This window comes from Falco cherrug, chromosome 3 (assembly GCF_023634085.1).
Source record: "Falco cherrug isolate bFalChe1 chromosome 3, bFalChe1.pri, whole genome shotgun sequence".
Lineage (NCBI taxonomy): Eukaryota > Metazoa > Chordata > Aves > Falconiformes > Falconidae > Falco > Falco cherrug.
In genome coordinates, this window is record NC_073699.1 from 93,331,677 (window position 1) to 93,403,765 (window position 72,089).

The 72,089-nt window shown below is 44.2% G+C and overlaps 1 protein-coding gene across 2 annotated transcripts; it reads right to left on the minus strand.

Moving 5' to 3' along the window:
• Positions 1-507: 507 nt before the first annotated feature.
• On the minus strand, positions 508-32,878 carry PXDC1 (PX domain containing 1). Of its 2 annotated transcripts, none has more exons than XM_027799252.2 (5): positions 32,689-32,878; positions 16,046-16,137; positions 15,643-15,760; positions 11,524-11,635; positions 508-4,556 (listed from the first exon to the last, which is right to left on the minus strand). In XM_027799252.2, the coding sequence occupies exons 1-5, from the start codon at positions 32,861-32,863 to the stop codon at positions 4,439-4,441; spliced, it is 615 nt and encodes a 204-aa protein (XP_027655053.1). In that variant the 5' UTR covers positions 32,864-32,878; the 3' UTR covers positions 508-4,438. The 2 variants fall into 2 exon arrangements, with proteins under 2 accessions (XP_027655053.1, XP_055561628.1); XM_055705653.1 differs by lacking the exon at positions 32,689-32,878 and adding an exon at positions 30,111-30,526.
• Positions 32,879-72,089: the final 39,211 nt, after the last annotated feature.

The following is a 72,089-nucleotide window of genomic DNA, read 5'->3' on the forward strand; positions in this document are numbered from 1 at the left end:
TTTTGCCCTCGGTACATCAAGAGGATTGCCTACATACAACCACGTGAATGGGCAGAGCATCCCCATACAGGCAGACATGCATTAACTGCCCACATCCATGGCTACAAGCCCTGCATGAACCCACCCTCTTACTCCTTTTCAGCAGGACCAGCAGATGGAAATGGCCACTTCCCCACCAGCTACCATGACACAAAGGAGGGCAGAGCCTGCCTGTGCTCCACAACCCCTGGCCCCTGCCTGGGCATCAGTCTGTGCCCATCTCCCCAGCCGAGGATCTCTGTAGACACATGCTCTTTCCAACACACAGGATCCACAAGGGCGTGCCAGCAGCCAGCGACAACCGACCACGGACAAAAATTCAGGCAAATCCCCAAAACAGAGAGATTTCAGGACAAATCCCTGTTTTCCAGACCTTTGTTTTAATCCTCTCAACAGAGAAGCAGCAAGCAAGAAGATAGGCATGGTTTTTTCCACTCAGCAAGGTGAGAGACAAGGAGGTAGCTAAGATTCGTTTTTAGGTACTGGCTTATTTATTGATAAATAAACTTTCTTCTGTGAGAGGCTCTGGTGTGACACAAATCCTCTGGTTTAAAAATTCCCCCAAAGGGCTCAGTGGAAAGAAAAAATGCATCCAGCCGTCCCACTCCCCAACAGACATCTGCACGACTGTTTTGGAAGATGGTCACTCCAAGAGAAGGAACACATTTGACCCACAGACTGAGCACCTGTGGTTCCACTTTGCCATCCTTTATTTGCTTCTGACCACCTGATGCTTCAGCTGACACAAATACTCCTTTCATTCCTGTGTGATGCTGAGGACATTACCAGGAAGCCAAAAAGAGTGGCTCAAGCCCCACGTGAAGGGCTGGCGAGACACAGCAGAAAGCACACTCTGCTTGCACGGGTCTTGTGCCCTCTGGCATTGTGGGTGGACTGTGTGCCAGGCCAGCCCCACAGAGTAATTATAAAGTGTGAGCTGGAGAACCACTGGCCCAGAATAGGAGAGAGATGACACCAGGGCATGGCAAGAGTCAACACTTCAGCTGGAGACTTCCTTTTCTCAGCAGAGTGAGAACTGCTCATACAGGCTCTCTGCATCCCAACAAATTCTCTGGGAGGACCAGGTCCACTTTCTCATCACTAACACGTAAACTTAGGGCTATTTTATCTTTAATGAGTAATAGGGTTACATCTTAGTACACTATTCACAACTCACATGCATTTGTAGTTGTGCATACATTTTTACCTCCTACCTATTAGCCCTTTATCACATTATATTGCTTGAGGAGCACTGGCTTAACCAACCACATTTTGAACCATAAGCTTTACACCAAGGCCTTAGTCTGCCTTGACAGCAAAACATTCTCTTCTGACTGCAGATTTTTCGTGACTACCTATGTTTAAACTGCTACACTGCAGGCCTAGACTCTGGATCCAACATCCCTTCTGCACTCAAAGTGTTCAGAATTACTACACTAACCCATGTGCTATTGTAAGCGATGCTCTCTTTATGATAGTGCCATGACATGCCACCAAACAGAACGGAAACTGAAGCACAGTTGGAGAAGTTGAGCATTATGCTACATCACAAAACAAAACTTAATGGAATGATATCTGGCAATGAGTTTAGACTACCTTCTTGCAGGATGTTACTAGTCTATAATTAGAGCTGGTTGAAAAGAAAAAAAAAAAAGAAAATTCTCTGTGTTCCTTTCTCAATTGTGTGCAAAGATATATTTTTTTTTGGTCAACAGTAAGGTACATTTGAATCAACCATATGCAGAATTCATACTCTAAACCTCTCTCAGTTGTAGAGACCTGATCCACATGCGAAAGTTGCAGCAATTTAACCAAAGGGTTTTTTAATTGATTCTGTGGACAAAGTAATACACATGGCCATTTGCATTCCTTTGATTTATCAAATAAAAATATTTCACCTAAGAGAAAAAAAAAATCACATGACATCATGTCTGGAAAATACTTGATCAAAATGGCTTTTGAAAAATCCAAGTGAAATGGGTACAAATTCTGTTTGTAGATTAGTTCCTTTGCATTAGACTCCCTGATGACTTTACTGTGTGTGCAGCTTAGTTGGTTTTCATATGAGGAATGTGGTTGTACATTTAAAATATTAGCAATACTTCTCTATTTTTTAATCCATATATTTTAAAATGCTTTAAAAAAGATAAGTAGTTATCATGTGGTTAAAAATTCATAGGAAAATTCAAAGGAATCGGGGACAGTATTGCATCAAAAGCCAATGACACTTGGTGGTTTTCAAACTATTACTCAGGGAAAACTCAGGGATAGGGAGATGAAGCAGAATTACCCAAAGCAACATGGTAGGCTGACAGCAAGGCCAGGAATTGAAATCAAATATACCAATTCCCAGTCCAATGCACATGTTTCCTAGATGTTATTTCTACCCCATAATGGTTAACTTTGAAAGCAAAGAGTTAAAACTAATGAGAGTAAAACAACCAACCAACCAACCTTCCCAATTCTAATTCAAGAGGCTGCTCAGAAACCTTTGCATGAGTGAAAATACCCCTTTCTACTCCAGAAATTTAACATACGAGAACCTGGTTTGTCTTAAAAAAAAACAACAAACCTGACACATTTGATTTCACTCATGGTCTTGAAAATGCAGAATTCCTCCACTAATCTTAGTGGCATTAAACCACATACAGCTAGACACAAGATCAACAGTTAGGCAGAAGTTTCACATATCTGCAGTATGGGCAACACATGGAGCACAGAAAGAACTGCCAAAACCCAGCGCATTTCCAAAATTACTAGAGAAAGAGGATTTGGCGTACCTGCAAAAGCATCCTCAAACAAAAAAAATAAAACAAAAAGAAAGAAAAAAAAGAAAAAGAAAAAAAAAGGAAGCCATTGTTTTAAGCTGCAGAAGTGTACTGAAGGTGAGTTATATTTTATTTCATTAAAATATATTTTAAAAACATACTGTGTAAAAGAATTAGGATTCTCAATAATTTATTATTTACATTAGCAAATTCTATTTGAATGTTATTCTATAGAGAGAAATGAAAAGTCTGCAGAAGTGAGTTGTATCAACTTTTTGGGGACCAAGTAAGCCCCTTTACCAAGAAACAAGTCCAAAATGCATTTCTTCCCATTTCGATCTGTTCAAATTCATGTTTGCAAACAGATTGAAAAAAGCTCAATGAAAGGTCAGGTTGGCAAGTGTTAAGCACTCACAGTGAGAGCTGAGATTTCAGAGTGCTCTGCAAAACACAGACCCCGAGGAGATTTTAACACTGTACTACTCAGTAGTCAAGAGGTTGCAGGGTCCAATCTCACTCTTGCTCCTACTGTCCTACTGCCACTGAAATCCATGACATTACACGACAATGAGGCCTGCACCTGGCCCTGCAGGCAGATATTGGAAAGCTAGACAGACTCCTTGAGCCAGGCCGGCAGCGGACAGAGCGTTTTTCCTGCCACTGTAGACACTGTAGCTTATCATTCTTTTTCAGTCCAAATACAACATAAATCTCATTGTCTTCCTTCCCATCCTCCAGGGAGAAATATGCATAGGGAATTATCTCTCTGATGTAAACAACTGTAAGCACCATTCACATTCGCTGGTCCACATGAAAAAAAAATCATATCCAAGTTCCTGCCATAGCCTTGACCCTTCTTAGCAGGGCAGCTCAGCCTTCCCATCAGCTTTCCAGATCTCTGAAATCACATGGGTACCCAAACATCATGCACAGTCCATTGCAATGCCAGCTGCTGTCTGCTTTACTATTCCAGGAAAGAGTAGTCACCTCTTCAGTGATTATATAAAACCCCATGATTAAAAGAAGTGGTCAGCTCATGTGTTCTGTTTCCTGGAGGCACTCAATGGTATTTCTGACATCTCGTGTAAGGCACCAGTCACCCGGTAGCTGAGCAAAAAGTGACCCACAAGACCTCCATTAAGCAACCACACAGGGAACTGACAAAATTCAGCTGGTTTGCTCGCCTTCTTGCTTACATAGCATAAAAAGTGTGGTCACGCCATCTGGGGAAGTTTCTGGTGGTATCCTAAAAAAGGAAGCCCCAACTTGCACTGCAAGCCAAGCAGCATGGGTGACAGCATACTACAGCACAAGTTTCTGATGGCTGTGTCTGACCGACAATTCTCACATAGTAGAGATTTCCTTGAGCCCCAAGAGGCCTCTGCTAGCTTGCTTTCACAGAAAACGAGTTTGTTGTCAGCAGCGAAGCAGTTACCTCCTTACAAGATGTCTCCATAACACACAGTGGAGGGCCAGACTACAAAACCAGCTTTGTGGCGTACTTGCTGCAACTCCTCTGGCTTTTGGTCCTGCCCACGCAGCCTTATTCACAGAGATGCAATGCTGGAGATAGCAGAGCCTATGGATGAAGAGGTCGGCTGGATGCTGGCTGACTGCATCACTGAGCAGCCTCAGTCCAGAATATCAGTCTCAAATGGGACCAAGTGGTAGTATGTCAAATTGGTGACATAAGCTGTTGGATCATCACTGTCTTCTAGCTCTGAGGTAAAGTCACTAACACTTTCGAACCTAAGGAGAAATAAATAGAAAAACCACCAAAAGGCATTAAGTCATTAATGTTCGTTCAGAAAATCAAAGTCAAAGAAATTGGAAGGAAAGCACTGAGGGAGAAGGCTAGGGTATCTGAAGACTGACACCTGGAAATTTTGAGAGAAGACATTTGTGAGGGGACTACTTGGAAAAAGGGCTGCAGGCAGGAATGTTTCTGCTGGCACTGCAAGTTAAAAGTTCTGAGTGAATGTAATATGTGGGCTTGCTTCACACCACAGCAGTGTTGTAGTAGAAGTAATTCTAATGCTGGTTTGCAGCTTCAGCTTTATGAAGCTCAGTTTGCAATACAAAGATTTAGAGACCCAACTCTTTTTCGAAAGCTTCAATATCTCACTCCCTCTTTTGGCAGCGTGAAATTTGAATTCATACTAGAAGTTATCAAGGAAGGTCCAAGCAGATCAACTACACATCGTGAAGCTATAGTTTCTCTGACATCAGCCTACGTATCATTATGCTAGGATAACGTACTGGAGACATCAGCAATGGCATCCACTGCCACTTTCATAAACCAAGATTTAATACTTCCTAGAGAGAGTTGAGAAGTAAATGGAAACCATTACTCTCCATGTCCTTAAAGAAACAGAAAGCCTGTTTCTTTATAACCTATGGAAATGAATGGGCTGATGATTTTGCTTTCAGTAAAACAGGATGGCTATTCCCTTTTAAAACTATTCTAAAACACAGCTGCACAGCATAACAGGAAAGCAAGTTCTCTTCTCTTTGGATATCTGTCTTCAGTAAAAGGGACTTCTATGACTCCTCTCTAGTGTGACACTGACCCTTCACAGCACTTGTCATTGTAACAACTGAACTTCATATCTCACGACACTTGGTTACCACATTGCATTTAACATGAGCCAGACCAAAAGCATTATTAGTTTGTTTTCAGGCCCCAGGACTCCCCTCCTACTAACGAATGAATGATTTCCTGGGACATAGCCTTTCCTGTCAGGCAATTTTGGATACCTCTACAATGAGATTTTTCTAAGTCTAGAAGAGCTTTCACTATGGTACAGGAAAATCTTCACAGAAAATACTCAGAGCTAGTCCCATCCACACCTCCTCCTGCCCACACCCACGTGTATGTGAATAAATCATAGGCCAGTGAGAACCATGGCACATGCAAGCAAATCACCTTGTTACCCCTGACTTTCAAAGCTAATCATGAGGAAGGAATGAAGCAGTAAGTGAGCTCTCGAAGAGTGAATCATGCAGCTGAGGTCCACATCCTTACACTTTGTTCTCACAGCATGTGGCAGCAACACAAAGTGCCTCAGTTCCCCCCAAAAGGCGGAAGGGAAACTGCCTTTATTTCCCATCTGAACTTGGACTCTCACTCTTTCACTTCCCAGGTACCTTCTCTGGGTTTGGCTTTTGTATGAGGCCAAATGTCTAACACAAATAGGAAATAACGACTATAATGTCCTTCCTCCAGAGCCACACTGTCCTCCCCATGGCACAAGATTTGGGTTTTGAGAAACAGAATATCAAAATACAAAGAGATTCCCAAGTTTAGTTTCACTTGCTTCAGTACTTTCCTTCCCACTTCCTAAACTCTCCATTGTAACCTGAACTTTTGCAAGGATTACCCAGCGTCTCATGCCTATGCTCAACCAGAAGGCATCAATGTGTTAAAACCCACACTTTCAGTTATACACGTTCCTGTTCCTAGGAGACTTGAATTTCTGCAGTAAGAAAACATTTTAGTTCTTCCCAGACAGCCTAGCAGTTAAAGACAGTCACTGCAGGTCAAGGATTAAATCTCATCTCAATTCAAGCAAAGGACCTGAAGAACTGTCAAGTTTCTTTTTGTCACTCTCTTTTTAATATTTTGAAAGAACTTGCATTCATTCTGATAGAGTGAGAAAAAAAATGAAATAGAAACTGAAAAATTGCACAGGATGGAAAAAGAAATCCTAACCTAGCTCTGACAACAGGATGTGTCTCTATTACCTTTCCAGGCTGGCATCCTTCAGCTCTCTGCATAGCAGATAAACGAATGATGCTTTAAAATAATTTGGTTTGAAACTACATCTCACCTACACATGAACTAGTTAAGACTCCTTTAGTTAAGTGAGGCAATAGCAGACACTCCTCTAACCTCACTCTAGAGAGCCCTAAGAGCCAGGTATTTCAGAGGACCTGAAGAAGAGTGGGAGGATAAACAAACATGTATCTCCCACTCCCATCTTTCCCCAAAACCTGCTTTAGAAGCATCACAGGTTATCGGATAGCATGGTGTATGCACTCTGCAATGTACGGATACAGCTCTGTCATTTCCATACTACTTATTACCTTGTCCTTCTCATCTCTTTTTTAACTATGAGGACCAGAACATTTTTTGAGTAGAAACTCATGGATTTTCCCCTGCAATGCTGTTGCTATGCTCTTTACTTACAAAACAGAAACGAGACTGAACTTTGAATGATTATTACCCTCATTCCTCTACTGCCTCCAGGCTGTTTGCTTGCCTGCATGTGTGGGAACATGTGCAGAAGGGAGCTGACTTTGAATCTTGCAAACATTTCACAGACCACATTGTGCTGTCTTATGGACTGCTAGTGATCTAGAAACAACTATGAAATATCAGTAGGGCTGACAGAATGAAGAAAGCAGAAGAGGAGTCAAGAAAAGTATTCTGCTCTTCTTCTATTGTCAATTGTATAAAACTAGATTATTACAACTGGAACGCCCAATAGATTTTGCGGTTCTTCAGCCTCACTGACAGGGTACTACAAGCAGCGTGTACCTCGGGTACAAAGCAGCGGCATTCACATGCTGTGGTTATGCAGAAAACTTTCCTTGATGCCAAAAAGGAAGCACAGACACAGTCTGCAAAGCATTGCCCTAGAGAGCTCGTACCAAACCAAACCTAATAAACGAGGACTGTTTACTGCAGCTAGCAGCTGTAGGGGACACCCAACGGTCCAAATGCTTTTGTGTTCTTACCAACAGGTCTTCTTCCCAAAATAATCTCTGTAAACTACTATGGACATGCAGATTCCTAAATGCCCAAACTGCTGCTCTTGCTATTTTGTCCTCAAAGTACCTTGACAGACACTCCGTCCTTCACAAGGGCCTACTTCTTGTGCTGCAAGACAACCTCCTTCACCATTTTAACCTCTGTTAATACATTAGAGTTGCTGCTCACATTTGCTAGGCAGAAGAGGGAAACAAGGTACACAGAAGCTAACAGCCTGGCCAGCGTACTCTTTGCTAGGCAAAAAACTGTCTGGATGGCTGGGCCCAAAGAGCTGTGGTGAACAGAGTTACCTCCAGCTGGCAGCCGGTCACAGGTGGTGTTCCCAGGGCTCAGTGCCAGGGCCAGCTCTGTTTAATATCTTTATTGACAGTCTGGTCCAGGGGATCAAGTGCACCCGCAGTCAGTTTGCAGATGACACCAAGCTGGGGGGGAGTGCTGATCTGCTGGAGGGCAGGAGGCTCTGCAGAGGGATCTGGGCAGGCTGGACCGATGGGCCGAGGCCAGTGGTGTGAGGTTCAACCAGGCTCAGTGCTGGGTCCTGCACGTGGGTCACACCAGCCCCACGCAGCGCTGCGGGCTGGGGGCAGAGTGGCTGAAAGCCGCCTGGTGGGAAAGGGCCTGGGGGTGCTGGCTGACAGGCGGCTGGGCATGAGCCGGAGTGTGCCCAGGTGGCCAAGGAGGCCAGCAGCATCCTGGCTTGTATCCAAACGGTGTGGCCAGCAGGACTAGGGCAGTGATTGTCCCCTGTGCTGGGCCCTGGTGAGGCTGCTTCTTGAACACTGTGTTCAGATTTGGGCCCCTCAGTGCAACAAAGACACTGAGGTGCTGGAGCGTGTCCAGAGACGGGCAACGGAGCTGGGGAAGGGTCTGGAGCACAAGTCCTGTGAGGGGAAGCTGAGGGAACTGGGGGTGTTTAGTCTGGAGAAAAGGAGGCTGAGGGTAGACTTTATTCTCTCTACAGCTGCCTGAAAGGAGGCTGTAGGCATGGGGGTGTCAGTCTCTTTTTGCAGGTAACAAGCGACAAGTCAAGAGGAAATGGCCTCAACTTGTGCCACGGGAGGTTTAGATTGGAAATGACAGAAAATTTCTTCACCAAAAGGGTTGTCAAGCACTCGAACAGGCTGTCCAGGGAGGTGGTGGAGTCACCATCCCTGGAGGTTATTTAAAAGACGTGTAGATTTGGCGCTTAAGGACATAGTTCAGTGGTGGACTTGGCAGTGTTAGGTTTACTCGACGTTAGGTTGAACTCGATGATCTTAAGGATCTTTTCCAACCTAAATGATTCTGTGATTCTATGACACTTCTCGGTAACTCACACGAGTAACACCAGTGTAAACATGGTGTGAGACAACAGCCCAGCTCCTCTCATCACCCTGTGTACACGCAGTACCTGAAAAGATCTCCCATTTAAGACATAAAAGCACAGGGGAAGCATTTTCTTTTCCTGTCAAGAGTAGGATTTCTTTTTTCCTGGAAAAATTCTGTATCTGGTTTTACCATCTCTGTGCTGCTTTTGCATTCCCACCCATGAAAGTCTCTCCCATGGACAGCAACATGCTTGTGGCAATGGTAGCACCGTCCTGAAAATGCACATCTACTACTGGAGTGAATTTGCTAGAAAGGCAGCATGTCCAATGCCACAGCCTCTCCTGCTGGCCTAAAAGACAGAAGCGCAAACAGTCCTGGCAGGGCAAAGCACCTCTGTAGCAAACCCAAAGCAGTAAGTTCAAATGTATTTATTTACCACCCATCCCTTCAAAAGAACTGCAGAGTACTCTGAGAACCATGCATAAAAGGACTATTTATGCCACATGGATACTGAGCACATGGGGTTCACCACATTTTGCAACAGTACTGTGCACTGCCAAATAAAATTAGAAAGAAAATTAAGGAAGCAGAAAGCATCTACTTCAAACCACAGAGTAAGCGATTCCAACTTGCAAAAATGCTATTGTTTCTTTTGCAACAAATATGAGACTTTTCAGCTAATGGATCACTGGGTAGGTAACGCTGCAGGCTGCAAAAGCTAACCACTGCAGCAGGACCTCAGGGAATGAATGCTACTTGCTGAAGCTTCAAGTGCTTCTCTCCAAAAAATACAGGTTTGCTTTTCAAAATGTCTGACTCATGTGCTGAAAGGAAAAAGTTCCCATCTGAGGATATGCAAGTCCACAGGGAATTAACTCTGATTTCAGAATGAAAGACACCAATCCTATATATCCAGTTTTACAGAGACCAAAAAGGAACTGCATAGGATTTTGAAAGATTTTAAAGCTTCCTTTCTGGGCGACTAACGTACATTTAAAGCAACATTATAGAAAACTTCTGCCTTTAAAAAAAGTTCCATTTTTAAAAAAACATCTGTGCTACACAAGTGCCGTTATCTCCTAGCTATTACCTCTCGGCTATAAAATACAGCTACAGGACGGGCAAATTTAGGGCACCATGTAGAACAGACATTTTGAATTTATTAACTTCTTGACTCTTGATTTAACTTCCTTCAGGGAAGATAAAATACAAATGCACAAAGCCAAGATGTTATCCTAGATTTATTTATTTCACCACAGTTTCTGGGAAACCATGCCTACCATATAGTTTTTATCATATTAGTATTTTCTGGCCTTAATTCCAGACTTAATTCTGACTTCAATGGGATGACAGTTAGATGATGGCAGTTTCTGATCCCAGACCAGTAAGTTTTGCTTGGGCCACAGAATATTTTTAAATTTAAAACTAGATTTTTTAAAAAAATAATTTTTTTTAAAATAATCAAAATAAGGCAGTAAAACGTTTTATTTGGTCATTTTCTCCTATTGTTTGTCACTCTCAGTATTGAAGAGTGACCCGCTATGAACTACGACAGCTTTAATTTCCAGACATTGGCCTTACAGAATTACCTCCAGTGTGTCGCTTCAGCCTCATTAATATAAGCTTATAAGCTTAAATGTTGTTAGCAAGGTCAAGGTTCAAAGCACAAAGTGATAAGTTAATAGAAAGACTCTGAGAAATTACACTGCAGCCACTGACACACTCCAGACCCTGACAAAATCTTGTCAAGCTCTAAGCCTTTCCACATGGGCAATGACCACATTCCAAATGTGGCAAGACAGAGTGCTGCATTCAAAGATAAAGCCTCCATAAGGCTTTTAGTATTCTGTTTCCATCATTTTGACTGCCCTAATGAAAAAGTAGGTCAATGTTTCTCTGACAAATTTTTAAATGCTTCACTACCTGAAGCCCATTGAAATATCAATCACTTGCTATGGCAGGGGCAGATTTCCATCAATACCCATCTGTCAATACAGTCACTGACTTAAGACCTACATGAAAGCCCTCCTGGTTGGTTACAGGTCTCTGACCCCAGAATACCTACATATATTAGGAGGCAGAATTTACAGGTAAGACTAGCCTAACTTCCCTCTCCTCTAAAGCAATACACATTTCACCCAGCCCCAGCATCCCGCAGCACCTGGGCAGCTGCTGAGCTCCCTTCCATTACATTCAGGGGTGTGTTCTCCTCCTCCAAGGATGATGTTTTGCTCCCCAAAGCAAGCACATCCTTTGTAGTAGGATATTCTATTTGTAAGGATGTTTGAGTTTCCAAATTTGGATTTAAGCCAGCTCTCATCACAGTCATGAGAGAAAGAAAAAAAAAACTCTTCTACTCTCACCTGGCAGGACCCCTATGACAGCCACAGCTTCTTTTCATACACAGAGGACTGAGCTCCCTGGGGTCAATGATTCTCACTGACAGCCACTTGATCCATTTTAATAGAAAGAGCTTTGAAGCGTTAGCAATCAGGCCCAGTAACCTTCACCCATTCAGAAGGACAGCTGTACCAGTTTTGCTCCTAGACAGAGGACAACATTTTGCTACAGGAGGTGGGAAAGCTGCGGTTTATCCAAAGCTGACAGCATTACTCATGCACAAACCCCACTTACAAGTGTTCTGCTGAATCTACGTCCAGGTGCTTCTCTTTTCCATTGGGTATACTGTGGTCAATGACTATTGTTTCAGTATTGGCTAAACAAAATCCATTTGATCGCATGATTTCTGTCAGGAAAGAAAGAAAACAAGATTAAAAACCCCAAGAAAGCTGGAAAACAACCGCATATCATCTGCAATTGACATGGTTATGAACCGAGATGCGTGTGTGACGCTGAGAATGTCTACATGAAAGCAGGAATGAAGAGTTGGTTTCCTAGCTTCTTACATCTGCAAACTGCCAGTGCTTAAGCAGTTTTATTCACATAATCAATTCATGACACAGAGTACTTCAAGCAAGGCCCAGTTTCAGTCCTGTTGTTGCCAATGGCAAAACTCCCGTCACCCTTAGCAGGACGGCAGCCAATCCATATATTGCAACCTACCACTACCAAACCATAACTGTATTTTTCCTAGACAGTCCAAGGCTTAAGCCAGTTAAAGAAAAAACAAAAAGCCAGGAAAAAGGAAACAAAAAGTGACCTTCCAAGTTAATTCAATCACTAGCTTTAAGTCTAGTTGAAGCACTACCATCTTCTACGCTGCCTTCAACTCTGCTTCATTGTTTTTCACTGAGGAAGAAGCCTCCAATCCAAAATAGCTAAAATTTACACCTAATTCCACTGACTTACTGCCATGGGGAGAGCTTATAATTAAAGAACATTATTTGATGTGAATGAGAAGTTAATCCACATCTGTGCTACCTGGAAAGGCAAACTAGGCAAGCCGCAAGGATTCCTTTTGGTCACACAATCTCAGATGAAGCTAGGGCCACCACCAAGTGAGCACACATCTCTGTATAAATCATCACTGACTTAAGTGGGATGACTCATGATCTGCCTCAGGGCACGAGAACCCTGTGTTGCAGCCTGGCATTATCAGTACAAACAAAAGGAAATTAGTCTGTGACAGAAAATACGGCAGGTACAAAACATACCTAGAGTGAACCCTCAAACAAACACTTTCCAGCTACACATACAGTTCAAGTAATGAGCAGGAAATGAGACAGGACAAAGAATGGAGGTAATTTTTTAAAGTGTACCTTTACATGTTCCTACAGTAAGGTAAACGCCAGAACTCACCTCCATATTTTTCTTAAGTCATCTTTGACTTTCAGTCTGTATTTTACTGCAGCTAACTTTAGCAGAATACGTTTGGGGGTGGTAAAAACACTGAATCCCAGCAGAATCACACTTCACTTATGATTCATCTTGAACCAGCATCGTGTTGCAGAATAAGATTTATTACACCATAAATTAATATTCAACTTTCATCTAAGAGGGCAGCCCTTTCTCTCTTCCCCATCACCCACCACTCTGAAAGGACCACGTGGGGGACAGTTTGTTTTTCCAGAGAACAGAAAACATTTTTGCCAGTTTTTCTAAGTCTGCAAGCCACGTAGAAAGCTGCACTATCACTAACAGGAATGCCGCTGTTTTCCTAGTGTCCTTGACATGACCTAAGAGTTACACCATTTCATTGCTGTGCGAACGGATTTAGACGTTAACATTTACTGCCATCTACTGACAACGCTGCCCGGCACTGGAAACATTTCCAGTATGCAACATTCAAACCAGGCAAATACCAATTATCATCAAATTTCCACCTATGTTCTCCAAATCTTTGCAACAATCGCTTCAATGATAAAACTAATTACCATAAGATGCTTTTGGATAGCTGCACAGGTAGTAAAATCTTCCTCAATTAATTAGGTCTGACTCATCTTTACCATAATTAATTTAGAATTAAACCGAAAGATGACATTATTCAGCTAACATGGTTTCCACAGCTCCTCTACATACAGGCTGGCTAGCTGCTAGCCTCTGTCCATCAGCCAGGCACTCTCCCTCTGAATTTAGGTTCGTCTTGACCATCTTCTCTCTGTTGTATCCACCATGTGACATACTCAGTCATGCACACACACAGTACATGTGCCCTAAGGGAGTCCAGACCCTCACAAAAATCATCCAAAACCCTTCCAAACAGCAGAAAGCCCCAAGTCAGAGCAATGCTGCGGTTTCTAATCAATGCAATTCCAAATACATTTATTATTGATATTTGCCTGTTTGCAAAAAGAATGAGGTATCGCTGGCAGCAGCCACCCTCTGAAACATTTTTACAGCACATATTTTGGGGATCCTTCATTTCGTAAGGGGCAGGTGCTAGGACTCACTTTGCAGCTCTGATCTCACAGAGCAGCAATATATTTCAGACAAAGCCAGTGCATATGCTCTCAAGGGTCAGCGCTGAGAACACGTCCTGGCAAAGCGCAAGGAGCGAAGTGAATAACCACATTCAGCCTTTGGAAGATGACTAACGTCAGGAAAACACACGAGGAATTTTACTTGGGGTTTCCACATGGATTCAAGACATCATCCAACCCTCCCTAACCATGGGGTGGGAGACACACATGTTGGTTCCTGTCTCTCACTCCCAGAAAGCCAGACCTGTGTCACCACACTTTGCAGGATGGCCCTGGGGGCTCCTCTTCACAACCCCTGTGCTGCACAGCAGCCTGCGCACAGGAGCTCCTACAAGAAGGCACCAGCTCAGATGGGCTGGCAGGACCACACCTCTCCCTGAAGCTCTGTATGACACAGTACACTTCTAAAGAGCTATTGGTGGGGTCATTAACCATTTACCATTTAATATAAAGACTATTATATATTCTTTATATATAATATATATAAATGTATAATATATTATATTATATTTATATGTAATTATAATTATATATAATATATATTATAATATAAAGAATATATATAAAGAATAGTTCACTTAAAACCAGAGCTCAGAATCGATTACAAAAAGTCCACCCTGTGCATAAGATCAATCCTTAAGACACACTGTTTACACATTTAGCATGTTGACATGCTGACTGGCCATTTACCAATATACTGTTAGTACCTAAGAAAATTGATACTTGTGTCATGCTAAACACTTCATGCATCTTGGAGGACTATGTAGTATTTCACTTTATTTCACTCTCTGAAATAAACTCTTCTGGTGACACAAAACCAGCAGTTGCCATTAGGCTGAAACAAAACGTTTCAGTATAGAAATACAAACCCAGGCACACCAAAAGTTCACAAACCTCTTCTCAACAGTCAGTAGCAGATGAAAAGTGGAAAGGCTAAAAGAATGGACAAGGATAGAGTAATACTGTTTTCCCTTTTACCCACTAGCAATTTGTGGTTTAGAAACTTCCCATGTCTCCACCTGTGACGTCTCAATGTACTTTTCCTCCACTTGCTTGTCTAATTCCTTTTTGAAATCATTTATGCTTTCAGTTCCACCATATCCTATGTCTATGAGTTCCACTCCTTAACTGTGCTTCAAATGGAAACAAAACAGCATTATAACCTTTCTTTTGTTTGTTTAAAGCCTGTTGTCTGTCAATGTTATTGGATAGCCTATAGTACTTGTTTCATGAGAAGCACAGGGTTATCGACCTCTTTCTGTTCACAGCTTTGTAGACTTCCATCATATCCCCACTCTGTCATCTCTTTCCAAAGCTGAAGTGTCCTTCTTTATTTAACCTTTTTCTTACAGAAGCTGTTTAACAATTTGAATCCTTGTCCTTTATTGTATGCTTTTAAATTCTATTACAACCTTTCTGACGTGGAGAGACTAGAATCGCACACGCTGTATTCAAGGTGTGGTTGTGCTCCTCTCATATGTTCTCCCCTCCTTTCCTAATAATATCTAATATTCTTACTGCTGGTTTTGCTCACTGCTTGGCACTGAGCTTACATTTTCACAGAACTGTATCAATAGCCTCAAAATCTCCTTCCTAAGAGGAACAGCACTACCATACATGACAATAGCGAGGACTGCATTTTCCTCACATCCACTTCTTTGCATTTATCAGCCTTCAATTTCATCTGCCACTTTATTGCATGAATGCATGTTGCATAGTATGTCAAGGCTAATTATAAGTTCTATATCATAAAGCAGACTATTGGGAACTATCTTTTGAATTGCTCATGGAGAAAGAACATGGGTAAGAGCAAATAAAGTAATTTTCCTTCTGTAATTCTTGTGTCAACTGTAGGAAGCTAAACAACTCTTACCTGATATTCTTACTGGACTTTGAAAGCTTGGCTGAATTTTATGGACATTGTCATTTTTTAGAACTTGGTCCAAAGGAGATCTCTCAAAGAACGTGAGGACAACTTCAGATCTTGAATACTGAAAAAGAGAAGAAGAAACAGACATCCATTTTTTACCGATAGTTTGCTTTGTCCCTCTTCTCCCTTTCTATACCTTCATAGTATGACAGAAAGACTTATTACAAACAAAAGCTTGGAGATGTCGTTACACAGTTCTGGCGCTCAGCTCTCCTCCAAGATACTCAATAAATTGCTGCCTCTTTTAGAGTGTGGCAAAGCCCATCACTTTCTAATCTGCGTGAAAGGGCATGTCATCATGAAGGAGGAGTCAAGCTGGGCTAAATGTGGAACTTGGCTTACTCACCTTCCAGGGCATGTTTATAATAGTCTTCAGAAGCTTTTCCACTTCATTAAGTCTGGCTTCTATATCATGGGCTTCTTTTATTGTGATAAGCCCTAGAAACAAAGTAAACAGATCATGAGCATAGACAAAAGCATACTTTCACATGTAGACACACTTCAGCATTCACTCAAGAAGATGTGGGACAACCTCAAATATCATGCCTCCCAGAAATGTCTTTTAACCCACACAGATGATAAAGCCCAAACCCCAAACTGAGGTGGGTGTAGTTACAAGCAGAGTTGTAAGCCTGACACAAACTCAGCTGTTTATGATCACATTTAGGAGCTGCAAGACGAGCAGAAGTAGAACCACCTACGCCCTCACCCACAGGTCACTACACAGCATTCCCAGCAGTGATAATCAAACAGCCAGTTTTCTGCTGCCAAAAAGTATGATTCATCCTTTTTCCTGTCAATAAAAAGCATAAGAAACCCCAGGAAAACCAAAACCCACAATCCACAGATAAGAGGGAAAAACTAAACATAAGCTAAACAAAACCCTTTGAGGGCTGTCTTGTGTTTCTCTGCGTGTAAGCCCCAGTGAGCGGCCCAAGGAAGATTTCTCAGTATCATGTCCTTCAAGTGCAAAACGACTTCTTGGATTTCTTTTTTTTTTTAATAATCACTGAATTATCACAGTGCTGCAGAAGGGATTACAATGCTTCTAATTTTGAGTTGCTCAGTACAGGGATCTTTAACTGTAATACCATATTTTGTATGTGTAACCAGCAGGGCATCTGTAACTTCCCCCTCCTCTAGCAGACCCAGGGAAATACAGTGCAGGTTATATGCTCGTACAGGGAATATGAGAAGTATACCCTACAATCTTGCCTCCCTCTGGCAGCCCTTCTATTTCTGATCTTTGTAACCTATTTTTTCTAACCCAGTCATCGTTTCGCCTCTACATTTGTGCATCTTTTCTGGGTAGCAGGATATGCACATGAGAATGAAATACTGAAGAGATTATTGAATTTCACAAGCTCCACTGGTAAAAAACCACAACCACCAAAACAACAAAAACCTGGAGCAGAAAAAGACTCAATAAATCAAAACCATCAAAACTACAAATCTGCAAAGCAGTGTGAGAAACCAATATACTAAAATTGTGTTAAACTAAGCACGTCTCCATCTCCCTGTTCAAAAGGCAAACATATAGAAAGAAACATGAAACATGCACAGTGTGGAGACAATATCCACAAACAGTTTCAGTCTCCATCAGTCCTTGGTGTTTGTTACCAATGAGATACGATCCCGTACAAACTTTCCAGAGAAAAGTGTGACTTCGAAACGGTCAGCTCTCCTCCAATTACAGCTCTAAATAAAACAGATTGTCTCCAGAGCAACCAGGTTTACTTGACAGTTGTCCCACAAAAGTAGCCTGGTTGCATGAGCCTTTCTATTGCTTGACAGCCCCTCTTTTTACCTGGTTTTGTCCCTCACCCTGCTACAGCTTGCTCCCTCTTCTGACAGCAGAGCAGAGCGTACCAGCAGGCGTGTAAGGCAGGCAGCCGTGTAGCCTGCTTTGACCGGTGTACACTAGAGTCGGGTAGCTTTGCATGGAAATTCTCTGAAAGGCCGTAGACACAAATTAACTCATCTGCATGGGTCCACAGACCGTGTATTAGCTGGGTTGTGCTTGACATTACTGACCTGAACTGCAGACCAGCACCCTTCATCTTCCTAACTACTGGGTGTGAGCAAGCCTGGGTGGATCTCCTTCGCCCCTCCACAAATATGTTCTCATCCCACATCTGAAAACAAGTTCAAACCTTTCAAAAAGAAGTGGTTTCATCTGGCCTAAAAAAAAATAATGCTGCCAACAGCCCTACAGCTCAGACACCCACCTATGATGTTAGAAACACTGTCGCCGCGCTGTAGCCCACATCAGAGAAAAGAGAGCCAGCCACCCTGGTGCCAGCTACCGTGGGGTGTCTCCGCTTCTCCGGCTGGTCCGGATCCAGGCTGCATAAATACTGACACAGACAGAGCAGAGACGGCCCGACTGCGGCTCCCACCTTGCAGGCAAACACCTCATCGCTGACCCACCCGGGATTCAGCACCCAACTGCTCTCTCTCAAATCTGCCCTCAACCTCAGACCCTTTCCCAAATAAGCTTTTACTATTGAAACTAGCAGTTTACCAGGAAGAGGGATACTTTCAAACAAATCAAGATATTCAGACCAGGAGAAGAAAAAAAAAAAAAAAGAAAAAAAAAATCCACCTCACCAACAACACTGAGCATTCATCCCGTGAGGAAAACCAGCCAAGCGGTTAGGATTTTCTTTCATTAGTAATCAGGCAAAGCATCTGCAGCTCCAAACAGCCTTTTTATGCTTCAGCAAGAGAAGTTGGACAATGCCATCAGGCTGTTGCACTGTCACAGATCACCCAGTGGGAGGTTTTACAGCTTCTTGCTTTCACCAGGAATTTCCAGCCCTGGTATATTCCTCCTTCCAGCTCTTGGAAAGGCACCAGCCATGCAAACCCACACTCTGACTTGGAAACTGGCACAGACAACTTGTAACATCTGACATGATAAAAAACTATAAAAAAGCTTTTAGTAATACCAAAACTAAAAGGCAGACAGCGTAGGAAGGAGAGTGATACATCTGCTTGGACAGCTTCCTATATATGTGCTTAATGATTACAGATGCACAGCTTTGGGGTGTAAACCTGCTGACCTTACATGAATTCCCCATACAGGGAATTCAGTTTGGCGGGGCTAAAGCCTTCCTTTTTCATAGATCTGCAGTCCAAACACACAGAGAGCACTTGACTGATTATATACATACTGAACCCTGTCATTTCTTCTGCACTAGCCACAAAGTGTGTGAGGCTCTCATTTATCTGAACTCTACAAGTCTCTCTAAGAGTTAACAGATGCCCTTGTGGTTTGCAGTTAGTCATAGACTATGGTCCCACAACCTGAGGGATTGCTCACAACCCCACAGCCACACTAACCGGAGCAAGGCACTGCCTGCCCAGTCGGCTGGGAGCAGAAGGCCTTCGTCCCTGCTTTGGCTCCCCTGCAGCTCACCCTCACTGGTTGTTGCCATCACCACCAGCACATACGTGCATGAGGAACGCTGTGGTTTCACGATGTGAAGCCTCCTGTAGCAAGACTGCTTTAAGGTGCTCTCACCCTCCCCTGCAACTCATTTCCTCTCCCACACCACAACACAGCGCTGCCTCCGCTTTGCCAGCACCATTAGGTGAGCAGCGGGGAATACCTCGAGCTGCTCCTGTCAAAGGCTTCACCTCAGGAAACCCCAGCCTTTGCAGAAGCTGCAGCTTCTTTGCTTTGCAGCAAGAGACTGCAACTAGGACGCCCCACTGTGCTGGTCCTGGCTGAGCCCCACAGCAGCCTTCCCAGTGCTGTGCTCTCTTTTGGTAGCCAGAGAGGCGGTGATAACACAGCAGTGCTCCGGCTGGTGCTGAGCAGCGCTCCCACAGCATCAAGGCTGCCCCTCCAGCCTTCCCACCCCTCACCGCCAGGCTGGGGTGGGGGGCAAGATCTCGGGAGGGGACATAGTCGGGACAGCTGACCCAAACTGACCAACGGGTTATTCCGTAACGTATGACATCTGCTCAGATATAAAAGCTAAGAGAGAGGAGGAGGAACGGGGGGCATTTTTTATTTATGATGTTCCTCTTCCGGAGCAATTGCTACACATCCTGAAGCCCTGCTTCCTGGAGGTGGCTGAACATCGCCTGCTGATGGGAAGTAGAGGGTAACATCTTGTTTTCCTTCACTTCTGGATGCGCAACTTTCGGTACTGCTTCATTAAGCTGCCTTTATCTTGACACACAAGTTCTTTTTCACCCTGTTTTTTCTCCCCTACCCCCCATCCCTCGCCGCCCCTGTTCTGCTGAGCAGGGAAGTGATAGAGCAGCTTGGTGGGCATCTGACACCCAGCCAAGTCAACCCACCACACTCATTCAAGCTCCTTTCTCACCCAGGCACTGTACTGAGTTTGAGCAGGCATCAGGACTTGTATAAAGAAGGGTCACAGAACCGCACCCAAGCTTTTCAGCTTTATTTTTCACTTTGGGGGGGGTTCTCTCCTGCCCATCTTCTTTTTCCTATTTGGAAGCTTTGATGAGGCTGAGAGAAAGGGAAAAAAAAACCAAACCCAGAGGCTGGTGTAGAATCTCCAGATGCTAGAAACGCCTGAACAAACAGGCACATGCACATGCCAGTTGAGTCTGCAGACAGCGTCCAGCACCTCCATTACTCATTAACCCCGACACAAACACACCACAAGGTGGATGCATCTGAAGTGTACAGGACTCACTGGCCACGTATGCAGCATCTGTATGGCAGCTACAACATGTCCTGAGGCTGTTGCTTCTGCCCACAGACCATAAATACACGCCATTCTTTCCATCCAGGGCTTTTAGACCCTGAGAACCCTTATTGAGACAGTTTGCTATAAAATAAAAATAAGATATAAAAGTAATACACCAGTAAAGGAACCAGTAGCCTGGATCCAGTTGCGCTTTCTTCCACTTGTTCAGTCATGAAACAGAGCTGAGCTCAGAGCTGGGAAAACTTTTAGTGAGGTCATGGTGAAAGGCTGTTCTCATGCTTTTTCCTCTGCCCCGGCCCCTGTCTGACTGCTAATGGAAAACATGTGCATACTCCTCCCAGGAAAACTTTGCTCTCCATCTTGTTACCAGTGCTGTGCTTGGACAATTAACTATCATTTCAAGTGATTTAAATGCTATAAACACCTATGTTTATAGGGCTTGAGGTAAACTGGAGCCCCACCAGCTCCTTTTTTACCACAAACTCTGTTGCCAAATACCACAAACCTCTAAGATTTCTTCACCCTGCACACAAGGAAGCACACACGCTGGTGACGGGAGGGACAATACAGGCACACCGCCTGACCCAGAGTGGCACTCACCTGCACCTGGGATATTTGTGTTACGTTCTGCTGTGTGCACAACCCCCATAGTCAGCAACCTCATTCAATCCCTTTGACATCTCCTCTGCCCCCTTCCAGACCAAGAGCCCCAGGCAGAGTCTTTAAGACTGGGTGAAAAGGATTTGCCCACAGTTTGAGACCAAGAATACATAGCAACTTTACGCATAGCAACATGTCTCTGGAAAAACACTGCACAAACAGCACCAGAGACCTGCAGCATCCTTCCCACTCCGGGACCCTGTGCCAGAGCAGCTGCAGGAGGCTGAGCGAGCAGGCCAGCAGCTGCGTACCTGGCATGCTGGTTCATGGCGTGGGAGAGGGGCCCAGAGCTGCAAATGAGCAGGAAACGAGCTCAGCAGAGGAAGAGAACGAACTGGGAGCCAATTCCTGATGTCGACACACAAGCCTCGGTAGGCCTGTCCTATTACTGCCACATGAGCCACCAAATCTGCAACTAATGACGTTTTGACAACCACAGATAATGCACTGCACGCTTCTATCCAACGAGGCGGGACAGGAATCACAGCATGTGCTCCGTGGCTCGTAATAAAATCACAATGCAGTCCCGACGGTCAGCGTCCATGAGGAGCACACTGTCTTAATCCTCTAGTGCCTTCCAAGGAAGAGTAAGTTCATACCTAAGTCAAGTATGTCTCATATGCCATCTCTGATACACAGAGGCCTGCTTTTCTGGAGATGTGTTGCTATGTACATGTCACTATGTATACATGATCTCAAACTGTGGGCAAACTCTGTTTCTCCAGTCTGAAAGACTCCAGGCCTGTGGCCAGGGGAGGAACAAAGAATGCCCAAGAGATCTCCTACTTTCTCAAAAGCAGTTCAATATGTATAGAAAGTTGAGCAAGAGCAGAAGCCAAGGTGTACTTTCTGAAGATGTGTGTGCAAGATGGAATGGCGATACTCCTAAATGCTATGTATTTTAGTATGTACATGAAGATTAAAATATTGCATTGAGCCATCCTCACCTAATCCTCTCTTCACCTGCTATGGGAAAACTGCAGAGTAGATATCAAAGTGAAAAAAGGAGTAGCAAATAAATCCAGGGAGAAATCCTACTGTATTCTGCTAACCTGTACTGCAAGAAAGATTTAAGGCCTATCGATTCAGATCTATAGCCCATTCTTCTCTCTTTGTGCAAGCCCACGATTAGGGATTTCAGATCTTTAGGGAAGACAGATTATCCGTCTTGCACAGGAGACTGCTACTCTGCTCTCTCTCCTGGCCAGACTGTGTGGCTTCAACAGGACATAGGCCCCTTTCCCCCAGCTACAGTATTCATTAACACTGCAGTGCTCAATCTTTTTTGTCCCATACCCTCATTCCTTCTTTCCATCAGATATGTTCTAACCCATGTGTGTGCACACACAGAATTCAGGATGCAGATGGAGCGACAGCAGTAAGGTCCCAGCCGTGAGAGGAGGTATACAGAATCATCACAGAATAATGTCCAATGAGACAGTCCAGTCTGGTTCATCCAAAGAAGAGCCAAGTCCAAAGTCAGATAAGGCTGCCGGGGACCATGTCCAGTTGACTTCTGATTATCCCCATGGACAGATATTCCACAGAATCATGCAGGAACTGAAGCTACCTAGCTGGGACATGGATCAGGGCTCAAAGGCAACTCAGCCCAATGCTTTCTGATATTTTGCTCCTTTGCACCGCTTCCCATTTCTTTCCTCTGCTGAAATGGGCTCTTCTCAGTATCACTTCATCTGGCATCTTTCCCTCCTTCATGGCCACGATGCCTCTCTCCTCCCAGTGGCTGCCCTGGTAGCATCCCTCCTCCCCACAGACACATGTTCCTTCAACCACGCTGCCTGGGAACTATGGCATTAGCCACCTCAGACTGGACTCTGAAGAGGCCAGAACAGCTCCCACTTACAGCTGCCTCCTCTCTGACAAAGGGGAATAGGATAAAAGGTTTTTAGAAGGACAAAGGAATACTCAGTGGTATGTAAAGGCAGGAAATTAAAAAAACCCAGCAGATGGGAAAGCTTGTTTCACACTTTTCTTCACTAACTCTGTAGAAATGACACTACAGGAATCCCTTAAGTCCAAAGACTTGATAAGATCCATAGAAGGGCAAATAATTACAGGCAATCAGGGATATCAGATCTCCAATTACTAGAGACCAGGGTCGTCACTTTGCTGTTTCTGCCAGTTATTTAGGCTGTCCTCTGTAGCATCTGGTTCTCATCACTAGGGACAGGAGCCCAGAGCTAGCTATGGCACTGGTCTGACTTAGTCTGGCAGCTCTGGCAACATTTCTTCGATGCCTCTTGCCTAATTCTACAACACCCCTCTCTTGGGGCAGACACACTTGCCCCTTGCCCTCGTGGGGAAATTCATCTGTCTCATATGACAAGAGTCACTACAGTCTCTAAAGCCTTTACAGAGGGTTTTCTATTTATACAGTATCACTGACAAGATCCACCTCGGTGGCATTACTTGGGGAGCAGTGAAAAGGATATGATGGAGTTGAAAAGAGTGGTGCAGGGAGGTGGATTTTCAAAATTTCTTACATGTTGTGCTGCCCTTCTTAAACAATGTTGGAAGAACAAAATAGGGACAAGTTTTTTCAAGAGGTACGAGTATGCAAAGTTCATGTAAGTCACTCCACACTTTTAGAAGTCTCACTAGGTAGCAACGAGCGTATTGAAGAAGATACTGAGAGAAATGTGTTAGATGGAGAAAGATAAGGAGTTCTCAAAACCCTGCCTGCACTGCACACACCCAATTCTAACACAGGCCATTTCTTCTTTTGCAGTTCATATGCAGGAGATGTAAAAATATAGATGGAGCAAAGTCCTGTGCAAACAATCGTCAGACTGAAATCCCCCAGAGCAGAGGCTGTGACCACGGCCACCTGAGGACCCTGGAACACTCAAATACCTATGCAAAGCAAGGAGGAAAGTTAAAAGCTGAGAAGTCCAGGCCCTCCAGCTGATGGGCTTTCCACACATGCATCATTATTATTATTATTATTATTGTTGTTGTTATTATTGTTATTGTTGTTGTTATTATTATTATTATTATTATTGGATCTCCCAGGATCTCTGGAGGGGACGCAGCACCTTCTGGTGACAAAACTCAGCAGACAGGCTTTCCCCACAAGGCTCCCGGTCCTGATCCCTGGTGAGCCACAAGAAACAAAAAGGTGTCAAAGAAGCATGAGATAAAAGCAAACAAAGCAGCAAAAACCTGACTAAAAATGCAAGCTCCCACAACCATTTTTAGTGCTGATTTCTTATCAGGTGAGAACTGTCATGAAAAAAACAACCTCATTTCCATCCTTTCCACCAAAATCCTCCCAGACATGTTGCCTCAGTCCACCACAAAAAGGTAACTTGTGCCTAGCGTTGTAACAACACAGCCAGCTTCCATTCATCTCCATCATTACTGATGAACCATGAAATTCAGCTAATAAAAACCAAACCCAGAAGCCCCAAACTTAATTTTGGTTATACAGCCCTGCTAGAGCCTGATAACCAGAAGCTGCATCCTTTGTCTGCCAGACAGAAGCTCTGAGCAAACTCTGCTAATGAACTGTTGACAATGTCAACAATGAAAGGAGCACAATAGATGCAGTGTATTTATCTTTATTGTCACAGCACCGAAACAGCTGCTGTCTGTGGAAACCACTATGCTGCTTCTGTAGAGCTCCCTCTTCTCATAAATCACACTCCCAGATGGTCTTGTAAACAACAACAACACTATAATGCAGCATATAGAAAACCGTAAGTTATGAATGCGACATTTGCAGGCAAACATAACATTCTTGGGCCAGCTCTTCAGGAACTGCCTTCTGCTTTGTGCAAGTCCGTCCGACAGCAACCCTGGAGGAGCTTCCCATGTGCTTCCAGGTGCACAGCCACTGGGACAGAGAAAACAGCCGATCAGCTGCTTCCCGCATGAGGCAACCAGGCTGGAGGGCAGGCACAAGCCTTAGAGCCAGAGCTCAGCACTAGTCACCTGGGAGGGATGGCTCAGGGTCTGCTGCAGGTGAAGCGACTACCTGTACGCTACAAGGCAGGCTGCAGACACAAAGTTTCTATGGGAAATCTCCACCACTACTGGAGAACTTCTACGGACAGACAGCGGTTGCGTGCCAGCAAGGCAGAAGGGAACCGAGAAGTTCCAGAGAACCACAGATAACCACGGATGGCAGCAAGCTGGTGAGGGAAGCAAACCTGGAGGCAAAGAAAGGGAACAGAAAGCGGCTCAGGGAAAGCAACTTGGAGAAACAGAGAGAATAACAGAAAGGAGACCAATGATGGAAAAAGGCCAGGGCAGCGCAGAATGAGTCAGAGGAGACATGAAAAGAAGGAAAAGGGAGGAAAATGAGCACTTTGGGAAGAGAGGTTCCATCTGAAAAAAAAACCCAGTCTGTAAGACTGGAGAGAGTTTCTGACTTGATGGCTCAGATTATCAGAGCAGGACCAGGCATTACACAAAGGCACAATATGAACAGTGACACTGGAAGAGCATCTGAGCCTCTGTTCTGATGACAAAGGCAACAAAACAGTGGCAGAGGAGGATTGCCAGAAACTGCCCTGCCACTTCAGGGCAAAACAAATCCCAACTATGAAAGGTTACTAATGTGCTCTTCTGGCTTCCTGGTCCAGCACTTCAGGGGCTGATCCTGCCCACCCTGAAGTCAAGAGGCAGGCTGACCGCACTGAAGTTGGATCAGGTTCTAGGATAAATCTTAGATAAAACACCCTCAGGAGTAATATTTAGAGAAAACAGGAGGGAGAATACTTTTCCAGGTTTATACTTCACTTCCAGTGCTATTGGGGCTGTTGCAACTATCTCTAAATCATCAGTTTTAAGTCAGCTTCCAAGTCCATAGTGCTGCCTTTCTCATGAAGACTGATTTAAATACAAAAGTTGTTTATTTTGCATATAGAAACAGACCATTTAGTAACATTAGGCTGTGTTCTAGCTCTGCTAAGAGTGAATTATCCTGCGTTTTTCTGTGATCCTCTTTTGTGCACTTGCCTAGAGCAAGGGATGAGCACATTTCAGACACAAATAAAATACTAGCGACTTACTGGTAACATCACAGTGAATCATATTTAGTCACCCTGCAGGTATGCACATACCTAACCTTGTTTACCAGCTTACTAGGAAGATGCCTTGTGTTGTTCAACGTCCTTGGCCCTTAGCATCATAGTACACTCCAGATACAGAAAGCGCAATTTGCCACGTGTTCTTATTAATTATCAAAGACAAGACCAGACTGTGTGAATGCCACACTCCCCCGCAGGACCTCTCCTCTTCTCATATCAAAGAAAGGGTAAAAGGAACAGCCACTGCAGAAAACTATACCTCCCATCCCCTCCTCTGTAATCTCAAAGCACTCAGCAGCTTTGAGAAATACAGAGCATTGTGGAAGCCAGTCCAAGGGGACGAGGGGTGGAGAAAGGAAAGGAGAGGATGGTTTGCTGTTGCTGAGCAAGAAAAGGAGCACACTCCTGCTCAGTATGAGCTGTTTGCTGAAACCAGCAATAATGGCAACAACCAACTTTTTCTAATATTGCTGACGTTTTAACAACAAAAAAAATCTTCTTTTAAAAAGTTAATAACATGAAATAGCTCAAGCTTCCACTCCTCAACCATATCCCTTTGTAATGTACTGCAGCATGACTGAGCTGTAGGATAATGCCAGCCCTTTTAAGGCTCCTTAGGCAAATCTGTAGGGACTTTGGAGTCCTTCAATGCAATGCAAATTTGGTTTGCAACACTTTACCACTTCCTCCAGATAAAAGGCACAGCTAATATTCACCTCCTTTCAGAAAGCCTAAAACACACACACACACATATACAAACTCACATACATATGCATATACATTTATACATATATAAAAATACACACAAATGTATATGACTGAACACTAACACACACAAGAGTGTGCTTTTGTCAGGTTTTTTTTTGGATGAAGTATATTGAGCTTCATTGTAGGCAGCAGGATGTCTGCTTTTAAACAGGACATTAAGAAACCATGCTTATTGTAAGGACCAGACATGCCCCATGCCATCTCTTGTTACACCTAAAGCTTTGCATCAGTGTCACTTATTTAAATGAGATTTTTATGTTTCAGCTTTGTGCAGTTACACAAGGCTGTGGCCAGTCACTTTAACATGCTGGTATGATGAAGCGTTCTCTATACAGAGAAGCACAGTCTATAAAGTAATTTTCTTTAGAGCAGGAGCAGCATAATTCTAAACAGCGTATTACTGAAATTGTGAAGTGCACTGTGATTGCTTAGAAACTGCTCCTGATTTTCATTTTATCTCTGTTGCAAAGGTAACCCCCACCCTCTCACCGAGCTGAACAGATCATAATCTGCTTATATTGGGTTTCGATTTTTCAAACCCTGGACTGATTATGCCTTGCTCATTCCTGATTCTACTGAAGTCAGTATGCCTGTTCCCGAGATAAGGGTAAGTGAAGGTTGCTGGCTCCAGGTCTCGGGCAGGAATCGAGCATCACAGGCTGAGGACGCTTACTCTTTCCCAGCTGCTGATGCACTAGTGGTGTGTGTTACCTGGGACTGTCAAGTAAAACCAGTGCACAGGACTATAATCCCGTCTGGCCCCAACAAAACAAGCGATGCTTCAGAGAGATGCTGTGAAAACAGTTCAATACTTTGCAAAAGCTGTGGTGGGTCTTGAGGCAGAAGAGGAATCATGCTCCCATCAGAGAGGTGCTGAGGAATGAGCACAGCTTAAGGATGCGCAGCGGGTCCTGTGCCTCAGCGGTGGGCAGCGAGCACACGGGGAAGGGGGGCAGGGGGCCAGGGCCAGCAAGGACCAAGTCCATCTGGCCACAGACCCCGCACATGCCCCAGCGCAGCTGCCAAGCTACTCTTCAGAGCCCCATAAAGCCAACAAGTACAAAGGCCACCGCCACCCTGGGAAGTCAGATTTTCATCACAGTGACCCTGGCAGGTGCTGTGCCCTGCTGCCTCGCTCCACACCCACCCAGCATCCTCAAAAGCCGGAGGACCACGTACACTTAAAGGCCACGTTATTTAGAATTTACTGCCGCTCAGCACTACTAAAAGCCACGCTCGCAGTACCTTAGGTAGGGCACCCGCAGTGGATAATGAATTTTCGCAATACTTTAGACCCCTGACCAGCAGCCTCACCGCGCCCGGCGCTGGAGCACGCTGCGCCGCGCACACGGCCGGGCTGGGGGGGGCGGGCAGGGAGCCCCAGCGCCGGCCAGGCCCATGCCCCCTGCCTGCACCCACGGGGGGACGCACACAGCCCCCCTGCGGCACCCAGCCCCGCCAGCACCTCCCACCCCGCAGCCCTGCGCCCACCGCCCGCAGCCCCGCTCCCCCCCCCAGCCCCGCGCCGCCCGCAGCCCTGCGCCCAAGCCCCGCAGCCCCGCTCCCCCCCAGCCCCGCGGCCAAGCCCCGCAGCCCCGCAGCCCCCCCAGCCCCGCGGCCAAGCCCCGCAGCCCCGCGCCCCCCCAGCCCCGCAGCCCCCCCAGCCCCGCGGCCAAGCCCCGCAGCCCCCCCGCCTGCAGAGGGCACTCGGGGCCTGCGAGTGGCGGCGCATCCCCGGCGCCCGCCCAGCCGGGCCGCCCCTCCCGGCAGCGGCGAGGGGACAGCCCAGCGCCGGGGGACACCCGCCGGGGAGCGGGCTGCGCCTCCCGTCACCGGGAAAGGTTTACGCCTTTTAAAATAAGGCTCCCCCCCGCCCCCCCCAAGCCCACCAGCTGGGGTCAGGGGTCTGGCAGGGCAGCGCAAAAAGACCTGTCTCGCCTTCAGCCCCCATCAACACACGGGCGAGGCCGCCCGGGGGAGGCCGGCTGGCGCTGCGCCCCCCGGCAGCCAACACAGCCCGATGGCACACGGGCAGGGTCCAGAAATAGATCCAGTGGATCTACACCGGTATGCAGGGTGGAGACCCAGCCCTCAGAATGTCAAAACGCAGACCTTCTGCAAGGGGTGTGTGGGTGTGTGTGTGTGTCACATTAGCATGGTGAGAGGCGAAGTGACAGCCCGGGAGGACTGGGAAGTCCTCCCACAGAGGAAAACATACACAATATATAGGCTTCGCCCCAGTCCTGTTCAACCTAGTCGTTTATGTGGTCACTCAAACAACTGGAGAGACTGGGAGAGCTACATCCATCGTCAGATGAGCGGGCGCTCTGCACCGCTCTACACACTTGATTGGAGCAAAACGCATCGTTGCATCTAAAAAACCACCCCAAACGTTGAACAAATTAAAACCACCCTCAAGGCAACTGAACAGGTACATTCTGCTCCTGCACAGGGGGGGGCGAGGATGGGCAGCATCCCCCGAGCTGGGTTAATCCACTTCAGGCACGAAAAGAGCAAACGCGGCTCCAACCGCTGGTGCAATTCCCCTGTTTTGCAGAAGTTATGCGAGGAATGATGCCAGCTCCCAGAGTCGCTCTGTCCACTGGCAAGCGCCGCAGCCTCTTTTTTTTTTTTCTTATTTTTTTCTTCCCTCTCCTTGTGGCAAACAACATACCAACATGCGGAGATTTTTCAGTTACAGCCCTTCTCCTGCCAACAACTCCCCCTGCCCTTCCCCGGGAAGCCTCGGGGAGGCCGGCGGCAGCGGGGAGGGGCTGCGCGAACGGGGACCCCGCTGCTGCCCCGGCCCGCAGCCCCCGTCGCCGCACAGCTGGGGACAGCAGCGGGGCTGGGGTCTCCCTCCCGTGGGAGCCCGGGGCCCGCGGGGCATGCCCCCCTGGACTGCGGGACAGCTCTTCACCCCCGCCGTGTATTTACAAAAAACCCCAAAATAACAAAAAAACCCCAACCGCAAACCAAAAACCCAAACAACAGAAATCAACAGCCCGGGAGGAGTTTCCAACAGCAAAACGCCTCCGCAGCTTTCCAGCTCCCCCCACCCCGTCCGGCCCCGCAGCGGCTCCGGCTCCATCACCCCCTTCCCTCCGCCGGGAGACCCGCCCGCCCCGCCGCCGCCGCCGCCACCGCCACCGCCCCGCCACCGCCGGGCAAGCGGCAGCGGCTGAACGCTCGCCCGCCCGCCCGCCCCGCAGCGAGGGCCGGGGGCTGCCCAAACCTTGGAGCAAGGGGGAGCGGGACAGCTCGGGCCGGTCCTCGGGGAAGGAGTCGAGGAGCCGCTTGAAGAGGCGGCCGAGGTCGGAGTAGCTGCGGTGCAGGTAGAGGATGTTGCGGTCCGACCACTCGGTGCGGATCTCGTAAAACTCCTCCTCGTCGCCCCGCCGGCTGATGATGAGCCGCCGGATCCCGTTCACCCAGCAGCCCCGCACGTACATGTTCACCAGCGAGGTGCCCTCAAACACGGCCGAGGCCATCCCGCCGCCGCCCGCGCATCCCCCGCCGCCGGCGGAGGGCGAAGCGCACCGCCCCGCGCCGCCGCGGCCAAGTTAAGAGGAGGAGGAGGAAGAGGAGGAGGAAGCGGGAAGGGGGGGTGCCACCCGCCGCACGGCCCCCCCGGCCCGGCCCGGCCCGGCCCTGCCCTGCCCGCCGGGGCTGTGCCGCCTCCTGGCGCCGGAGGGAGGGGGCGGGCCCGCAGCGAGGGGCCGGCCCGGTCCCCCCCGCCCCGGCTCCGCCGCGCCCCCGGCACCGACCACGGCGGCCCTCACCCCCCGGGGCGGGCGGCGGTGCGGTGCGGTGCGGTGCGGTGCGGTGCAGTGCGGCCCGGCTCCCCCGGCGCCGCAGGAGGGCACCGCCCCCCCCGCCCGCGGCCGCTCTGACCCCCCGGCCCGGCCCGGCCCCGCGGCCGGCGCCCACCCCTCCGCCAACAGCCGCCGGCCCCGCGCCGGGATCCTCCTCTTCCTTCTCGGGACAATTCCGCAGGCGCCACGGGCAGGATGAGGACATTTTTTCCCCTCCCAATGACCCCAAAAGTTTGGTTTTGGTTTTTTTTTTTTCCTTTTCTTTTTTTAAAACTTCCAGGCCCGCCAGCTGGGGCAGGCAAAGGGGGAAGAAGAGCTTGTGCCGCCTCCAGATGCAGCGTGCGGGGCTGCCATCCCCCCGCCCCCCCCCCCCCCCCCCCGCCCCCGCATCCCGCAGCACACAGGGTTGGGGAGCATCCCTCTGTGTCCCGGGGAGCATCCCTCTGTGTCCCAGGGAGCCCTCCCGGAGACCCCGGCAGCCGTGCAGGCATCACCGGGGAGAGGTAGGTCCATTAAAAAGGAAAATGGAGGAAAAGCGGGAGAAAGGGGTGCACGGCTGGTGCCTGGGACTCCTTCAGCCTTGGGACACCATTCCTGAGGGAGCCTCCAGCAGCATCACATACGGGAGGGAGATGGGGGGCTTGCAAATACTTGCAAATCCTCCTTCCTACGAGGACCCGAAGCTCTGTCTTAACACCCCAAGAACGGGCTACGGGGAGAGCTGGCGGGGCCTTCAGTAGCCAGCTGCAGGCATCTGGCAAAACTGGAGACACAATGTAAAGCAAGGAAGTGTGTGGAAAATACCTGGATGCCTGAAAATGCCTAGAAGCTGCAGGGTTAAGATATACATACTGAAGGTGAAGTGAATGACAGCGCTGTGAGGTGGGATGCATCACCTGGGACTGGCTCTGCCTGAAGGCAGCAGCCTCCGTGCCTCTGGCACCTTTGGCTTTCTGCTGCTGGGGGGCTTGGAGGGGCCGGGGGGGGCAGTTGGGGTCATGCTGTGGCCTGGGGCTGAAGAGACCCTTCCTGTTCGTATAATCTGGGGAGGTCAGAAGGTTGTTGCACTCACACTACGTATCACCAAATTTAAGCCAGTTTTTGCCAGTGTGACATCTGTGGCTCGGGAGGCCAGGAGTTCACACGGGAACAGTTCGGGTGCCGTTTAACTGCTCAGAAAAATCAGCAGAACCCAGAGACATGACCGCTGTTAGGGGTATCAGCCAAAAAGCGGTGGTTGGAGAACATCACAGCCGGATCACCGTGGGACTGTACAAGTAAGCATGGCAGGGGGGGCACAGAGGTGAAAGATACTTAATAGTTTTCTGTAAAGTGCATAATTAAATAACTAAATCACACTCTTTTCAATAGATAACATGTTGCTCGTAACTGCCTGCATCATTTAGGTGCCACATGCCTCTATGGTAAACCAACCCCAAACTAATAAATGCAATGATGTCCCAATCTCTCTATTCAAATACATAATTGTACCTTTTCTTGAATTAACTTCTACATAACAAAACTGGTTTTAATTCACTCTGAAGCACGGTCATATGTAAAGAATGCAAACAACAGCTCCATCTCTCCCAACAGAAAGGCAAGTGCCTGTTTACTGCAGCCTCACTCTACAGCACCTGCAGACATTTCTTTAGAGAAATCTGGATTTTTCACAGCAGGATAGGCAATACTTCAGATGTTGGAGTGGATCCTGAGGCGCTCAGCACCAATTCTTACCAAACTGACTTCATTCAGAACAGCCCTGGGCTCATAGCTGCCATACAAACCCAAAGCAAACCCGAAGGCACATGCTTTCCAAGAAGAGCTGTCTACCCCTGTCTGGAGCAAAGCTGTGGCAGAGGCCCACCAATTTCACCTTGGATCACCACAAAAAGGGTTTTCACATCACTATTGGGCTAGGCATCTCCCAAGTACCCCGTATTAGCTGTTCAGAGTATTCAGCACAGGAAATTCAACACAGGAAAGGGAACTGTTGTGAACCTTTGTACTGTAGGAAGATCTTCACACAGCTCCTTTTGTTCAGGGCAGGCTTTTGTAATCCCTCCTCTTGTTCCAGTACATGGTGGTCTTCCCAGTTCTTCCATGTAAAAACAAAACATGAAAATAAAATGACTTCTCTTCTGAAAGTTGCTGTGGTAACCTGAAATAGCCACATGTCCTAAGGAAGCAAAACTTCTAGGAAGAGAACTGCGAGAGTAACCCCCTTTTTTTAAAGATGTCAGCCTTGTGTTGCTTCTATTTCAGCAGGGAAAGCACTTGACTTCTGCTCATTCTGACTGGTATTTTCTGCCTTTGCAATAAAGTGATTTTTGCTGTTGTCAGCCTGCCCACAAACTGCATGTCAATCAGCACCCCTCTGAGGCTCTCAGCACCTTGTCAAAGCTCCGGCTTCAGCTGGACTCTGCAAGGTCTTGGTTGGGGGTCCCCAGCTTCTGCTGGGCTAAGGGTGGCAGGCACTGTCCTGTAGGCTCAAGCATTAAGTGTTGAGTTCTATTTTTCTCTCTCAATCTGACTGGTGCCAAACTTCCAACTTAATTAAAATATTCAAATCACACAAAACCCTATGTGCCTTTCACTGCCTGCTCATGAAAAATGAGTGTATGCTGAAAATTCTACATTCTAAAGGGCTTGAAGCTGGCATACTGATGCCAGATGAAAGGTAGAAGTACTCCCATGCCCAGCGCTGCGCATGCAGGATCAGTTCATTATTTCCCCATGAGTATGATCCTGTTCCAAAACCCAGAATCTTAGTCCAGTAAGTACAGAAGTACAACATCCCCATTTTGAACCAGAAAGTAAAACTGTGGCACAGCTTTAAATCCTGCCACTGAGGACTTCTGGTGTGGTCACCCATCGCCTGTGGGCGAGTTGGTAGCTCACCACGATTTAATCTTGTTCTCAGTTTAGGCGGCAGAACATGCGTATATACATCCTCTCACCCCTCAGGTATGCTCCTGAGCATCCCTATACAGCAGTGTAATGCCAACCAGCCACTAAATCTGGGTACGACTGGTGTTCATGAAAGTTGGGTTAGTAATAATCACCTGTTACGGTGAAAGGACTGCAGGATTATGGCAAAGGTCTCTTGAGGCAGGACTTGCAAGATTATCTGCAGCGCGGAATGTAAAATAGGTGTGCAGGAAGGATGGACAGTCCCAAAGGACATAGACATCTTCCAGATGAAAGCATCTTTTATTATCAGTACTGTCTATTCTTGGTCTACAAATTATTTCCATTGTACACTTCTTTTAAAAGTACATAGAGGGTGGGAATTTGCATTTGACAAGTTTTCCATGTGTACGCAGCATGGGCAGAGGCACTGTGCAGCAGCTGCTCTTCAGCAGAAAAGGGGAAACGTGTATTTGCCTTTCTTTAAGGAAAGGTTTTTATCAAAACACATATTATTCCTTCTTATGTGACATGTAGGGTTACTGTTTTCCATACTTATATTTCGAGACAAAAGTAATTAGTGGCAATTGCACCTTAGAGAATAAAGATGCTGACTGCGTATGTTTTATCCCCATGCATTTTTGTGATCTTACTGTCTCATTGGAGTCATAAAATGTTACGGTAATGCACACATTTTCTTGGCCACTTACTAGTTTGATTTCTACCTAACAATTTTCCAGTCTTGCATTTTAGTTTCACAAACTGCTAAGAAAGTTCCTTCATTTGAAATACATGCAGAGTACTTACCACATACTGTTAATCAGCTTGCTGAAAGGACTCTGGCCCTGTGAAAGCTACTCTGGCCAAAACTTCCCTCTCAAGTCTTCAACTGATTCAAACGCAACCATGATGCAGCAAAATTGTCTGAATTTGAGAAGAGGCCAGGGCCAAATCATGGGGCTTAAGAAGCCCAAGGGCAGGTAACTCTTGCCTTTTACACTTGCAATGTGAACCATGGCTAGAAACACAAATTTTCATTCAAAGTTGAATGAGCCTGTCATTCTAACCTTGCGCTGCACTGTGACATCTCAGTCCTGGTTTTTCAGGTTTCTTCATTGGTATATAATTGGAAATTACAGGGATATGCTTGCCTTCTGTCATACACAAGCAAGCTGTGAAGACTTCTGAAAGCTATTTCCATGCTATCTACATTTTCTCCACGTGTCCTACACCCTCCAGTCCACTGTAGCACCTTCTTTTATCCTCATGAGTTATAGTCCCCAATAGTAATCATCTCCCAGACTGCATCTGCATTTGGGAGGAACTTCATCTAAATGTCTAAGAAGATCTCTCCCTGGTTTGTTTGAAAGTCATTTTAGGGCTCCCTTTTGTCATTAGGCCTTCAACCCCCTTAGCAGAGAGGCATGATGATTCACCCTCTTTCTCTCCACATCCATGCAGGGTAGGAAGAGGGTTTTGTACTATATTTGTAGTTAAATTCCTCATTTTTGGCAATAGGCTTTATAATAAGTAGTAAGGAATATCCACTACTGCAAACAGGGGATAAAGAAAGTAGCTTTCATCTTCAGGAAAAAACAGACGGTATCTTTCGTGAGCGCGACGAGTGAAGCTGGAAGATTTCACAACTTCAGTTTAGATCATTAACCTCTTTAGAGGAAATAGATTATTGAAATAGCAGCAGCCACTAACCAGGTAACATGCATCTCCACCTGAAACAGATGTGAGAGGTGTTGCAGAGCCCCTCTGGTGCAGGAACACCTAAAGGCAATGAATCCCATGGAAAAGCTCAAGGACAGAGGCAGGCTGAGAGGGGCAGGAGGAGAACAACACCTGCCTTGGGGTAAGAGGCTCTCTGGTTGTTCAAGTCTTCTTTTGCTCAAGGAAGCTGACTTTCTACATTTTTGTAAATAAGCAAAAATTGCATCCAAGGCACCTGGATCCCTTAAGAATTGCTCCTTCTAACTAACTGTTCAAGACCCAAAGATTTCATCAAGACACTTAACAAGCCAAAAAGCAGTCATAGCTCCCAAGCCTGGAGTCACCAAAGGCCTCTTGCCTGCTGACTTTTAAAAATCATTTCTGCCATGAAAGTGTGGACGGCCTGGACCCTGCAGTGAAGGAGAGTCACATTTCCAGCCTCAGCTAGCGGATTTGTAAGCCTGGGAGACCAGAGCCTTTGCAAAGATGCTCGGTTAGCTCATTCTGCTCTGTTGCCAGTGTGGCGTTGGAATAAATAAAATGCTTACCTACTGCTTAACAGTACCAAAAATAATTTGGAAAGCAAGAGAGATTGAAGCTTTATCCACTTACACAATTATTGAAAAGAAATAACGAGTTCTAAAAAGCCACCTGCACCTCTGTAATACCTGCAATGTAGAGTGGGCACTCTTTTTCTGTTCTCCCATGATGTGCACCATTCTCTTAAAAGGTTTTTTTTAATGTGCAATCCAAAGGCAAAGCAGCCTCTCCTGTTCTAGTCTTTAGTTCATATGACAAGATCGTCCCTTCTGAACACCCCTGGTGAGAGGGAGCCCTTGAAGAAATGAGCTACTGACTGAAACATCCTTTCATGCTCCTGTGGGGCTGTTAGACTGCAAAAGGTTTGCATGCACAGCCAGAGCACTGCTGGGACTGTGTATTCTCACTTTGTTCTCCTCCTCTCTCCCCCAGGCTGATTCTGTGAAGTACTGAGCCCTCCTGGAGCCAATGGGAGTTAAAAAAGTACTCAATATCCTTCCAGCTTTGGCTACCTCATAATATAGTCATTAATGTATGCACAACCTATTTTTAGAACCTGTACATGTTTTCTGGGTAAAAAAAATGCTTGAAAAACCCCTTCCTCTCCCTCAGAATTGACATTGAATTTGATTTAATAGAAGAGGCTGAAATTCTTTCCATTAAAAAGTGTATTATAAATGCTCAAGGAGCTGTAAGTGCAGTTGAAAGCTAGGTATATTCCTGCCAAAGGGTAAACTACCTTAATCTAATAGACTGTTTCTAGTGGAACAATTTACCCTTTATGAGCCTTTTTCCTGGAGACAACATAGAAAGTATATATTCACTATGTTTCCAGCAGAGGCAAATAAATTAAATATACATCTAGGTTACTAAAAAACCAACCATGTTGGCATAAAAATTATGCAAGACAAAACTTATCTGTATTTTCAGACTCTTAACCTAGCATAATTAGCCAGTTGGGCAATAAAAGGTCCACAGTACTGGCCTTCTGTATGGTTTGTAATGATCCCTTGTATGGCCTAACACTGCAAATTTGTATGGAGCATAGAAATGGAAAGCCCTAAAGTGTTCAAAAAGACGAGCATTATTATTCTAAGTCTGCAGAAGGGGAGACAGAGCCACAGAGCTTGCCTAGGACTGCAGAAAGAGGTTGTCTGAAAGGTTGAAATATTCGTAGCACTTGGCACACAGACTTGTATACAACCCTTAGAGAGCATACTATTTTGCAGAGCGTGGGGGGATAAAAAAACCTACATTGTGTATATCCTCTAGAGCTGTAAATGCACAACAGAACCAGTTGCACACTGTAGGAAATCTTAGCTTGCTTTTTTTTTTTTTTTTTTAAAGGACAAAGCTGTTCTAATGTTCTATTTTTTTTCCTCATTACTGTGAAGAAAAATCACTCAGTTTAAAATCAGTAGGCAGAGTATAACAACTACAAGTTGGGCATATTTTTGTTTCTGTTGTTAGCAATTGGAACAAACTCTTCCTTTGCTCTTGCTATGCTACCCCAGAATGAGCAACTGGCTTTGTTTTAGATGCTGAAAACTCTGTCTGTATCCTAACCAGTGATAACTCTGGCTTAAAACATATGAGCAGTCCAGCTGACCTGCAGTAGACTCGTCATGCTCTTAAAATTAAAGGCACGCTGAGTGCTTAGCTAAGTGGATATGGAGCCCTTCAACATCTGCTCAAGGCAAGGAGAAGTTCTCAATGAAAGAAACACATAAGGAAGTCACAGCAACAGGAATGCTGAGTATGAAAGACATGCAGGATTGGACCCTGATGAACAAGTATTACTGAATTGCATTCATTCACATAGCAGCATCCATAAGATACAGCTCATCAGTGTTTGCTGCTTCAAATACTTCAAGTCAAAACAAGTGTGAGTGATTTGATGTGTCTACACGGCATAATTAGAGATGTAAACAATGACTGCTATTGCAGAAACTAGAGCAATATGTTAAGTAATTACCCGAGTTATTTCAGTCTGGCTACATTCTGCATCATTAGTATAATTACGGGAATGAAATTCAAGCCCATCATACCTTTGGTAGTTCAGTTTGTGCACAACGACCTCATCCTCAATTTTTATGATGTTTCCTTGATCGCTAGGGTGGCCCACGCTCTCCCCCATTTTTTGTTATCTGAGCCACAAAGGAAAGACCTATTAATGAAAACAAGGTTAATTATGCTTTCATCAGAATGGCTTCAGAAGGGATTCCTTCTGAAAAACAGCGGAGTGGGGATTCCATTCGTTCTCTTCCCTTCCTCCTTAAAAAATAAAGTAAAACCACACAATGAATGTCTCTATTTACATTTCAGACTTCTTTTCATGCCTAATATGCCCATGTGAATGTACCAAACACGAGTGAAGCATGAATAATATGTGACTATTTTTCCCTTTTTCCCCCCCTATATTGCTCAGCACTCTATTTTTCTAACTTCCCAAGAGCAAGAAGGAAACCATTTCCCTGCCCCCCTCCTCTTTGTTTCTTTTTCTTCTTATTCAGGACGGGGCTTGTAGTGAATCTGTTAGGACTATTGTGCTATATTCATCAGTTCTACTTGGCACAGCTCATGTGTGAATCGAAGCTCTTTTCTCCATGAGAAAAGGTATTTCCCTTTGTAGCGTTCCAAGTCAATTACTGTGTGTTGGCCTTATGTATTTTTTCCCTTCCAGCCAGACATATGATAAGTATTTTCCTTAAAGCCCTTTTTATTATTTGTCATATTATAAAGACCAGAGTACCTTACACATACATATGGTTTAGTTCATGTATACTTAACACACACTGAAAAAGGTCATGAAAGGTAACATAGTGCATTCTTCTCATAAATAAAGGACAAGATCTGATGGACAACTCTTATCACTCTCAATATAAGGAGGTTAACAAAGGACCTACAAAATTTTCGTGTTTGCACAGGAGAGTGACAGCTTTTCTCTTAAAAAAATAAGGTCAGTTACTTGAGCCAGGCTTGACTCTCAGCTGAACACACTGTGAAGCCTCAGAGGAACATGAAGAATAAAGTAAAAGACATACAGTGGTTTTAGTACAGATTGCTGGAAAAACAGCCTCTACCCATGTTAAAAACCTTTGTGCTTGATTGCATAGATGGTCCACACACAAAAATCCATCAGGTTTCAGCATTAAGGATATTTTGTTTTATTTGGGACACAAAGCCAGTGGGACTTGTCTGATTCTTGTTTCCATACAACGCAGGTATAAACCTCATTGTATTCCAGTGCTAATCCCACTGGACACCAGTTTAAGTTTCAAGTGAAGTCAAACCAAAATCAGAACAGCTAAAAAATCTACAGAAGCCTTCTGCTTTCAGCATGCAATGTCACATCCCACAGGACAGAGCCAACAAACACTGCAACATGGTGCACCAACCCAACTCATCTTCTGGGTCAATGTCAAAAGTACAACTCCGCATTTTCTGCTGAAGCAGAGGCTATGCAGCAGAAATTGCTGCAATATCCTACTGCAAGATTGCCGTAAATGAAGTGCATGTTTTCTTAGGCTTCCCCAGCACAGTTTTATTCCTACTCACTACTATACAAGCCCAATGCAGTCCTTAGTCCAAGACCATCTCTTCCATTGCTTCAGTGTAACTAATACGAATAGAAGTCGGTAGTTGTGCATGCAATCATCGACCCCAGAAAACAACTGGAAGTTAAGACAGTTCAAGCAGCCCTCCCCTAGAAGGACTAGTTTTAATGGGAACAGTTAAAAAGAATTTTACTTGAAAAAATTAAAGATGCAATACAATGAGTAAGCAAAGAATGATAGGATACAGACTTGTTATGGAAAATGTGTATTATCTAAGCAGAACCAGAAATTAACAGAAGAAGAAATTATAAATATCTAAAGATAAAAGAAAAAGGTTTCAGAAGAACTGTAGTAGGGAATTCACCAATGAGCGCTGAAAACCTTACTTAACTTCAAGTCAGGGACTAACCCTGAAAGATATTTTCACAAGCTCTGTAGAGGGGTACCTCTGCATGAACAGGGGTTTCTTGCTGTGGGAACACCATCTTGGTGCCAGACTACTTTTACGCCAGACCCTAACAGAGTCATCACTAACATTAAATGATTTAATTATAGAAGGCAAAGAGACAGGATAGTATAATCTTATCTTCATCTTATGGTAAAAAAATGCATCTACTGGCTAGATTGCTGATCAAGCTGCTTCTCCTCAGTTGCTGCCTGTAAAACACTAAGGCTCGGTTTTCCTGCTCCTACCACTTAAGTTTGTCACTTGTCTTATTTCCCATTGCCTTAACTCAAGGTGAGGTGACAAAAACTTCCTAGAATCATTACTTGTAGCTGCTAAACTAGTCCTCGTATTTTTTCTTCTCTGATCTTTAGTGAACATCCTATGTTAGTTCATAGTTATCTCATGGTAGCAGCTGCAGTTAGGCCTACCAAAAAAGTTAAGATTAAATGAGAGGTACATACAGTTAGCTAGTTGTTTCTTATCCAAACAAGAGATGTATATTCCACTATTATGTGCAATTTTCTTTGAACTAGATTTACTTTTGGAAACCTGTTTGGCAGCGTATATTTCCAGTGCACTCTCTGTTTCAAAAAAAAATAAATGTAATGGTTTTGTGAGGATCTGTTTTCTTTGCATTTCAATTGGTTTCTCATAGCATTTAATCATCAAAAACCCATAATGCTACTTGTGCAGTCAACCTTCTGAACAAAAAGATCTGGAATTAAAAGTACTGTTATTCTTATAAGAATACTCTTCACTCAGTTCCCAAATGCAAAGCAAGGTTTGTTAGTTGCTGCAAGAAATTTCTAATAATTCAGCTTGCAGGACTGGATGGGAATAGAGGGGGAGCAGTCTGTGGAAACTAAAGGCAACGGGGGACACCTTCTCCCTCAGCCCTAAAGATATTCTCCATAAGAATTGGAAGTATTTCTGCCTCTAAACATTTTGGAGTGACACCACTACACAAACACAGCTTCATCACGGCAAATCCCTAGGGAGCTCTGATCACTACCATGTACAACTATGGGTCAGCACAATTAAACACAGATGCCAATTAATCCCATGCAGAATTGAGCACAGAATCAGAGCTTTATAGCAAAATGTTTCAATGGGACCAGAATTTCAGTTTTCTTTCCTAAAAGGAGTCACCAGGAAGGATCTAGAGAAGACAGAGGCATCTGCATAGATGAAAAAGAGATGAGAGACCTTGGGGAGACCTACAGGGAATAAGAAAATCAACAGCCTAAACCTTCAAAAGCACAGCAGCTTTGTCTTTTTAGCTGCACAGAAAAATCAATGCTAGGGCCTTGTATCCCCCTATCCTGAAAGGAAAGAAGAATCACAAAGGCAGAACAGCATAAATATCAACCATCTGCTTGGCAGGAGCTGCCACTCGCATGGTTTCCAATAGGTGATGGACGGATGCGAGCCTCTCCTTCTGGCAGGTGGGGCAGAAGCAAGCTTTTGTTCCTGCCTTGCCTCAACTCACAAATGCCACCTTCTTTCAAGCAAGAAGTTGAGCAGATTCTTTCTTCAGAGTGGCTTGATTCCACCACATGCCAGAGAAAACCCTGTCTCCAAAGCAGTTAAAAACATAACTATTTTACATACAGCCAGCCCCTTGCGCAGCAGCAGAGTACAACAAGGGAAACTCTTTTGACTTCCTCTCTTCCACTGTTTTCCTTTTAAAAAAGCACGTGTGTGTGTGTGTGTGTGTGTGTGTGTGTGTGTGTGTGTGAAGAGATTCAGCTGCCTCCTAATTGTTCCCCAGCTTCCTGTCAAAAAGGTCTGGACCTAAATCCCAGGAAACTTCTCACTCCCTGTGTGAGGCAGGAGTCGGGAGAACAATAGCTGGCTGCAATCAATGGTGCTGCACCAGAGACTTGTAAAATACATGTTTGCGTTGCTATCTTCTACTGAGGAGTGCCAGTATATAATACCAGCACAGAATAGTTAAACAGCAGAAAAGTATTAGTAATTCTTAGCGCTGAAAATCACCAACCAACCTATCTTTTAGCTTCTCTGACAATTACTACAGAGATTATCCCCCTTTAAAAAGAAAACCACATGGATGGAATAAAAAGGTCCACAAAGAAATTTACCACACTACGCAAACCATGGCACAACGTGGTTTAAAAAACAGAAGAGCTCATTTTCCCTAGTGTCATCATTTTTGATCTTGATTTCAGTTCCAAGGATTGGTGATGCCATAATACCTGAGATGGTGAAACAGCACGGCCCTAGAGGCATCGTTCTCCATGTCCTTCTCAATGCTATATCACAACCTTCAAAACTTTCTTTTGGTGTGAGTCCAAAAGCTGTTTATCCCATAGCAGTTTTCCAAAGCCACATTTGGTACTCAAATGAGTTGGCCTAATTTTCCCATAAAAAGCAACCCTTCTTTGCCTCCTGGAGCAATGACAAAATTGTCCAGCATGGAAGACAGACCCCGAGTAGGTACTCCTTCACGTAGTTGCCACTACCAGACAAGAGACCCCAGCACGTGACTGAGGGAAATAAATATCAGAATACGTAACAACTTATGTCCTTCTATAAAGCTGCCATTGTCTCCAGCTTACTTCCCACCATTGTCAGCATAAAACTATTAAAAATACATAATGCTTTCCAGGTTGCTTCAATACATGTGATAAGATCTCCCCTATAAAGCTCTTCCTCTTCAAATCCTGCTCAGATTTCCTCTGACAGCAGGGGACAAAGAAAAGGAGTAGATTTGTGGCTGACTTCTTTGAGAAGAAGGTGAAGTGTCATCTCTTACTTTTCTCTTGCATAGCTGACACTCAGTTGAGTCTCCCACCGAGCATTGGGATCATCCAAGATATCAGCTGTTCCCACTGATTTGGAAACTTGAAAAAACACTTCTGAAAACAGCAAACAGGACTGGAGGCCCAAATCCTGTTTGTCTGGCTTTAGGGCAGAACCACACATTCAATCAGTCCTTCTTTCTGCAAGAAAGCACGAAGCACAGATGTGGTTGCATAAGCGTCAATGGCTTATTCGGGGAGATGCAGTCAGACCGCGGCACATCAGATCATTAAGAGGCCAAGTGGAGCACAACTCTGTCCTGCTGAGAACTGGGAGGTTTGATGATCAAACTCTCTCAAAATCAGACTGCTTACTAGAAGCATCTCTGCATATGAATGTCTGGTGCCTACCCACAGGCTCTCAAGCTTGACCAAGTCACACAGCCTAAAAATGTCAAGATCACCAAGGAAATCCTATGAAAAAACAGGAATAAAGCCCTTATTGTCCTGTCACTACAAGGCTTGCTTTCTTCCTTCGTTACAGTAATCCATTTTGTACAGATTTAACAAGCTAAATCTTAAAGTCCTTCCTAAACCAGATTTGGATCCAAGCTGCCCTGCATACTAGCTCGCATAACTGAGGTCAGAATTCAGACTTTGATTCTTCTTCATTCCTTTCCAGACAGCCCTCCTGCTCCATCAGAATAAAGTGTAGATGACAGTTATGGAATTAAGAGTTCTTCTCTATGTAAGTAATTAGATTAGTTACAACATTAGATATGGCATTTTTTTGCCGTACTTTTTGCCTTATTAATAGTACCATGGTATTTTTGGAAAGTAATGGTGGCTTTAACAACTAATGCTCATTTTAGAAAAAGTAATGTTTTGCTTTGCTTTTCCTAACAGGATTCAAGAAACACAGTGTGCACTAGAAACCCCTGTTGTGCATCTCAGTCTCCCACGGAGAGTGCGCCTTGCCAGGGTGCACGTATTTAACAGCAGCATCGTCACCACCTTTCTGTTCCCAAGGACAGGAAAGAGCCCTGGTAGGGATTCATCACATTAGGCCACAGGTTTCTTGTGCTCAGAAAGGATCGCCGAGCTCCTCATTCCTCAAAGGTATGGTCTTCAGAAAGCTCAAGGGCTTGTTTCTGTGCCAGGGGGGAATACCCTCAGGAACAACTGCTGCCTAAGTGCTGGCTGGGGGCTGCTTGGCCGGGGAGCAGCACCATGGGAAGGACTCGGGGTGGTGGTGAGCAGCAGCCTGGGCACCAGCCACAGCCTGCCTGGCAGCCAGGAAGGCCAGGAGCATCCCAGGCTGTACCACCAGCATCACAGGCAGCAGATCGAGGGCCAGCGATTATTTCCTCTTACTTGGCATTCATGAGACTGCATCTAGAATACAGCATCCAGTTCTGGCCCCAGGGCAAGAATGAGGACAGTCACATGGGACAAGTCCAGGGGAGGGCCAGGGGCTGGCACACAGGTCTATGAGGAGTCATGGAGGGACCAAAGCTTGTTCAGCCTCCAGATGGGACAGCTTAGGGGACCTGACAGCAGACGTCTAGCACCTTTGAGAAGAGGTAAGGAGGGAGGTGCATAGCAGAGAGACAACGGCCAGAGTGAAAGAGGGATAAAAGGGAGAAAACTCCCCACTGGGACAGTTGGGCAGCGGCTCAGGTTGCAGAGAGAGAGGTTGTGCAACCGTGATCCTTGGAAGATTTCAGGACCTGACTGGATAAAGCCTTGAGCAGCCTGATCTGATCTCAACACTAATCCTGCTTTGGGCAGGAGGTTGGACTAGAGACCTCCTGAGGTCCCTTCTAACATAAATGGTTTTATAAAAAATTACAAAGCAATAGAAGTTGCAAGATATCTACACAAACAAGTTAAAAAAAATAATCCACCCCTTGTCACAGTAGAACTGCAAAATTCTAGGAAGCAGAACTTTCCAGACACAATGTATGAACACAAAACCAAACAACACCACCCCCGCCTTCTTCAACAACACGTAATATTGAGCCATTGTACTAAAATCTACTCCAGATATCATTATCTGACATTTAAACTTTGTCCTGACCAGTCACTTCAGAGATTAATGCATTTGGGATTCAGAAGAAAGAAATCCTTTCCTTTCTTCTGGCAGGTATTCATAGCAAAGCAAAGAAGGGAGTATATTATTAAATCTTAACTGCTGTTGAAGCTTTTGAAATAGGACTTCTGCCTGTTTTTTTCCAAGAAAATCCCTGCTCCCCCGCTCTACAAACATAAAACCAGACTAAACCCACCAGTGTCATCCAGGGAGATTCTTATCCTGTTTACACTGGCCCAGGTCTGAACAACTCCCCAAGAAAGAAATTCCTCTTGATCTACACCACGGGGGAACCGAGAAATGCGCACCCCACTGAATCTCAGCATAAACGACTCTACAGGAAAAAAACCTAATCAAGCTAGGTATTGCTTAAGAAGAATGAAAAAAGCATCAAAAGAAAGCAGTGTGGATCAGCCTTTGTTGGCACAGGTAGGAAATGCATAACACTCTCGGGTCCTAAATTTACATGCCACACAAGTTGGGACCTGCGCAAGGAAGGGTCCTGTGGGACCTGAGCAAGGAAGGTGGCTCTGCACCATCTGCACAGGGACTTCTGAAGTCCTCTCAGCTGTATGAGGATATGTGTGAAATGTTCAGAGTGCCTGTTGCATGCAAATGGCCAGACACGGTGCTGCCTTCTCACAGAAATGAAAGGAGTCAGAAACCACTTGCAGTTCATCCCACTGCATTAGCTCTTTTAACATTGAAAACCATGGGCCTGGCTTAATTTTTCATAATGACCTAGACTGGCAAAGACCAACTTGAGAAAGATGTGCAGCATCAGTTTCCACATAAAGAAGAGTTTTTAACTAGATCCTGGGTGTATTACAGGGTTTTGATCTGGAAAGATTGCCTGTATGGCAACTTACAGGCTGGAGAGTAAGTTCTGTGCTGAAAACTTACCTCATTCATGCTTTGAAATGCTACACTGTTTTCAAATCAACTCCCGTTCCTGCTTGTGTAATGCAAGTTTAAATACTCCTTCATATCTACCTGTATTTTAAAAAGCATCCCAGAATGAACCCCCTCCACCTCGCAAGAAAAACGCTTTGGAGAATTTGTAGGAGGATTACACAGCGTGCAGAATAAAATACTAAAATCATATAATGCCTTTTCAGAAATCAGCCTTTCGAAAAGTGGCATTTTCTTTGGCAGTTCTGTGGTAGAAAGCCCATGCATCTTCTCTGGTTTGAAGTCTTAGCACTTTTGCAAAATAGGAAAAATTGAATCTGGAGCATAGGGACTGTAATTCTACTCCATCATTCAAAATAAGGGGGAATAAAAAGCACATGCTTCTTTGAGTCTTACAGCTATAATGGTCATGACCAGAAGGAGATGGTAAAGCCTCAGGATAAAATTCCAGTTTTGCTGAAATTGACAAGGGCTCTACCATAAGGTTTCCTGCTTAGGATTTCACTCCAAGGGTTTTAACCTGGCCTTGTGCTGGCGTAGGTCTTGTTTCAATGTTGGTGTGCAAAGATGCACAACTCCCACATTTCAAAGGGAAAACCCCTGGGTGCAAGATTCTTCTTTTTCTTTGCCTCACCCACACAAAAAGCAGCCTTCAAGTCTTTAGGTAAGTAAATAGTACAGGAACTTTCAATAAACAGAAGTTAAGCTTTTGTATGTTCAAAAAGAACAATTTTTGATTCTAGGTAATATTTAGCAGCATGTAATGAGAAGAAGTTTACAAAGTTTTTGCTTGCAAAATGCAAGGAATAGTTAAACGTTTTCCTCCAGAGCAAATATGATCTCATTCACTATAACCAAAGTTATAAATGAGGCTAATGAAGAGTTTTATTAAGTGTACAAACTACATTCTTTTTAGAAGGGTGCTGTGTGTCTCCAACATACCCCTCTAGACAAGGAAAGATGTTCCAGAAACAGATCCTGTGTTTATAAAGGGGAAGAAGGCCAATGACCATGAACAATTATGTAAAACAAAGATTAAAAATAGTATTTTTACATCGTATATACATCCTAGTAGATGTAAGAGAGTACTGTTAGCACTCAGAGGATTTAATTCTTCCCTTTCTTGTAATGTTTCCAGTATATATTTTTGGGGGTTCCTATTAACAATCAGTGACAGAAAGAGAAACAGAAAATAACAGTTAAAAAGGGAAATTCCATTGCTCAGTTTTGCTTGTCTGCAAAAAAACATACTGGAGGCAAAGGAAGACAAAGGAAGTCAGAAGAGAAAGAGATGGTTTCTCTTGTGGTGGGAAGCAGAAGGAAACCTACAGTGTACTTGCTGGCAACTTCTTGCATAGCATCCCGAAGCATGAGGTAATAGCAGCTCTCAACTGTGTGCATTTAGGAGCAATTTCACCTTCACTATACTTGAAGGGAAAACTTTCATGAACACTGTCTCATGACAGCGTATCGTCATGCCTGTGCAGCATCATGTGTCATGCTGTATAGGCATGCCTAGTGATACATTAGAGATCAGTGATACAAGTCAGACGTGATAAGTATTTACCACTTGGTTCAAAAGGAAGCACATTTTAATGCTATTGTTATCTAGTCTTATCACATATATTTGTTAAGCATTCATACCTTGCTTGCAAATTATGTTTTGCATCACGCCTATAACCCTGTAGTTCTGGTTGGATCAGATCATCTGCCATAGATTGTCACCAAGACCTGCTCAGAAGTAATAGTTTTGGAAAACCTTTTTTAGAAGTCTCTCAGGTCATTCCTTCTTACCTCTCATCACCTCTGGTGCTAGACTCAGCTACAACCCAAGAGCACCTGTTAATGCTGTACATTGTACTTGGCACATAATTTACGTACTCTTTTGCAACAGGCAGCATTATGTTGTTGTTGTGTTTGATTATGCTTCGAGTAAATCTCGGTAGGATATTGTAAACATTTCAATTTTAGATTTATTCTCAAAGACATTCTCCTTGGGTAGTTCTCATGCCCCATACTTTATCTTCATTTTAATCTACTTTCAAGGATTAAGCCTCAAATGTCCCTGTTGTACCCAAAGAGTATTAAACATACTAGAAATGCTAAAGCCTATAATATTTTCTTCTTTTCTGCCATGTTCATGGTCAGTGATACAGGATGGAGTCATTCCCCTGAAAGCCAAGATGGGACAGTACGGAAGGAAACAGGTTCTATTAACTATTGTCATGGTTTAAATGACACATAATTCTTATGATCATTGACTGTGAGTAACAAATTAATCCTTTAAGAGTCAATAAGTCCTGGTTTCGGACGATGTTAACTCTTCTGGGGTCATTTGGACTAATAGATGAAGTAAGATTTTTCCTTGACATCTATTCCCCCCAAAAAGAGAGATCAAATTATTTCAGACAAACACAATGTAATATTATCACAGCATGTTGCACCGGATCACCTAATGCTTCCAGACTCATGCTGACCTCTCCCTTTGCTGCTCCAGTCCCCTCAGAAGTAAAGGGACCAAAAAGCTTGGCTGAAAGATCTTCCAATATGTAGAATACATCTTTAAGACTTGTAGGATAGTCTTTAAGCTGATACTTGACAAAGCATCACAACTCAAGAACTTCAATAATTTACTGTAGGCCAAAATTTTATAGTCCTTATACCACACAGCGGCAGAAAAAATGTGGTCCAAAGTATCTACTGCATGCTCCATATTGTCATTTTCATTAAGATTTTGAAGACTTATTATTTGTCTTACTGTAGGTTTAGACACTCTAGAATAAAATACTAATAAAAACATCAGTGCCTAAAGAAAGAAAGAGAAGAAAGTTCTGATTTAGTGTGCCTGTTTCCATACAAACAAAACCCCTGCTTACACTTGCTCTTTTCTCATCTTTCTGACATCACTGGGTTTTGGCTTATGCACTTTTTAAATCCTGCCTGACGAGAACACTTTCCTAATCGGTGAAACTATCACCAAAGATAGTGAACTATCCTAAACAGTTCAGAAGGCAGAAGTGAGGGTTGAAACACAATGACAGGATCATCAGCATTTAGCAGCTAAGGAAACAAGAGAAAAGGAGAGGAGAGCAGCAAGGCTGAAGGCTCTCTGGAGCCCCAAAGCCTTCTTCATGTCACCTTGGACCTCCACTGTGATGTGCCCCCTGCAAATACAACTAGGAGCAGTATTTTTAGATCATGGGAATAGGAGAGCTTTTCTTAACCCCAAGTATTGAGTCTAGTCAGTTTATTTGTCCTTCTTATCTCAGTCAGTCATAAGTGCTGAAGTGGAAGATGACATCTGACTCACTGCCACAATAATTGATTGTGATTTCATATAAGTGTTATTATATTATTGATTCAGACAGAAGGAAAATAGATAAATAATAGTTAACAATTACACATATACCAACTATAATCATGCTATGTACTTGTAAAAAACCCTTCATTCAAGGTATTATACCACATCTGATTAAATATGATGGAAGATACATGGAAAGCATATGTATTTGTGCAGTGACAAGTGCTCCTACTCACTGCATAGTTCACGTACAGCACAGACAGACACTCTAACAGGTTAATTCAGAACAAAACACCACACTAGGATCAAGGAGATCCACCTCTAATTCGCCTCAGCAACGTAAGTTTCTCCTGAAACTTTTAACGAGTGTCTTCTAATCAGCATTACTTGCAAAATGGTTTTCTCTAGTCTAAGAAACTGCAGTATTTCAGCAACTCTCCTTAGTTTGTGTCTAGCCTGAATGCCTTGATACAGACCAAGAATTCAAACGCGATCTTCTAAACTTCAGGATGTTTTGTAGGGGTTCAAATGACCAGTTTGGCTATAGGACTTTGCCTTTGATAATTCTCTTCTGTAATCAAATTTCTCATTCTCATCGCAGTAACTTATTTCCACTTCTATCATTTTAGAAGTACGGATAGTCAGGAATCAGTCGTGTTCGATTCCTCCAGATGCAGGCAACATTTCTGTTGGTGTCTTTACAACCCACAACACCATGAAGCATGTGTTTAGCTTTGCTAAGGCAAAATGCCCCAGAAAATGGCATATTCAGGACCCCATGAATACAGCTGCCTTCAGCTGCCGGCAGAGCAGAGCCCAGTTTAGTAAATTATGGTCCTTTCTTGCCCACACACAGCAGTTCATTACCTTCTAGGTCATTCTGCTGCAAATCCTTGTGAGACCAATCCAGACTGCAAACCAGACCAGGTGAAAGAAGAAAGCTTTGGGTTTGTAAAAACCCAACCAAACCAAACAGGGGGGTTGCACGTGGTTGCATAGCATGGCCCCACAAGCAATTGCTCTGGTTCCTGTTTGGAAGAGGAGAGCAGCAGAAACAAAGCACGCTAAAATTTAGCTGGTCCTGTATTCTAGTTTCATTTTAGTCAGCAGAAAATCTCACATTTACTTTATCAGATCTTAAGTTTATACATGTTTGCTTCTATTTGTCACTTCAAAAGCTCAGTTTGTCATAACTGGTTCCTACTCTGAGTTTCCCCTTAAGCACTTCAAATGCTCTCTGTCTAGACACTACTTCTATGTATCAGGTCAAAATTATTTTCTCAGTTGTGCTTAGCTCTGGGCAGTAACACCCTCCTGTGTGGTAAATGCTACAAAGACCTTCCCCTTCCAAAACTGAAAGGAGGATAAAAGCAGTATTTTCCCCACATAGAAGTAGCCCTCCCCTCCCTTTGTAGACCCAAAGAAGAATGTTTAAAAATGAGTTTCCATTGAAACTCTTCCCACTTTCATTCGCCCACATTTTCATTTTGAGATGTATTACAAAAAGGAGCTGAAAAACAAGTTTCTGTATTTGGTTGGTTGTTTTGAAATCCATCAAAAGTTTTGTCTTCTCCATTTTATATCCAAAATGTTGTCTGTGAAAAGAACACAAAAAGTCATAGAAAGCAATACCTGCTTCTCTTCTCTTCACCAGGAATTAAAAAAACCAACCAACCAAACAAAAAAAATCCACCAGGAAATTATGGCCTCTACACACACTTCTATCTTCTACATTAGAAATCTAGGACATTTAAGACTGTTTTACTACCCTACTCATTTTCCTTCATGATTTTATTAATGTTTGCAGAAAATGAAGTCTATTTTCAGTCAGCACTCCATAACAGCATAAGCATTTTAAGAGCCTGTTCAGCAGAACACCTTATCAGAAGTTGCCCCTCTTCACAGGACTCAGATGCGATCCCCAAGCACGGCACAGTCCAGCCCTGCTCTGTAAGCAGCTCCATAAAGAAAGTGAATCTGACTTTGCCCATTACTTCTTTATTCCATAAAATTAACTGAAGGGTTGGAATTTCAAGGGCTGGTATGTGTTCAGCCAAGGCTAGTAGGGGACTTCTGCCTTCAGCAGCAAGGAGGTAACTCCACTCTCGCCCAGCAATAGTTGCTGACTTCAGAAAGGAGCCTGGAACACCTTCAAAGGCAGGCTTAGCCTTTACTTCATGGATGCAAATCCAGAGGAACGCCATTTATCCCTGGAATTACATTAACATCCCGTGCTGGATGATGGGAATTGGTCCATGCACATCAATAAACCTATTTTCAAGTTGAATCTTGGTTACTGGGGACAACCGAGGTGTATGGGTACACCAGGAGTTCAGCACAGAACCAGCCTGGGCACAGTGAAACGTAATTAATGCCTCTGTGAGGAGGAGAGCAAAAGGAAAGTCTTTGCATATACACAACCCAAATTTTTATCATTTGAAAGGGGTTCTTTTAAGGACGCTTCACAAGGACAGGTTTGGGAGTTTTTTTGACGGCTGCTATGTCACTTCCTTCTTGTCTAGCAAAAGATGAATTGATGATTTTTGACAAACTCATACTCACAACTCAGATAATTTCTAGCCAGCCATCACATAACATACAATTTAAAACAGCATAAAAATAAAATAATGTGAAAAGTTCGGAGTTTTTAAGAACAACCTTTCACAATTTCAGCGCAAACTTGCTGCCACCAAAGACAGTTGGTGCTCTGGGGCTTGCAACAGTGGCAGACTTAGCTTTCAGCTCTGGACGCTTGATCCAAAAAGAGTTTATTTTCAGGTCAGTTCTTCTGAAAGTCTAAGTCTAACGGCAGAGGACATTACCACTATACTATCATGTAAAGACCATTTGCAGTTATAGGCTAAAGCTATTTTTAATAGGAAATACTGGGCAATACGTGCACTGGGCTTGCTGGTGTATATGTTTGGGAAATGGAACATGGGAAAAAATAAGAGAGATCTTTGTACTGCTGGATATTGGCCTACTGCTTTGGGGGAGTTCTGCAAGCTGCAGAACTGCATAGCTGGCCTCGGTGAATTTAGCAATGCACGGGAACATCAGAGCTTACAGTGTAAGAAAGAGAGGACTCCTAGAACACAAGATACAGAAGGTTAACACAAGCCAATGAAAAGGCATTTTTGGTACCTAAACATTCACCTACACTTTTGTTGCAGACATAAACAGGGCAGTTTAGTGGTAGGATACAAGAGGAAGACCATAGAAATGCCTTTTCTGAAAACTTTACTAACAGCAAAGCATTTATTTTAATAAATCCAGTGTGTCCTTTTGAGACCCATATGCGTTAAGTTCTTATTGCTGATTTAAAACCAAATGGGTCTCCATGATGGCCCTGGATACCTTAAGTGATGGAGACTGAGTAAGAGCTACAGATGCAGAAAGGCCCACAGAAACAGTCTTCATGTTCAAGCTGACATTCTTGGGCACTCAGTAACTTCCATCACTACTGAATGTGATCAGTCCCAACACTGTAAGGAAAGCTGGAGGTATCTATGGGCAGAAACCTACTGATCTCAGTTGGAAGGGGTTTAAGGTCCCCTCCCAACAAGACGGTGAGAGAAAGAATGGCCAGTACCTTGTTGGCAGCCTGGGCCACATCTGCAGCTGTGCAGATCACACAATGGCAGACGTTAATACCCCAGGCACGCTTTAAAAGGTGACACCCTGACCAGCCAAATGGCACAGGGGAGAACCAGGCAGCCTGGGGCACATCAGAACCCCCTGGCAGGACGGAGCAGGGAAGGGAGGAAAGCAGCAGCGAGAGAGACATGCGGTCCCCCACAGTGAGGGCAGAAAGGGAGCTGCTGTACAGCAAAGGGCAGCACTCAGGCAATTGCCCCTGCCAGGCAGCTGCAAGACACGCTCTGAAAAGGAGGATGGTAAGACACACACAAAGTTTGTAGTTGCAAGAAGTACTGTGGTGCAAAAATCCTCCCAACTGCCATAAAACACAGCCTATGGGAGCAACAAAGAACATCACCTTGCGGTTCAAATGCAAAACAAAGTTATGCTAGTTCTTAGTCGGTGACCTCTTAGATATATGTACGCATGCATAACACGATGAGACAGTTGTGTGCAAAAGAAGAGCCAGCACCACTGACTGGATATAAAATGACAAGCCTTTTCCAAATAATGCATTTGTTTCAGATAAAGTTTAGATTAACAGGCTTTTAGGGTAAACCATTGCATTCCATCTAATCACACAAAAGCCACAGAGCTGCAGAGGTGGAAACCAATCTGAACAAGGTTCTAGATCAGTTTTGACAAAAACTTCCAGAAAACTCTTCTGAGGTGGCAACAGCCACTGTGCAGACTTCCAGGGCTGTGTCAAGGCTTCTCTCAGGTCAGATCCCAGCTCCAAGGGGAGGTGGGTCATCTTCTTAGAGTTTCAGATCCTACCTAGAACCACCATCTGGGGACTGACATCTGGAAAATACATGCATATAGGCAACAGGGGAGAAGCATGATGTACAACTTGAATTTCTCTCCAGGGGAAAAGAAAATAGCAGGAGGCAATAAAAATAAGTATAAAATAGGGAGAAGGTGGTCGTAATACATGTATCAGCCCATGAACAGCACTTTCCAGTTTGGAGGTAACAGAAGTGCAGTCATGAGCAAGATTATGAGGTGACAGAAAAAGCCAGAGAGGTTAATTGCCAAGAAGAAAAACACCAGGTGTGAAGCACCAGCTCACAAAATCATGTGAATTTTGCCACTGATTTCAGTGCAGCCAAGCCTTTGCTGCAGGTTTCTTTAGGGCAAGCGACGCTCATTTCCTTGAGCTGCAAAGGAAAGCATGGAATTTCCTCTTTCCCTCCCTTGAGACATTTTCAAGTTTACTGAATAAAGCACAATGAGGACTTTGCATAGGCCAGGGTAAATCACAGCCTTTGTGTAACTTCCCCTGCATCTGCTGGAACAGTACTCACACCGGGGCCAACTTTGGCTTGGTAACCTCGGTGGAAGTTTCGCTCGTGTTGGCAGTCCCTCACAGAGTTTACTCCTGCTGCAATGTGTTATCTGGAAATCTCAGGTCTCTGTTAAAGATTAATTTCCAAACATCTCTTATGTCAAATTCATTATGTTCCAAACATCTCTTATGTCAAATTCATTATGACACGGCACTCCAGGAAAGAAGGCGAAGGAAACACATTTCTTTAGAACAACTACATTTTACCGAATACGGCACAGGCATTAACATCTAGAATGGCTGCTCTCTCAAACCCGTGTCAAATTTACATGATGTGGAAACCCTCAAAAAAGAACCCAATAGATGCTACAAAAATAACTGCTCATTTCAAGCCTCAGCTCCCTGCGTCTAGAATATGCAGCTCTTTTTCTGTGCTTTTTTAAACAGCAAATTTAAGGAATCTTATAGAAAAGGAAGCAGCATCCATTGCTACAGTCCCACTGCCCTTCTGAAACCCTCTTCGGTGCCATGCCTCTTCACCCACAGCTGCTATCCCATTTCTCTTCTGATCTGCATACTTACTGTCTTTTGAGCAAGTCAGCCACTGTTTTCTGTCTTCACATCTCCAACCCAAAAGGGTTGCCTTTCAAGACAACCTGCAAAGTTCAGAAGAAGCCCTCCCCTCTGTCTCTGGGCTCAATTCCATTTCGATCCTCCATGATCTAAAGTAGCTTTTCAGCCCTCCCCAAGCAATGTAATTTCTTTAATAAACTTCCATCAGAAAAACATGTCTTGCACAGCTCCCTGGGAGCTTTCCTGCACTGAGGCAGGAAAGGAAAAAGAAACTTCCATGTGTCATTTGAGATCCTAGTTTGGAGCCTCTGAAACAGCACTAGTGCCTGCCCCAGCATTTGTCTTTGTTGCACTAGTTATTCCTCTTTTCTTATAAACTGAGCATGACATCACATGGCATGACATATATGACATTATATACTGAGCATGACGTGTCCCTTTGTCCAGCTGTCCTGGCTGTGTCTCTTCCCAGGTTCTTGTGCCCCTCCCCAGGCCTCCTGGCTGGCAGGGCACCGAGAAGCCGAAGAGTCCTGACTTGGTGTGAACACCACTTAGCAACAACTAAATCATCAGTGTGTTACCAAGATTATTCTCACCCTAAATCCAAAACATAGCACTCTACCAGCTAATAGAAAGAAAATTAACTCTAATCCAGCTGAAACCAGGACAAGGTTTTACATTGCCGCAGGGTTCTTTCCCTTCCTCCCCTCCTCTGGCTTGCAGCCAGCTTGCTCGGATAATTTCACTATTATCACCCTCTGGGTCAAGAGCTGCAATGTGTCTCTCCAGCCAAGTTCCACAGAGAAAGCCAGAAGAAACATGCATTTCACAGTCTGTGCCCTCTGTCATGAACCTCTGATTCATGAGGCAGGCAGGATTACTCCCCTCTGAAATCCTGTGCTTTGGGCTTGCTGAGGCGATTCCTGTCTTGTGGGGTCTCCCACAAGAGCCAGATACCAGCCCGTTGACATCCTCATGATTCATTTATAAGCACATTCAAATCAATACAGTTAACGTTTAGTATGAACTGGTGTAAAGAATTTTACACAACATTCAGATTTTTGATCAAACAAAATCAAGAAACAGATACCTGAGAAGTCAGCTCTGGAGAAACCTCAGTTTTATTGTTTTTTTCCTTCCTTGGATTCTTCTCTGCTTTCTCTCCTGCTCTTCTGCACAGTTTCAAAACTTTCTTATTTCCTGGAAATATTCCCACCCTTGACTCCTGCCTTCCAGCCTCATGGGTTTTTCAGTTTTGCAGAGCCAGGTGCCACCTCCGGCAGTCAAGGGGCCACTGTATTTTCAGCAGTGACTCTGCCCAAAGCGAACCCCAGGGGTAGGGCTGGCAGTGATGGCTTTCAGAGTCACGGCATTGTCCAGTCACACTGGTTTTGAGCTGTCCTCTCCATAGTGAATGGTCTTCATGGTGGAAAAGTGAGGTATCATAGCCCCCAATTTTCATTCTTTCTCCTCTTTCAACATCTTTAAATTCTGAGGACACCTTCCCTGCAGCTCCAGATTCAAGTCCAAAATCCCACGCTTTCTTCATAGGAAAACCAATTCCTTGCTCCTGAATAGCTTGCAAGAGCCTGAACATTGCTTTTCCAACACAGATCGATCAATATTTCCACAGGGTAGGAAAATAATGGCCTATATTAATACATTGCCTAATACTCAAAGATACCGAACAACAAATAACATCCAAAGTTTTTCCAGGAAGAAATGAAATCTTATGGAATTCTCTCATTCTGCCACCCCCAGTCTCCTAACCCAGGCACACCGGCAAAGGCACAGGACTAGAAAGGGTTCCCATGGCCACTACCATAGTAAGAATTGTTATCTCATTCAAAAAACACATGATTGACTGTACCCTGCATCTTCTCAGAAGGCCTGTGAGTTGCTTGTTTGCATTATAGCAAGGGAGAGTAAATGCTATGCTTGGGACTGTTGCCTTGGTTGAACCTTTAAATGTCCTCATTTTTTACTTATTTAGTTAATTTGTTTGCTTGTTCAAAAACGCTAACCTATGAGGAAAGGAGTTTGCTGGCTACCATGATATTATTTAGCACAGTGTCTATGGAGCATCTTACAATGTTGGTGAATATAATTCTAGAGTAGCGGCAGCAGTCCTATAATTGAAAGAGTCACAAGGGACAACTGTAATAACAACTGGCAGCACGGACCTCTGGATTAACTAGGCTGAATTTTTTCAGCTTGTAAGGGCTTTGAAAAACATTACAGAAAGAATTTTGAAACATACTTGGTTTTAATTTCTCTACATGTTGCGCAGAAATCAACTAAATCACTACTAACAGCTGCTGAAAAACCCATGTGATGCACAGTCAATTTTTTTTTTAAACCTGATCACTTCAAACCTCCTCTGCGATTTTTTTGGTGCTTGCTGTGTCTCTCATTGAGAGTTCATATAAGTTTCAAAGAATCCCAAACCTCACTGGAGGATTGCAGGTGAGCAGAAAACTCATAATGATGCTGCTCATCTTTGGGAAACAGCTGTCAAGTTAAGAAAATGATCTTCTGTTCTCTAAATATTTTTCTCTGCTCACTGTTTTAACTGACATCAGTAATTCAGTGTCAAGTAATTAGTCCAGAAAGTTCATGAGGATACAGCAGTCACACCATAAGGTTTAAGGGAGAAAAAAATATTTAGAAAAGACCTTCTCCAGTGAGCATTACTGCTGCACAGTCAACAGCGGGGAGTCAAAGTGTCTGCTTCTTACCTGGAGGCTGAGATAATTGTATCGTGTGATCTTCTTGGCATCTGCCAGCTTGATAAAATAATAACCCAGAGCTGCTCCTGCACCCTTCCATGATCTCATGGGTTTGGCTGCCACACAAGCTCTTGTTTTGACTCATGTGGAAGAAGGTTACTGCCAGTCTCCGTCCTCTGCATGGACCACAAAGCAAAGGGAAAACAACAAGGTCTGGATGCGTCACTCATTAAAGACTGCCAGGGTTTCCTTTCACTTGAGATTGCAGTGCTCAGAGTTAAGTTTTATTGCTATCACATCAACGTGGGAAGCCTTTGGTCTGTGGAATCATTCATCCTTCCAGCACTTCCCCTCCTGGATTTATGTCCTTCAGCCAAGCCAATCTTCCGAGTATTTCACAATGCTGCAGTTATCACCATCTCTTAGCATCACAGCGAGCACACAGTGAGGGAGCCTGTGCAGGGAACCACAGGAATGGCTCAGGGTGGGTGGGAGAGCCAAGTTTGGTGAGCAGTGCTGGGTGATGTTACGTCCTGGAGGGGTTCAGCTGCCTTCCCAGCCTATAGTAAACACGTCTTCCCCTCTGGCAGAAAGGAGGAGTCATCAGTGTTACCTACTCCTGCTTCTATTTGTGAGCCTAATACAGACTTTGGGGTAGCTTCATAATTTACACAGAGAACGTAATTAACTTCTAGTGGATCCAGTTACAGGAGGGAGGGATGGGCACAAAAGAAAAGTGCCACAGCTTTAATTTTTAAAGGTAATTCAGTGGTGTTTCCATGGCATTAAGAGGCCTAAATGTAATTTTCAAGAGTAACCTAGGTTACTCTCAATGACAAGAAGGGGATTTCAGCTGAGGTGAACTTCAGCCGTCCCCATGCAAAAAGCAGAAGGACACCCAATAACCCATAAAACGTGAGCCTGGGCCCCCATTCATTGCCAACACTATTAAACTTAGCAATCTACACTGGTTTTTTTTATTTTCTAAGGGATTCACCCCTTTACTCTTCCATAGTAGAGGGAAAAAACCACTGATTAGATTAAGCGATAAACCTGCTAAAGGGTGCAGGCTGTATTTCAGATACACTGCTGTTAATTATCTGATGGTCTACCAGATCCAACTAGTTTCAAAACACATAGGCAGAGTGGTCTTTTCAAATAGTGAGCCAACTAATAATACAAAGTATTTACTTTGGAGCTACGACTATTTGGAAAGGAAATGTGATTTATCTTTATATATCCTTTAAATAGCTTTAAGTACCACTACTGTCTCCAAAGACCCCTTGGAGAGCACTCCTTTATGTGTCTGGAAACAAGGGGTGCATGAGAAATAACACAGTCACTCAGGCAATCAGATTATTCAACGGAACTTGAAGTCCTTGGTGATGTCAGGAGAGCTCTGCCACATAAAGAAAGCACAGCTGTTTTAAGAAAATGGTTGTAGGTAAAAAAAAAATACTCCTAGGAACAACAAAATATGGCCAAAGCATGTGATTTGTAGTGAAGGAATCTCAAAACTGTTTTGAGAAAGCATCTCAATGAAAAGCTCAGTCTGCAGAGAATTTACTGCCTCTGTGGAGGTATTTGGTCCCAGTTTTCAGAGGCACTGCTTTCATGAGAGTCGCAGTTTCGTGGCTGTTGTACTGTGGATTGTGCATCAGGAAGGAGCAAGAAGTAAGATCAAATGACCCCCTCAGGTTTCCCAATAATGCTATGAAATGCTGGAGAACTGCTCACCATGTGCCAGTGGAAGCCTGGACCCCCTGAAGGTGTTTTGTATGAACCCCGTGCTAAAGCAGAGCATAAAAACAAACCCTTTGAGGCCAGGCCCTGCAAGACGGAGCCTGTTGCTGAAGAGGGACACCCCCAACCAAGCGTGCACCACAGGGTGTGTGATGGAGCCATATGTGGGGAAACAGGCAATGTGGGACTGCAGGAAAGTATGAGAGCCGAGTAATATGATGTGGCTTTGGTTTCCTGTAAAGACCCAGGTCCTTTTCAAATCATACTGTTACTTTTAGCACATGCCCAGAGTTCTGAATAAAGGCTATCTGAGGCAATGATGCAGACCCTGGTAATGGCAGTGACATGAGGAGAGGTACCATATGCCTTGGAAAGGAGTAATTTTATCAGGAAATAGACAGCAAAAGCCAAACAATACCCATAAAATCTGAAACCACCAGAATATAATTTATTTCCCTGGGAAAGGAACTTTTCATGAAGCTTAGAAGGTTCCATGTATTTTCCCAGCCTCACAACAGCTATTTTCCATATGGCACATGGACTAGACCAAAATGATCAGTCACATAATTCTGCTCTGGTCCTGAAGAAATCCTGGCAAAGTTAATCTGGGTATGAACTTTCCCATATAGGCCTTCCACACACAGTTGGCTTCATTTGCAGACATTTCTAGGGGTCAGATAAGACTGATTCACTGATAAATGACCCACACATTTCTAGGGGTCAGATAAGACTGATTCACAATTTAGACCCAACTCCAAACATGTCAGTAACGTGAATCAAATGTATTTTCTCTTAATGATAGACTTCTGGCTCTAGGCTGAAGGATACCTGGTGACTGTGTGGATTGTGTGGACTAGTGCATGCAAGGGTATGACAGATCCATGGCGGGAGTTGTTGTGAACAACCCCTTGCTGGGCAAGAAGGGATGGAGATAACCTAGGGTGCCTCTGCCCATGCGGAGGTTATTTTTACAGCTGGCAAAAAGGTTCTGGGGGAAGCTTCAGAATGACAGAGATGCCAGATTCTCTCTGCAGAGAGCATCAGTCATCACCACCAATAAAAAAAAATTACTTAAGCAGCTGCCAAGCACCTGATAAAAGGTCAGTATTGTTATAATAGTCAAGGGTGCTCTGGGGACACCAGTTTTGTAGGCTCAGAAGGCCTACAGTGTAGTTTTTATAGGAAGTACTGAATGTTTTGGTGCCTAGAAGGAAAGCAAGTTGTACTGAGCCAAGGAAAGTACGTAGGAGTCAGGAGCTTCACTGAAATTTCCAGTTCATTGCCTTTCAGATTCCTCTTTTGTAAACTGTGGATGAAGTTTCTCTAACTCACGGAACTGGTTTGAGAATAAGCTAACGTTTATGAAATACTTTGAAAGCAGAATGGTGAGAGTATTATTTTATCGCATTCCTCTTCTCACTTCCTGGGAATCGTTGTCCCATAACAAGACCTCAAACACTGTTTAGAACTGTTTCTTTACATTCATGTAGCTGTTCAAAATGGATGCATATATGAACTCATCCCAGTCAACAAAGATGAAAGGTTGTAGACAGATCTTCATCTAGACCATTAAATGGCCACTATTTCAGGATTTCAGGCAAAGATCTTGAGGCACCCATATTCCTCTATTATTAATTCATGGCCCAGACTGTGTCTGCTGACAGCATTACAGCATGGACACCCAGGGCAGTAAAATTGTCCTCTGAATGTTCCTGGGAATAGACTGCAGAAGCAGTATGAACCAATGAAATAAGCAACCAAGAAAAATACATCTGAGTGATTGCCCACAGAAGATTTCCCTGGGTTCTCACATGGGCATTTCCATCAGAGAGAAGAATCTTAAGGCTGGCGTATCTGAGCTGGTTGTCCACTCTCCGGGTTCAACCTGAGGCCCCACATCATCTGCAGGAAGCAAAAATGGGCTTTCTAGGAATATACAGGATCTGTATCTAAAAGAGCTGTTGGAATGAAACTGAAGCTACTAATAGCTAACAACAGCAACAAAAATCAATAATGCATTTACAAAATAAAAACCCAGACCAGAGGAAATACATTACAGCCACCCACTACCATTTGAGAGACAGGGGCACAACTTTCTCATCTGGCTTAAAGACTGTGCAGCTAATGCTTTTTTGCATTTTTTCTGCAAGACAAAATACCTAAATAGAAGATTTTTTTCCTCTCCCACATATGCAGCTAATTAAAAATAGTCATGGTGTCATGGGACATCTGTAATTGGCCCTGTGTGGAAGCTCTGTTTTCCACTGGTAATTACAATTATTCTCCCATTGCAACCAACTTCAGCTTCACTAAATCAGCCATTTATTTTCTCAGCTGTCAGGGTCCTGGCTGAAAACACAGGAACTATTCAACTTCTATCCTCCTCTTTCATACTGTGGTATACAAGAAACACCTACATATTCTTCAGTTTTCATAAGACATTTTATTCCTTTAACTTGGAGCAGATTTCCTCCAATAATGTACACATTCAAGGCAAAATCCAGCTCCTTTTGGATGGCAGGCTTCAAATGAAAAGCAACTCTTTGCTTCTTTTTTTCCCCATAGTTATGCCTCTCCCTTCAGAGTGCTGTTAGACAAAACCCCAAGCTGTAACATGTAACACCACCGAAAATGTCCAGACACCACATCAACCCACAGTCTTAAATGCAGGTTGGACCTTCAGCCCGTGTAAGAACTAAGCAGTTTCACATAAATTTTATAGTGACAATAACTGGCACCACTCTGCTTTTGAGGGACTTCCTTTGAAACAGATTTTGCAGACAATTCAAGTTTGGCATCAGTGCAAGCCCACAGAGTTAATTAGAAGTAGCCTTATTTATTATACCTCACGGAGAAGAAAAAAGGCCTGGGACTCTGGAAATCCAGTCACTTGAAGGCAAAGTGTCAATTTTTTAAAATTAATAAGCAAGACTGCTGTTCCCAGGAATTTCAGAGTGGATGATTTTGGTGAAGACAAACTATATGTGGAAGCATGTGTAGGAAGCCGAATTCCTATTCAGGAGACAGTGACTAGAGCAGGGCAACAACAATGCTGCTTGCTCACACCTGGATCTGGGCATGCTTTAGGGCTAAAATAGGCAAAATACATTAAGATATACAATATATTATATAATATAAAACTTCATTGAAAAATGAAGCTTTGTGGAAGGGGGAAGCAACCTACAAATTTGGAACAAGATTATAGAATAGTTTAAGTTAAAACAACAGGAGAAAAATTAAGAAAGCCAAAACAATTATTTTGACATCCTCAAATAATTTTTTTTCCATTTTGAAAATGGACTGATTATGATTTTTAAAGGGAATTAAAAGAGGTTCAAATAAATGTAAATGCCTCAGCAAAACTTGGACGCTGCCAAAATATTTTGCCCATTCAAAACAGTTTTGTTTTGTTCATTTTCCCAAGGAAAAGGGAAATAGGGAATTAATTGCTTTGATTTGTGCTTTCTGCATATGAAAATCAGCAATTTGCAGCATGCACTAGAATCACCAGTCAATGTCACATCTTGTGACTTAACGTGACTAACCCACATAAGGTCTAGTGGTTTCTGACTGGCTGCCGCTGCAGTGGGAGCACTTGCCAGTCCCCAGTACAAACTCCCTGAACTCTCAAGGGAAAATACAACTTCCTTCCCACGCATAGAGCCATCCACTGCTGCTGCATTTCCCTCTTCAGCCTTATGCTTGCGCTACCGAGACTGCTGTAATCTGAACGTGTGCCTACAGCAACAAAATATAAGGCTTTAATTAAGCTGGTTTTAAACACCCATCATTCCTGAGATTTCCTCCCAGGGAATCATAAGTTTATTTTCATACCCCTGTGCCAGCCATGCCTGCTGCAGTGGCACCGGAGCTGCTAATTTGCGGGAATGATCTCCTTTCCTCCAAAACAGATGGCATTATTTACCCTTTTTGCGCCACCTTTTTTCCTCTTGTCAAACCACATCTCAAAGGCGAAAGAAGGAAACGCGGTGGTGCCTGGGGCTGCTCGCTGGCACCAGGTGGAGAGGGACCCTCAGCTGTGGCTCTGAATATGGCACAGGCACTGCTGACCCAGGGAGGAGCTTCTCCGAAAACCAGCGCTGGCTGCTGTGGGCACTGTGGGAGGCAAAGGGGTAAACCACAGTCACTTCCCCATGGGGCTTTCCTTCTGCCAGAGCACCCACCGCCTGCAGAAGGTCCACAGCACCAACCAGGTTCCTAAAGCACCTTTTGCAAGCAGGGCCGGAGAGCTCCCTTGGCCAAAATAAACACACTTCTGAGCATCTTCACCCGCCACAACAGGCAACAGCCAGAGCCCTGCTGCCAGCCACGGTGCCAGGAAAGCTTACTTTAGCAATCTGCAGCCACTGCACACCATCCACAAGCTGTCACAGCCTCACACCAAAAAGTGCAGCACCCAGAAGGCTGGGACACTTGCTCCTTCCTGTTGCTGAGCTACTTTTTAACCTCTGCTATGATTATCTCTGACTGCTTCTGTCCTTTTGCCTTCCTCCTGAGTTGGTCCCATGGCTCTGCTGATGACACTGCGAACTGACCTACCTGGCCCCACCACTGTGGCCGGTTCCCTTCCAGCAGCCCAACAGTTGCTTTGCTTTACCCACTGCTCATGCCTACTGCAAATGAGCACAGTTAGGGAGGAATCACATGCCAGGGGGACAGTCTAACTGGCTGCATCTCCTTTTTCTATGTCTTTTCCTACACTACATTCCCCCAGCTCAACATAGAGTGCCTGGAATAGTGGCAGGCGTTACAGCAGAAGTGGTTGCAGCAACCCCAGGCGCATGCACACCCTCTGCCCTGCACTGGCACGATGTCCGTGCTTCAGCTTCACTGTCTTCAGAGCAGATCTGAACACCCGTGTGATGCTGCAGAGGCCAGAACTGGGCTTTTTCAGTCCTTTCAGCAAGAAGGCCATAACGTAGGAAACAGAATCAATGTGGGTTTATAAAATATTTACTATGTTTTGAGCCTATTGAAATAGAAAATGTTTTTTCACCAGCTTGCCATAAGGTGTGACTTTTCAGATCACTATCCTATGTCAGTAAAACATCATTACTAATATTAAGTATGTACATTCCTTAAAAACAGGACACATTAGATGGGAATAACAGTACTGGTGCACATAAATTTATACAAATCAAGTTTAAAAAACAATTTTGAAATCAGTACATACTTGATTTTGTTCCTCACCCACGTATCTCTGTCACTTTTACGTTGGGACATGCTTCTTGCCACACTCTGCCACTAGTTTTTATTTTATTCTTGTCTTGTAGCAGCTGCAGAGACAACTGTTGTCCTAGACACTGTCTACTGATCTATAGCAGTGTGCTGGATTTCAGTCTTATCAGCTTTGTCACTGAGTGGTCCTTAAGCCAAAGCCCCACTTTGAAAGAAAAATATCTTAATGCAAACATGCTGCCTTAGCATCTCAAGATTTTCCACCTAATCTCTTATGAGGTACCACAAGCACAGTCTCAGGAACCCATGGATAAAGGATATCAGGTTGTGATGAGTGCCTGGCAGCTTCCTTTTCATTATCGTGGAAAACAGATAAATTCTTTACAAGCTTTGTGCTTGCAGAGTTCACAGGAATTGTCACATAGGTATAATTCCTATTCTTAAGAAGGTAAAAAAAAAAGAATCCAGTCAAGCAAACCTGTATTGGCAATCAACTAAGAAATGTAAAGAAGATTAAACACTCCATGCAGTTTCTGTACTTTTTACAGATGCATAATCAGCTGTTTGGATGGGATTTTTCTTCAATACTTTCAGCTGTTTCTTTTGCTACAATTTATATATCCGTATCTCCCACTTGACTTGTCATTACCAATAAACCTTATGAGACTATGTCTAGTGTTATTTTGCATGCTGGCCAAAAAAAAGAATCACTTCTGCCTCTGAGCATCACTCTGCAACCTTTCTCACAGCAAGAGCTGCATTTTCCAAGGTCTGGGATGAGATGCCGAAGCACTGATGTCATTTGTCTGATCCGCCAGGCCCTTCTTTTCCTGTTTCTCTTCACTCCACAAACTCCTGAATCATTCCAGCTCCACCATGTGACTCACAGCTTGTTCCATAAATAACTGGAAGTAGGAGGGAGCTGAGAGCAATAAAAACAGAACCTGAAAGTGCTGGAATGAGATCGGTTACCTTGGTGTTGGCTTTTTTGTTTTGTTTTTCCATAAGGAAATCCACTCTTTAAAAAGGAAGAAAGAAGAGTCATCTGCTTTATTTAGCAGGAGTTAGCAGTTCAGGCTTTGCTCCCTGCAATGGGCCGAGCTGATGCCACCACCAGCAGCTGGCTGATAAGTATTTTTCAATATAGCTTCATATATTCCTCAAACCCTTATACTGAAGTTGGGATGAAAGGATTCCAAGCTGGTTTGCCTGAACGCAAGCCAGAGGAATAAAGTTCCTCTGACATCTTTATTTGGGGCTGTTGCAGGTATTCATTAGGCACCAAATACCTCACTTGCAATAGCAATAAAACCTTGAATTCCCCTAGCATCTCCCAGTCCATCCTTAGCAAATATCAATTACATTAACATTCAAACACTCCTGTGAAGTAGTAACTTTATCTATCTTACCTCTATTTAAACAGAAGACAACAAGACAAAGGCAAGAATAGATATTTATGTCAACACAGCCAATAAGTCTGCACTGAAAACATGAGCAGACTAAAAGGACTGCATTTTCTTATCTGTCATACGATGCGTACTCAACTGAAAAGGTTAGGTGGATTGGATGAACTACACATAAAACTGTGTTATCTAAGCACCAGGGACAAGGAGAGTTATCACAGAGTTTTCACATACTATAAAAATTGTGGGAGTGACATTGCAAGGAAGCAAACAACCAAGGAAACAAATGGCATTCAGGGCCAAATTTCTCAGCAACTACTTAACACAGTGCACTCCAAAACAAGAATCATTTAGACCTGTGAGAGATATTCAGCTTGCCTATTTTCCCCTCCACATGACCGATCTATCTACACAGCAGGCATTAGTACAGATGTGAAGTTACTACATAGTCAGGGCAGGCTGGGAGCTTTGTCACAAACAACCTTCAACTCGTTTACGACATGAAGGTTTTACCAATAATGTTCCATGCAGACCCCAAAATGGGCCAGTATGGGTGGTCACTGTTTCTTCTGGGCAATTCATATCTGAATGTATCATAACCTATTCTGAATTTATGCTCTTTTACTAGTTTCTGTGTTGCCAAATTGGATTAGCTGACCCAGGGCCCATGGCACATTTATGATACATGCAATCATGAAAACAGTTTCAAGACTGGCACGCCTGCATCTGTACAGCAGAATTGCCACTGCGGGAGCATGCTCTGCAAAGCCTCTGTGTTTGTGGGCAGCTGTACCTTAGGTGCCCATTTCTTTGTGAGCACCTCCAAACCACCCCTGAGATCATTAACTCATCCACGATTGCAGCTCTGTTGCCCGTTATTACAGGTTCTGGAACAAAATGGAAATTGATGTCAGAGTGTCTTTAGTAAATCTCTGCTAGGAAAGAGCTCTCCTTGAAGTGGTCACAAGAAAAAACAGGAAAAGTATATCAAAATAATAATGGAGCAGGGGAAAAAAAATTTCTCTACCTTTTGGATTCATTTATCACTGAGAGCTATTCTTCAGTTATTTTGCCACTGAGTGTTTTCAGGCATTCCTTTCCCTTCCAACCCTGCACAGTTCAGGGAATCTGTCATACAGGTCTCCAGTGCCCCAGCTGCTTATGGCTTGGTCATTACTTGTGAGTTAGACCAGCTCCATTCTTCACAGAAAGGCACTATCCTTTTCATCTTCTAAGTCAGTTTTTCTGCCAAAATGTGGCACTGACACCCTCTGGGTGTGATTCAGTCAATTTTCTCATCCACTTCAATGAGCCTTGACTCCATGTTAAGAGGATAATTTCCTCCCGCAGCTTCTGGGAACATTAAATGAAATTGGACTGTCACTTATTGGACCCCATTTTTCTTGTTTTTAGGGCAGCCTAAGTCTCCAGTGTACGGGATCTGCTTTCTTTCCATTTCTTTCAAGCTGTATCAGCTTACCCTTTTACCTCTGTTTTTCTTTGACAACACAAAATAAACTGCCTTGTCCTCATATATGGCTGGAAATTCGCCAGCATGGCTTGGTCTGCAGGGGAAAAGGTCATCCCAAATTTCCCTTGTGTAGAAATCTTCATGTACACAGAAGAGATTCTCTCATGAGGATGCTGCTGCCTGGGACCTCTAGAAATTCTGCTTGCTGAAAACCCTGCAGAAAAATAACAGTGTTACAGCAGGTAGAAAAATCTGTTCAAATATCCAGGAATTTCACATTCTTCACATTGTGAAGAAACCTGTTGCAGAATAAACTGTTCTCCTTTACAACTGTACCTGCCACCTTGGCAGAGCAGATTCTCTGCCCCTGCGAAGCTATCCCAAGCAAGATGAACTGAAAAGTTTTGTGGGTTTCCCTCCCACAAAAAGCTTTATGGGATGCAGGTCCTGGATCTGACTTCAGTAGGATGTCTGAGGTGGGCCAGGGCCAAAAGAGCCTTCCCAGCTTGTCCTTGCTGGTTTGCCTGCCCTGCAGCAGGTACGTACTTGTCCTCAAAATGCATCAGCCCCATCTCTAGAAGTATTAGGAATTTTTCCCTAAGACAAACATTCAAACCATGAAATGTTGTAACTCATAGCAAAAGAGAACTTAAAATTAGGAAGAGGAACTCCAGCTAAAAAGGAAGAAATCTGCTGGATCTGTATCTTGCTATCATCACAGTATTATCTCCAGTACAATTTATCAGCACAGTAACGGCAGCAAGACAAACCCAGCACCTACCAGGTCATTCAGTCTATCCCACTGCTAATACACGCACCCACATTGCCCTTCCCCATTCATAACTGCAGCAAGATCTATTTTAATAGCAGTCACAAATCCCACTTGTCGGGCTACAGTTCGAATGCCTAGAAACCATTTTCTAATTTCAAGCTTAAATTTATTTCTGGTCATTTGTATTCTAAGGCATCTATGGCTCCTTTTCTCCTCTCTGGTATTTACCCGCCTGATGCATTTCCAGACAGCAAACATATCCCATTTTTGCTTTTGTTTTGCAAGGTTAAACAAATCTTTCCCTTCAATTTCCTACTGTAAAGCAGGATCCCTGTTCTGCTTATCTTTCTCACTGACCTTTTCTTCATCTGCTAGTTCCAATCCACCCTTCTGCAATGAAAGCGATCAGAACTGTATGTGGTATTGGAGTTAAAATTAACTACCTCAAAATGGGGAGAAAAGGGATCACTTTCAAAGACCAGCTTAAAACTTGTAAAGAAAACCCCAACATCTGTAGCATCCTTCAGAACTAAACTCTCTCAATCCTATCTGCGGAAAAAGTCTGAAAGAACAGCTCTGTGTGGCTCGGTTGGTCGTCACTAACTGATATCTTGTATAATTGTGTTATAATTTGATCCCAGACTCAAAAAGACGTTGATAGAAAATAAACTGCAGGGTTTGTGGGATGTCGACTGTGTCATGGCAACATTGCTTCTGTCCCTGAACGTGGGAGTAAGGGTTTGAAGCAAGGACAGAAAACTCAAGTGAAAGCCTAAGTGCTGGTTTCAGCAGGCAGAAAACCAGCTGCAGAGGAATGACTTTCATACTGCTGAACCAATGGACTTCAAGTCTACAGAATTTCCCTTCTTTATGCCACGCGGAGTGTGCTGCATGGCCTGCAGAACAGTTGTAAGGCGCTGTACATCCTTGCAGCCCCAGTGTTTGCTGCTTACTGGGATGCATCCTGCATAAACCCTATGCAATCCCTGCAACCAAACAAAACTATTTGCTGTAGCCTTCTGACCATGGAGGGTTTCCCTGGAGCAGTTTGTACAGTGCTCCTCTAGGAGCATCCCTGGACAGGGACAGAAGCTTTCAAAGATAGTTTATCAAAGACCATGGACATATTTTCTCAGGCCAGATACAGAAAGACTCTCATAACGAAAAGCGAAATGGCTCTACCCGGCAATCATTTCAGGGACTTTGTTCCTGCAGTCTCAGGAAGGATTCCTTCCGTTCTGAAGGCAGCCCAATGCAACCATAGCAGACACTGTCAATTTGCCACATTAGGAGTTCTTCCAGGGAAAAAGCATGTCATCTTCTGGTACCATTCTGTCTTGCATGGGTGCATTCTCTAAGTGGGAAACGGGGAAAACCAAGAGATTCCCACTGCCATCTGCTTTCTGTCCTTCACACCTTGAAAACGTCTGTTATGAACAAAGAAAAGAAATATATGCAAGCACCGGAGCCATAGTGCCAGCAATATCCTCAGAACATTGGTCAGACCTTCTCTGTAGGTTGTTTCTGAAGCCATCAAAGACAGAGAGATTTCTTCCATACGTAACAGAAATAAAGTTCAGAACAGAAAAATATCTCATGGCTACCTCAAGCAATTGCTCCACTTCAGCACTTACTGTTCCACAGTCCTCAAGAATAATTATTGTCCTTATTGGACTAGGTGAATTCCAATTGTACATCTTTTGCACATTAGATTTATGCAGACATATGCTAGTGTTCTGCTCATATACAACAGAGAGGAAAAACATCCGTGGCTTTTAATTTTTTCAACTTCCAGCCTTTCTAAGGTCTGTAGTGCACATTTAGTTGGGTTTACGTGGCAATGGGAGCAAGAAACGTTTGTTTCTAGGTCTTTTCATTTGGAGATATTTGAAACATACATCTTGGTTGTAGCACAAAAGATTTTTCAGGGTATCACACAGATATCAGTGAAACACACTTTTGCTAGCATTGGTTAAGTCACAGAGGGGTCGCAATCTCAAAAGGCAGTTGGGCAGGTAAGCCCTGGCTCTCATGCCTGCTCTGTTTTCTTGCAGGAGACTCCGCCTGTACACATATTTATTCATGGTACAGAACCGTAACAGAAACAGAAATCTAACTGAGTTTTGAATTTGCTTACTAACATTTTCTTGACCTAAGGCCTAACATACTGGGAACTGCCAGACAGCAAAACATTAAAGTAGCTGTAAATACAGAATTTCCTGTGAAGCGATGAAAGCCGATGCAAAAGGCTGAGCCCTTCCCCCAAGAAGTCTATAGAAGTCTAGTACCAGGAGAGGATCCAGGACATCTAACAGTACTTCATGGCTTATGCCTATGTACTCAGGTGTCCTCATCACAAGAACTTACTAGCTCATCTGCTTTAGAGTATAAAGCTCTACTAGTAAATTCAAGCATGCCCACCATGTGCCTATGCACTCCACCACTGTTACCTATGCTATAAAACCATGAGAGGGTTCCCTGGCATGAATGGAGCCTGTTCCATCTAGTGCTTTCCCAAGCGACTTCTGGACCTTTTTTGGTGGTGGGAGTGTGCCAGGAACCACACTCAAGCAGCAGTTTGCTTACAGCCACTCAGTGCATGCAAACCCAGTTCACCGTCGTAGATGCAGTCTGTTCCATGCCAGTTGGCCTCAATGGCTGGGAACATTCCCAGGGACCTTTAATGTAGTGGTATAAATCCAGCCCAAGTCCTTTAACAAAATTAAAAAGTCAAATTAAGCCATCACTGAAAAGCTATTATACATAGGGTTGTAATAGTGTACTATTTTGCCAGTGTCTGGCATTTTCTGGGTTTGCTAGGCTACTAGTATGCTCCAGTTGTACACACTAATATACTTCCAGAGCTAACAGTGGAGTTGCTGCGATGTAGAACTCCAGAAAGGTTGTGATGAACTGGCTCCTTTAGAAAGACAAGGGTAGAAGAAGCTAAAAAAAAAGACTTTCTAAGGTCAAGTTCGGCCATGACCTAAGTTGCTATCACTAAACCTTTCATATATGTGGCAATCTCATGATAATTTTCTGCTGTGTCATTGCAATTGCCTCCCACAGCCAGGCAGCATCTGAAACAAGTCCAAGAAGGCAACCGCTTGCCTATTGTGAGAGCAAAGTTGGAAACACAGATGCGATCGATTGGAGGTCTGGCAAATTCCAAACTCTATTTTTAACTCTAACCACAAGATCTAGGGTGACCCATTAAATTACTGAAAAAACTGTAATACTTTATCTCCTTCAAAACCAGCATGCAGTCATTTCAGTCAGAAGGGACTTCAGAGGTCTCCAGTCCAACCTCCTGCTCAAAGCAGATCTAATTCAAGCAAGTTGCTCAGGGGCTTGTGCAACTGTGTTTTGAAGACCCCCAAGGGTGGAGACTTTCTTTTTCTCTAAGAACATGTTCCAGTGTTTGACCACCTTCAGAGTAAAAAAATTTCCTTATACGAAGTCAGAATTTCCCACGTTCCAGCATGTTTTTCTTCTTGTCCTGCCATAGTGCGCCCAAGCAGCCTGGTCCAATCTTCCCTTTATTGTCCCATTAAGTAGTTGAGGACAGCAGTAAGATCTCCCCTCAGCCTTCCTTTCTCCAGATGGGACACATCCAGCTTGCTCAGCCTGTTTTCACACATCTTTTGGTCCAGGCTTCTAAAACATTTTGGTGGCTGAACTCACTCCAGTATCTCAATGCTTTTCTTGCACTGAGGAGTGCAAAAGTGAACATAGTGCCCCAGATGCTTTCTCACACATTTCCATGATGTTTCCAGGGACTCAAGTGAGTCTGGACAACCCATAGCTCCCTGGATCCTCCTTCCTCATCTTGAATGCAGGTGTGATACCTTTTCCGAGGCATCAGGAACCAACCTCAGTCACTATAACCTTTCAAAAAAGATAGGGAGCAGCCTCACCGTGACATCGGTTGGCTTACAAGGTTGACCTTCACACCCTTGGGTGCATCCCATGTGGTCACATGGGCTTTAGTATGTCCAGGTTGGCTTAGTACTCCCTACTGTATCTAGAGAAAGTAGTAAGATTTGCATTCCCACAGACTATGCCAGAAGGCTCAGGGAAGCAGGAAGCATGAAATTAGATTATTTTGGGTTTTGTACCTTTTAGACAAATATTTGGTCAGTCAGGTGCCCTGAAATTGTAAGCGTTAACAAAGACTTTATTCTACTCTGTGTACCCAAATGGGCCAAATTCAGATTGCGCTGTGACCTTAATTCGTAGTCTTCTCAGTTCTCAAGGGTAAGATTTTAGCAATATTTTTTTTCAGTGCAGGATTTAGTATGTATTTGTAATATACTATAGAAAGCAAAATTGAATACAAAAAGC

Excerpts from the sequence above, each read along its gene's own strand:
- PXDC1 (XM_055705653.1), bottom strand. The coding sequence starts at position 30,366 with ATGGCCTCGGCCGTGTTTGAGGGCACCTCGCTGGTGAACATGTACGTG. Across the intron at positions 16,138-30,110 it reads CCGCTCCCCCTTGCTCCAAG|GGCTTATCACAATAAAAGAA; the intron begins GTTTGGGCAGCC and ends CTTTGTTTCTAG. Across the intron at positions 11,636-15,642 it reads AAGTCCAGTAAGAATATCAG|AAATCATGCGATCAAATGGA; the intron begins GTAAGAGTTGTT and ends CTTTCCTGACAG.